Source organism: Engraulis encrasicolus, chromosome 6 (assembly GCF_034702125.1).
Source record: "Engraulis encrasicolus isolate BLACKSEA-1 chromosome 6, IST_EnEncr_1.0, whole genome shotgun sequence".
NCBI classification, from domain to species: Eukaryota; Metazoa; Chordata; class Actinopteri; order Clupeiformes; family Engraulidae; genus Engraulis; species Engraulis encrasicolus.
Window position 1 is genome coordinate 15,644,182 of NC_085862.1, and position 72,089 is coordinate 15,716,270.

Genomic DNA, 72,089 nt, shown 5'->3' on the forward strand with positions numbered 1-72,089 from the left:
GGCACACCGGGAAGGCTCCAAAGAGCCGGTCTAATTCATCTGATTTTTATAAAAACAATAGCATAGCCACCAATTACGGATTAGCCACTGAGCGGCTACCTGAGTCCTGTGACGTCATGGGGGTATGGGAACTGCTGAGGGACACACCTTACTGAGCAGGCAGTGCGCCCTGTTACACATGCATCACTACAAACACTGCAGGGGGTATGGGGACAGGGAACAGAGTCAGTGGGCCCAGCCCCTTATACAGGGGGGTACCCAGTGAACTCAAAACAATTCAAAACCATTTAAGGTTCTGACAGGTAGTGGCGGCAGAGAAGCTGTGAGGCTCCAGAACCGCCACCAACCACGGGAGGCAGTCTAGGGGAAAGGGGACAGAGTCAGTGGGCTCAGTCCCTGATACAGGGGGAAACCCAGTGAACCCAAATTAACTCAACTACTAAGGTTCTGAGTAATGGCGGGCAGAGAAGTTCAGGGAACCACTACTACCAACCATGGAGGGGAGATGGGTAAAAGGGACAGGGTCAGTGGGCTCAGCCCCTGATACAGGGGGAACCCAGTGATCCCAAAAAATTGAAACTGTCCTTGATGGACCAGCCATTAGTAGCAATCCACCCCAACCGTGGGGTAACAATTTCACAGGATGCCATTCTTACTCCTGCCCATTGGCAGTATAAATACATTTACTTACTCAGATAACCAAGAGACCATGGGGACTCCGAGACTGCAACCCTGCTAAAAGGTGGTGGGTCGAGACAGACGTTGCCGTTTTGTCCTCAAAAAGAAGACATTAGGAAGGGAAACACAAGACTGCACATACAACACAGACATTCATCCACTATTAAAAAAAACAGAATGAACAGGAAAAAACAAAAAAATACCACATGTCTCTGATTCGTTCACCATCCTGCTCACAGCGCCAAATGTGACAGTGCCGAGAGGTTGACACTAGTTTAAGCGATCAATTAGATTAACTCAACTTTGATCAAGATACACACAGGTTGGAGGGTATGGAACGACAGAGACATGGGTTCAGCAATAACCAACATTAGTCTTTTTATTTTCCTCTGTTTTTCTCAAACATAACTCTTAAAAAGCACAGACACATGCACACACACACACACACACACACACACACACACACACACACACACACTTCACTGGTGGTACTGCACCCTGGTAGAGGTTTCTTTAAACCAAACACAGATACGCTGATGAAAAACAATAAACTTAACAAAAAGGCACAGCAAACCAAAATGAAATCACCGCAAACAAAATGAAAATCACAGCAACCCAAAATGAAAACACAAAATCAAAATGTAGTATTACAGCGCACCAGGTTGGTTGAAGAAGGCCCAAATTAGCTGGGTGAGTTTTCAGTCACCAAGCCTAAGCACTGCAGTCACTGGACAGGTGAAGCGCAGCAAGCTGCAGCCAAGTGTCATGCACCCGGCTTCCAAACACACAAGCACACCGGATTCAAGCAGTCACCACGAACAGCAGAAGGGAACCATGGGGAGGACAAAACGGCAACCTCTGGTTTCAGCATTGGAGGTCACATGGGCCCATGTCACTGGCAACCATAGTCGTGAAGGAGAGGCACTCGCCGCCAACAGAACGACTTCACATGGCAAACAGTCTTGCGATACATGCTAAGACAAGTAGCGAGCGCATCAGAGGGACTTATGGAGCTCAACTGCTAGGCAGTTAGCAAACAGCCAAAGCAGTAGCAGTGGCCAAACAAATACCCCAGTCTGAGGCACAATGGAGGACTTGGGAGCAGAGCCACGGAGGAGTGCCCTCCGGGACACAGCAAGGAGGATTGAAGCGGCCAGAGCCGCGGCCTTGTATGTTCCTCTCCACCAACCCAGGAGCATGTGCTCGCCTGGTTTTATACAGGTGTGGCTCCTAATTGCCCAATCACAACCTAGTTGAGACAGAACTAAGGGAGAGTCACCAAATTGCCACTTCATTTAAAAACACACAGGAGGAGCAGACACAGTCACAGTAGCCGGGTTAACAGTACTACTGCTACATATGGACAATTTAAACAATGTATTACACATGACACTAGACACATTACTTTATACTATATTTACAGTTGTCATTACCACACAAAAACTCTGGGAAGGTGGGTAAGTGCAGCAACTGTGAAGGGCCTAGTCTGAGGTTGGAGGCGTCTGTGCTGTAAAAAGATAAACAGAATTAGAAATCACATATCTGACAGTAGCTCCAGTGACATTTTAAATGTAAGTAACCTGGGTTGTTGGGGCAGGGACACCAAAAATAACTCCTTTATCTGGGCTCACCTGGTTGTGAGTGTCTGCGGTCAGCCATCCCTCTTAGGGTAGAAAGTCTTCTGCGCAGGACGATACCCTGAAGGTTGACGTTCACAGTATGCAGCCTTCATGTCCTGGAACTTTTATTGTGCAATTTTCCATATCTGAAACAAGCAATGTGTTAGACTATATTAGGGCTTCATTACATCAAATTACACAGCAGGGTTTTACAGGGTGTTGGCTACAGTCACAGGACCAAAGTGGACTTGTGTGCCTTGCTCAAGTGCACTTCAGCTGTGGATGAAGGTGTAGGTAGGGAGAGGTAAGGATGGGATTTCAACCTGCTTCTCTCTGATCTTAGGACCACCTCTCACCATCAGGTGATGGCTGGCTGCTACCTCAAATTTCATTCATGGCCCAAGTTATGTTCTGTAATCAGCATTGTTTTTACCTTACAAAAATAAATGTAAATGCATTCAGCACCATGGGGGGCTGTGAAGACCTTTGAGAATATTTGCAGAACTACATACTGAATTGAGCCATCCGCCTTTCTCTTGGTTGGTGTGTTGAGATGGTGACTGCAGTCCAGGCTTCTTGGATCGGAGGAGAAAAGCTGTAGCTTTTACTGGCATAAGTATGTGGTTGTGGAAGGACCCTGTCTGCTGTTGACCTGAGGGAAAAAAGAGCGTGGCTTTGATGGGAGGGCTGAAGGGAGAGGCGGGCTGTGTATTTTCAAAAATATAGCTCACAGGAACCGTTTTTCAAAGATCTCCAACCCTACCTTTAAGGACACGAAATCCGTGTCCAGGAGCACGGATTTTGCCAAAATTCCGTGCTCCTGGACACGGAATTGTTTTCCGTGCTCCTGGACACAGAATTGTTTTCCGTGATGGGCACACGGAAGTGTTTTCTATAGGCTATTACCACAACACTGTGTTAACTCTATCATTAGAAAATACATACCAAATGCTAATCCTAAACAAAATAATGCTATAGCAACTTAAGTTGTGCCCTGACCAAAACATTCCCTAACCTTAACCTGTCATTAAAGACATATTTTTGAGAAATACCTTTTCCAGTTGGTTGCTGGGCTATCAAACTCATATAATGAATGAAAGAAAACTAGCAGTGCCAGACCAAAGCAATCCCTAACCCTAACCTGTCAGTAAGAAATGTTTTTTTTTTTAGACAAAATATTTGAAATGAGAAAAATCCTGAGAAAACACAAGACTGTGGAAATAGCCTATAGAAAGCACTTCAAACAATTCCGTGTCCAGGAGCACGGAAAACAATTCCGTGTCCAGGAGCACGGAATTTTGGCAAAATCCGTGCTCCTGGACACAGATTTTGTGTCCTTAACATCCGTGTCCAGGAGCACAGAATTTTTGGAGATCATGTTGCAAGTTAAGTACAGGATACAGTTTAGGTAAATCAATTATACCTGTGTAACAACAAGACTCTGATCTAATTCCAAAGTGTAGGCATAACACAAATGACTCAAAACATTTGGTGACCATATCGAAGATTGTGTAATCTCGGTTTATGTTGACATTCGGTTCCTGCCATATCTTTGTCCCATATCGCTTGCCGTAGCCTCATACAAGCAGATGTGCAAGATAATTCCTGTGCGTATCACAAAAGTTGACACACCGTAGTGCATCATGTGTCACGTCTGTCTCTACCCGCCATTGAAAATGCATTGTGTGGTGTCGTGGGGAGGGAGACTGATTTGCCTCTCACAAGACAAGCGAAATAGTAGCTAGATTCTGCCAGATTGAGCCTGAAAAGTCGCTAAGTCGCTAGATGATTTTTTTGTCGCCAGGGGTGGCCAAAAGTCGCTAAATCGGCAACACTGTAGGGATCAAACTCAGATGCAGTGTTGCCAAAGCCACTATTGGCTCGCTGAAAAGTCGCTAGATGACGGCATGACGTTAAGTATGACATCACAGCGTGCAGATCTACAGAAAATGTGCTCACATGCCTTCATCTACAGTAGAAATGGGTGGTTTTCCCCACTTTTTTGGAGATCAGAGCTAATCTGCAGCCCTGCTTAACCGCGGGAAACGCTTCTGACGGCGGTGCAGAGTCACAATTAGGTTGAAAAACAATGATTTTGCACTGAAAATGTGCGTTTTAAAAAGTCGCCATATGCACCAAAAAGTTGCTAAAGGCGCTAGATGAGGGTTTTTTTGTCACCAGGGATGTCAAAAAGTCGCTAATTTGGCAACACTGACCAGATGGGAGACAGGCGGTGATGTGAGCCCGAACCAGTTTTTCAAAACACTTCATAACAGTGTTGCCAAATTAGCGACTTTGACAGGTTAATTCACTTTATTGGTAAGAACAAATACAGGGCCATATCTGTGTCGTCAACAATGAGCTGATGGACACTGCGTGTGACTCAACACTCTCTGACGTGTTCTCTGTGATTTAACTTTTAATTGTAAAATCCGTTAAATAAACGTCCGCGGACACAACCTCCGAAAAAAAGCGCTCAATTTCGCCTATTGTCCGCGAGCGCCGTAGGGTGGGATTGCACAAGTTATCAATTTAAGATACAGACAACAGCGTGCGTCTTTTCCCTCAAACGCAGCTCTGTCATAACATCGTAGCCTAGCCCTAATGAGACCACACGCTGTTTTTTTATGGGGTGGAGACTCAAGAACAAGTCAGGAACACATTTTGCAGGATTCAGAAAAAGAGAAACTACCAACCGGTGCGTTGCTGAACAGCTGATTCGACTGAATCTTTATCTCTTATACTTTCCCAAGAGTCCAAACCCTACACTCCTTTCACCTTTTTCCTTGATACTGGAAAGTTGTACGTATTTGCAACACGGCCGGTGTGGAGAGTCTGTTCTCTCGCATCACGTTTGCAGATCAGTAAAAAGTGTCTTGAAATTACGGTCAGTAGGCCTACATTCATTACAAATCACAAACTTACAGCTGTCAAGCAAACTTAGAGCTGTTGGAGAGGCATTCAAATGTTTGAACTCAGGTTTGCTACACGGTGAATGGATTTGATGAGTGAGAAAGTAACTTCACTAATAGCCTGGCCTACTATTTATTGATTGATTGATTTAGCCTATGTATTTATGATTGTAGTGTTGGTTTTTATATTCATATGAATAGGCCTGTGTGTGTGTGTAGCCTACATAGCCTATATATATTTATATAGTATAATATCTATACATAGACCTTTATATACATATAGACCTATGATATATATTATTAGGCCTACATTATATTATGATAATAAAAGAATATATACATGGGTAATATGTAGCCTAGTGGGCACCGGGACACTCTGCCCTGAAAAAAATGGACCTCTACTTGAAAAAGTTAGTGGAGGAGGCCGTGGTGTGTGGGGGGTGTGTGGGGGTCTGTGGCGTTCCGGGGGGGGGGGGTTGTGTGGTTGGGGGGGGGCACTCTAGTATCTTGCAGGGGGGCCCCAAGTGTTTGTGTTAGGGGTCTTACACACCAGGGCGGTAAAGCGTCGCGGAACGGCCGCGTTTTTTACCGGCGTCGGTGAAAATACATTGAAACCTATCTGTCCTTACACACCAACCGGCGGTAGTCGTGTATCAGCGGCGCGGGAGCCGGCTCCGCGGCGCGGGAGCTGGCTCCGCGCCGCGTTGCTTTTGGAAAATAGAACTCGAGCATATTTTTCACGTCTCATTCAAATGAATGGCAAAGTAGCATGCTAGCTTTGGCTGTGGTGAGGGTTTTGAATAGGACTGGCCACGCACGCCAACGCTGTCAGTGTGAAAGCCGGCCAAAACTAAGCAGAAAGACCGCGTCCGTCCCGGGACCGCTCCGTTCCGCCTTGATATGTTTTGGCCCTTACGCAACTGGACTCATTAGGCCGCGGCAGGGCAGAGGGCCTATGTATTTTCTAAAACAGATGTCGGCTACTGATGAAGTCTATACTTCGGGTCAAAATGTTAGTTTCTACATGAAAATTTCCCCTGTTGAACAATACTTCCATGAGCAAATAGTTTTTACAAACAAGACTGCACATCAAATTTCTTCAGAAGTTACTGTTGACATGTTGTAACTTTGATCTGATCTCTGTTTGCATTTAAAGTAAATAAAGGAAAATCACAAGAGAGACAGAAGCTTCATATCCGTGACCCGGGGCCCTTTCTTCTCTCTCACTCTCTAATCAGGCTGACTCGTTTGGCAGTCCACACTTGCATCTCCAACAACACTCCCTCCCTAACACACTCTTTGGTTAAGTCACATTACTGATACTGTTTGACATTTGCCTGGTTAACACCAGACCTAATCACAAGTGAGATTAGGTCTGGGGAGTTGCCTATTGTAAATTCTGTAGGGGAGAGAATACATGGCTATTATGACACACTGCCCTGCTCTCTGATTGGGCAGACAAACTGTTAAGGTCGGAATGCTTGGCCATTATGACACAGTGCCCATGATCTTGGACGTTATGAGTCATCCTTGCCAGACTGTCTTTCAGATCGAAGCGATTGTGTAGAACTAAAGGCAGTATGGGAGTTCCCAGGCTAGTTTGACATGCTTTAAATAACACTTTTAACCCATTTTAGCCTGATGACTCGTATATGTTGTTTTACCTTTGTTTCTTGGAGACACATATGCTGCATTCAGGCACTTGAGATTTTAGCTTTTAAATAAAAATGTGGATTTACAGCCCAAGTGTTGGGCGGTAATGCATTACAAAAGTTGTTAATTGCTGTAAGTGTAATGCATTACTTTTTGCTGTAATGTAGTAATGTAAGTCATTACAGGGCAAAAATCTATATTCACTTGGTTACAATGCTAAATAACTTAAGTTACAATGCATTACAATGACCAGGATTTTAGTGGTATTCAGTGCGGTGGGTCAGAAAGAAGCTTTTTTAGTCTGCATGCTGCCAAAAACACCTCCTGGATGGGAGATGAAATAGTTATGACTCATTAGATTGTTTTACACTGTAATAAATTGCTAGATCCATATTTAGGCCGGCAAATCTTTTGGCAAAAGTAACTAAAGTAATGCAAAAGTAGTGTAATGCCTTACATTTTAAATAGAGTAATATTGTAGTGTAAGGGATTATTTTTGAAAGACAGTAACATGTAATCAGTAATGCATTACACTTTTTGTTTAACTTGCCCAACACTGCTTACAGCTGAATGAACACATTCTAATGCAAGATGAGGGTCTTAGGGTTTAAAAGCAATCATGTTTCATGTTTTTATGTGCATTAGAGGCGAAGATATTTAGGTTTTTATAGGCTGAGGGCAACTTTCCCAACAAGGGCTTAGGCATTCAGCAGGCGTTTTTAGCCAGTTAGCAATTTGCGCATTTGGCAATGGGAAATTGTATTGCAACCAACAAAGTAGCGGTGTAACGGAGTTAGCAACTATATAGTTTCGTAAATTTGCACCCCTGACCTGGAGGCAGGGCAGCTTGACAGTATTATTGACCAGGCTGGGATAAAGTCCTTTGAAAGAGCCTCTACTTCGGACGTAGGTGCAAGTGAAGTGAAGAATATTGCAGTATCAATGTCAATAATGATCATATGACTACTTCTTTCAGTATAAAATAAAATGTGAATGAGGATTTTTTTTCTGGTAATTAAAAAATATAAATACAATATACTAATCTATATATTGACATGTGATTTCTAGCTGTTTTCGAGGCATGTCTTTGTTTGAATCAAATACTGTAATTCAAAAATTATTAAATCCATTATTAAACCCAATTCTTATCACCTCAAGATGCCATGAAATGCTGCTCTTGAAATGCTACAAACTAGATTGAGAAGAAATCCTGGTACGTACAGTATGTTGTAGATTGCACAAATGTAAAGCACTCTCACACGTTGTATACATGATTTGCTTGTTTCCACCTCTGGGTCTTGTTGGATTTCAGCCATTTTGTTCCAAACGTTGTAAACCCATTTCAAAATCATTTTCCAAACTTACTATGTGTTGGCTAGAATCCAGAGTGTTCTTTATAAAGAGTCAGAGAGCATGGTGTCCAATTCTTGATTTATTTATCCAAAGCATCTGGCATGAAGTTACAAATAATTAAAGCATTTTTGAATTCTGTTCTCCTGTGACCTCACCCTAACAGCAACAGCCAAGAAAATTCTGTCTTTCCCTTGTGTATCTGCCTTTTTGAAGTAGAGAGTGACCATCCCCCGTCTGTCTCCAAGCTGTGGGGGCTTCCATTGTTTCCAGGTAGACCTAGCCCCCTTGGCCAGACCTCCTGAGGTGTTTCTTGACCACACAGAGAAAGTGGGTTGGGTGTGGCTGATAAAACCTTAGCAAAATATACAGCATATGATCATGACCCTTATTAAACATTCTCAATGTCAATTTACAAAATGTATGCCAATATATTTTCAGTCTGCAATTTGACATGGGCAAATAGAGACAAGAGGGAGTGACAATTTACCCAGAATGTTTCTTATTGGGTCTGGGCTAAGAGACTGTATGGCCTCGTCTCAGATGTGTATAAAAGAGTGTGAAGTGTCTGGAGTAACCACAAGTTTCCAGGTGTGTTTCAGAGTGAAGTCACCTGCATCACCTGAGAAGAACATCTTCTTCATCACCATGAAGTCCTTCGTCTTCTGTTTCATCATGCTGCTCATGGCAATGGCAGGTAATAACAAGAAAATCAACAACACTTTTTCTTCTGTGCGCAGCTGGCACAGGCAGATGTTAGACACACCCGGTAGTAATGCTTGCATTTAATGCATGCTTTACACAAACATTATGTACAGTTGTATCTACTAAGATGTTTATTTCATTTGGTTGCCACAACAATGAGAGTTCTGGATCAGGGTTTTATTGATGTAGCAGGCAATGCAGTATCTCGGTACTTGTCATCATTTCATAATGCAAAACTATTAAAGGAGAAGTCCACTTTTTTGAACATTAAGCACATTTTCTGAGTGGTCTGCAATGTTTTAGAGTCCCCCTCACCGTTTATTTCATGGTTGCTGCAGTCTCTGCTATTTGGCTTATTTGGATTTGATCTCAACCAGCTTTAGAATGGCCGTCTATGGGCACCTGCAACTTTGTTCTTAAAATCAACTGGACTTCTCCTTTAAGTAATTTAACCATAGAAATATTTTCAAAATCTTTTCAGTAGTTTTCATCCCTTCTGAACTCTCTTTGGTTCAATGGATGGGCTGAAATCAAGCTAAGTAAGTTGGGAGGAGCAGAACGTTCCTCTATTACCTACGTATGACAAACAATCTTGCTTCCAGGACTGGAATGGTAATCCGACATAGAGGGCATTTCCTTGTTTTTTATTTTTTCTTGTTTATTTTGCCCTTAGAGTCCAGCCCATCGTTTATAGTGTATGGGGCAGCCCATTGGTCCATTTTAATAAACAGTCATAATATCGTAGAAAAATATTACATTACATTTGGCAGACGCTTTATAACCAAAGCGACTTTCAAAAGAGGACATGATCAAGCCAACATCACAAGCAAAATACAAAGTGCACAGGAGATATACAGAACAACAAGTGCAGTTGCAAAGAGGGGTTAGTTTACTTTATATATATATATAAAGAGTAAATAACGAGTACACACACACAAACTAAACTAAACTAAACATCATATCAGGAGTCTGTCCTGGGGAAAGGCCAGCTCAAGCATTAGTCTAGTAGATTCTCTCGAAAGAGGAAGGTCTTTAGTTGTTTCTTGAAGGCTGCAAGAGATGTGCTTAGTCTTGCTGCCTCTGGGAGACCGTTCCACCAAAACGGGGGCTGTGTGTGGGGCTGGTCTATGCCAGAAATGCCCTGGCTGCATTTTGGTCCCAGGCCAGCCCTGGTCACTTCTGCTCACTTTGACCGCCAACCTCAGACCGAGGCTGACCAAAGGTGACAACAAGGAGTATTTTAACTGTAACACGTGTGACCAGTGACCACATCAAGTCAAGTTCTGACGCAGATGTTTCTGATGTATTTGTTCTTCAACTGCAGCAACTACAACCTTGGCAGGGCCAGTGGGCATTGAGCAACTCAAAAATAGCCCTCAATATGGTGAGAATCCGCTGATGCCTGATCTAATTTTGATGTCCATATGTCCATAAACACATGTTCAGCTAACTTTAAAACTGTAACAAAAAATACTGTGAGAGTCTCAAGTTTATTCAACTTTGGTGTTTTTTAAAACAATCTTGTTATTTTAAGTTGACTAGACTTGCAATGCTGACATGATATGCTGATATACGTAGGTCTTGGCCTTGAAATGTTGTTGTATGCTGCTTGTTTAACAGAGGGTCCTGGTAAGGTCTCCTTTGAGGCAGATGTTGACACAGCAGAGAAAGACAAGGATGTAGGTAAGCTTCTTCTGCTTTCATGTTTCAAGGTCACTGAAACCATTTCAAAACCATGTAGACACCTACTCTACATCAGTTCCATTGTTGTTTGTGCTGAGAAACACACCCCTCATTTTTCATTCACCTTTTACCCTCATTTGGACTTACGGGTGATCTTCAGATCATTGCTTTTTGTTTTTATTTATGTATGTATTTATTAAACTTTGCATCATTTCAGCTGAGGTCACCAATGAGGACAAAAGAGTCAAGAGATCGAACAATGAATTTGATGGCTATCTTGCCTTTCGATGCCCATGTCATCAAAGCATATCCACCATATCGAGGTACTGTAAGCTTCATACTCTACTGCTAATAGCCATTTTGTATTTTGTTTTAATGGCGAACATGATTCTTGAATATTTTAAAGAGAATATAAAAGCCTTTCAGAGAAAATTGAAAAGTAAACGTTTCATGTTAATTCCCATAGGCTACCTGTATATCTCCGTTTGACTTTGATCCCCCATTCAATGTAGCCTACCAAATTTGTTTCTGATTGTTTGCAGTTACCACAGCAATCCCCATGAAGACAGACGTTTCAGTATCAGCTGCAAGCCATTGTTCCTCGCCGCAACAAGCTGTCATCAATCTCATTGGGTGAACAACTTCGATGCAAGATTTGACTTTACCTGCGGCAAAAACGAAGCCTTAACAGGGATATACAGTTACCATAGCAACCTCCACGAGGACCGCCGGTAATAGCATTACATTGGTATATCTGTAAATCTGGTGGTCATCCGTTTTGGGCATTTGGAATTTAGCATTTACATACACTGTAGCCTACATCTGATCAAGCGCATCAGAGGCCTACCTATATGTTTTCAGAGTGCGCACAAATAATTGCCCATGTTAAGTCAAATATAAGGGGTGCGCATAGATTAATTTTTTAAATCTAGATTAATCTCACTGTAATTATGAAATTAATCTAGATTAATCTATATCAAAACGCCTCATTCAGAATAGGCACGCTAGCGAAATAATGAGGAAAAAAAAAACCGAGGGGGTTTCTTAAGATGGCGCATTAGACCAGAGCTCATCTCTTTTTTCCAAAATGCATCTCATCATCAAAAAAATGGTTGATATTTGATGATGAAAAAAATCACTGCAATATTTAAAATGTGTTTTTCGAATATGTTAGAAGTTTACGGTCATAATATACTGACATTTCAAAATGAACAGTGCTATAAATTGTAGAGGCAAATACAGATAAATCTATCAAACATTTAGACTATTTAAACAAAATGACCTCAACAATTCAGCATTTCTAATGGGCAGAGAGAGAGAGAGAATCTGCCACTAAGGGCGTTCTTGACGGCGTCTTTCCGACGAGGTTGAAAATTTGCTAGGCAGCGAGCATGCTCAGTGTGTCCGCGTGAAGCATCCTGGTTAGAATTTGCCGTTCACGACGCAGTTGAAGGGAGTGACCTCTGCGCGGCAGTCGTGTCACATGGCGTTGAACCATCGCGGGAACAAAAGTTTTGTCAAGCAGCCACGCAGTAACAAAAACCTACTGCGCTGGGCAGAAGACCTCCTCCATGATGTGAGGAATCTGCCGTGATTGGTGTTCATAGCTCATGTGATTCATGTGTGTGTAGTTGAACGTGCTTCATTTTCTACATGCTGAAATGCATTTCATGCTCAAATGCAGCATACTCAGAGTGGTATCATCCATATGTATGGTCGCACAACCCACTTACAACAGTAAAAATGAGAAACAAACCACCCTGTCGTCAGATGCTCCATCTTCGCCACGTTAGGAGTGTATGCCTTAGGTTACAAAACCAGTACTATTCCGCGAGCTGCCTGCTCGACGGTTAGAGTAGTGGTTGCGCGCCTGACTTCCAATCGTGAGGTCCCCGGTTCGAAACTGCACCGAAACACAGGAAGTCTTTAGTTGCTGATGGTTAATGTGGAAACAGACCCGTTGCGAGAGACTTATCTTGTCTTTTATGTATGAAAGTGCACGAAACAGAGTGGCCTTTGTGGTTGGCGCGCCATGGTAAAGCTACATATTGAACACCTGGGTTCAATCCTCGCAGGATGGGTTGGCGCTGTTAAGTAATTTTAAAACGGTCCTATCTGAATGACGACTTTGGTCCCAAAACACAAAATGAATAGCCTAAAGTGAGTACTAATTAACTGAATTATTACATGGAAGTGAAGCCAAGTCATCACAAATTTAACTAAGACTTGTACCATGATTCACTGAGTGGTAACCTGTATCTCTACCACAAGACCACCCGATTTCTCTCCGAGACGCAGAGAGAGTCTCGCATTTCACAAGCATGTGCCGACGATGGTAAGCGCGTCATGGAACTAGCGCCATGATTATTTAATTCCACGAGAGGGCGCCCTGGTACACCCGCTGTCAAAATAGGTAGATCCACCCACAGACCTATAGATCCACCTTCTTTGCCGCTGTTGAAATCTCGTCGTCCTGATGTGTCCAGCTTGGTTGCGACGCAGTTATCCCCTCCTTTTTATGACCAAGCAAATCACATTTTGATCAAATCTTTTGCTGCGTGGTTGCAAACGAGCCTACTGACTGTTAAAAAGGGCAGTGGCTCCTTTAGAGAGGGAGGAGCTGCGCAGCAGGTACAGCAAAGTCAGAGCCAGGCTACTAGATTTCTAGAGCTAGTTCTAGACCCTAAAGCACTGGCCCACATCGATTTGGCCTAAACCTGACAGTTGTTCTCTGCGTTAGAATGCCAGCGGAGTTACAACTCCAAATGAATTCAGTTTGCAACAACAACAAAAAGTCAAGCGCGACGACCGCGAGGTTGGCTATATCAAGCACAACAACCGCGAGGTGTATTACCGTTTGACATGAGTCACAAATGCGCGATCATAACACAAACATTCAGCGAGAGCAGATATTGACAGTTTCAGTTTGACAATCTTCAAAATGTATATCACACGGAATGTTTTGCAATTATGGCACAGGCAAGATTTCTGGAACAGGACTGTTGTTTGTGTTCCATGCAATGCGTGAGGAAATGTAGGCTATGTCAGGCTGGTACACAATAGCCTAATGTCTGCTTCACCTCAAACAATAAAGTCTCTCTAGTCTACCACTTATGAAAAAGTACTAAAACAACACCTACCATGGCGAGATTAATGTTTACAGCATGCAAACACTGTTCATATTTAGAAGGTCTACTGCTGAGCAACAGGTGGATAGGCCAAGCGACTGGAGGGCAGTCTGAAAGCGTCTGTCAATCGAACGCTATGGTGACGCGCATCCCCAAACCCAAATCCATATTTTGAGAATGGATTAACGTGCAATATTTTCTTTATCACGCGATAAGAGTCTCACATTATCGCAGCACGTTAACGCCGATAACGGCCCACCACTAATTTTGCTCTATGTTCCCATTTTGTGGGACTGTGGGGTGTTACTGCACGGGGCTCCTGAGACATTTGTCTCCCTAGGCGACAACATTGTCTGCATATGCCTATCACCGACCCTGACTGACAGTGTGTGTACAGCAGGGGTCCACAACCTTTCTGGGTCTGAGGGCTACCAAGGGCTAACCGAGGGCTACTTTTGTTCAAAATCTTACTGATATCTTGGCATCATTCTCAAGTCACACTATTTTTGAATGATAATTGGCTTATAGGTTATAAAGAATAAATAATCTCATATATTTAAATTAAGAAAAGCATTAACTGTGACTAAAATCTGTTTATTAACATCCTTGGTGGGCACCTAAGAATCTCCTGGAGGGCTACCTGGTGCCCGCGGGCACCATGTTGGGGAAACCTGGTGTACAGTATGTCAGTTAGTGGAAATTGTCAGCCTGACATATTTAGAATGAATTTGGAGGATTATTTTGAATTGTTCATGGGCTTTCGCATATTTTTTGCGTGGAGTTTGATGTATGGTAATTAGTTTGTTGTGATGAGTAATGAGGATATTCGTTCAGGTGGTGGTTTATGGAATAGAGGGTTGCAAGTTCGAGTTCCACCCTTACCAATAGAATAAATGTGTGTCCCTCACACTGTGTATACACGAGGGCTTGACACTGGCACCTGTCAACCAGCCAAATGCTGGTAAAACTTGGCTGTGGCTAGTAACAATTTCAGTCTAACTAGCCACTTTGACTGGTAACTTATTCTATGGTGTGACAAATCAAAGTGGTTGCACAGTGGTCGTTTTTATTTAAATGCAAGAATATTCTAAAGAAAAATATTGACAACAAAATTCTGGACAGCAGAAAGGCTAAATGGCTAGCAACCCGGGAAAACCACTTGCCACAGTGGCCGGTGAGCAAAAAAGTTAACGTCAAGCCCTGTATACACCCTCATACTTTGTACATGGTTGAAGTGCCATTGAGCACCCTATATTATTCCAGTATAGTGACCACTAATCTGTACTACTACTAAATACACGAAACACAACTTGAGCGATTCCAGCGAGAGAAGTAATTGACTTTGTACTGAGTCGCCAGCGACAGAGGAGACAAAAGCAATTTGGTGACAGCCGCCACAGCCAATGGGAATGTTGGAATGCTTACATTCTGCTTATAATAGTGATACTCTGTCGCTTCTATCCTTCGTATCACTCTTGCTGCACAGTCCGTCGATTCTCGCTTAATCTTGTCGGCGCCAATGTGTTTGCCCGGTAAGACGTTTTACATAAAAGTATTAGCTACATGTAAGGTAATGTAATGAATCCACTGAACATGACAACTGTAGTTGTCAACAAATCCTTTTTTTACAGTGCACTAAAACAGCATCAAATGCTCAAATGTAGTCTATTAAGTCTTCCAGACCTTGGTACATACCTACTGTTTGTCTCTGGTCTGTGCTTAGCTTCATGTTTCACTGCTGCTCGGCTGACTTGATCCTCAATGGCTGCCGCTGGACCCAATATCTGAACAACTTTGATCAGCCATTCACCTACCAGGTCCCTAACAACATGGTCATCGCTGGAGTGAGCTCCTACCATCACAGCTTTTATGAGTAAATAGCTTTGTTTTTCTCCCTGAGCACTTTGTGTTTTAATTTTTTTACATTTTCATATAGCATGTTGCAGAATGTCTTAAAAGGTTGATTGGAAAGGTGTTATGGATTGAAAACTAAACTAAACATTATAATAAAAATGTTTCCTAGGCAAACTAAAGGTAAAATCAACACTTGCAAAATTGACTGTGTGGGGTGTGGGATGTTTTGAAACAAAATTCCTATTTTAAAACCAATCATGAACCTTTAATGGATAAAAGATGATGTGAAATGGATACTGGAAAAGAATACATCATATGCCTACTACTAGGCATCCTAAGCTTAGTAGCAGTGTTGCCAGATTGGGCTGGTTCCCGCCCAATTGGGCTGCTTTGGATGGCCGTGTGCGTGTAAAAATGGCATTTATCAGTAAACCCGCCCACTTTTTGCCATAGAAATCAATAGAATTGGGCAGGGTTTTGTGCTTCTAGGCGGGTTTTGAAAATGTTTTGGGCTGGAAATCATCAACCTCATCTGGCAACCCTGCTTAGTAGTCCCCTGTAAATGTAGGCTAAGGTGTTTAGGTGGTAAATGCCAAAGTAACTTCTCTCTTTTGTCATAACCCAGGGATCGGCGCTATCGCTTATACGTCTGTGAAATGGAGGAAGGGTTTGCTCCGTAGGCTGCCATTGAATATGAACAAAGACAAGAAAGAAGAAGGCTGTCAGCTAGAAGGGAAAAGCTAATGGCGTGTGTCTCTTATTTAATTCCTCAGAGCAGCTGATGCTTATCCCTTTCTAAGCAAGATTCATCTTGATCATGTAGTCTGAAACTGATGATTTAGGATTAGTAATGTTTTCTCCAACACTTCCTTTGATGAATAATTGGCATTATGAATGTCTGTGGGGGGGAAAATCTATTAAAACTGTTGAAATCTGTTACTCTTTTAGCTTAATCTGTACAATGGTGTTGGTTTCAAATAAACTGGGTGAAGCATACATTTTCTCATGTTGATTTCTCTATTCTACACTCACTCATACCACACTCACATCACTACAAATCTTGGATGCTAACTTTATTGTGGTCCATTTACTCAAAATGATGTGGGCCCTAAAATGACCCTATACAGTATACACATAATTCACATTTTACGAATAGATTTTACCGAATGTTTATATAATTATCTTCTTAATGTTTGTGAAATTGCACTGAGCATTGTATTGCATTGATTCTACACGAACTGTAATCCATTGAAGTTACCACCACGGTTTGAAAAAATCTTAATGACACAGCAAAGATAATATTACTATAATATACTGTACTGTAAGCTACATATCCTACTTGGTTAGCAAGGAAATAAGGCAGTTATTATCAAGTCCACTGGTGCTATACATTTGAACATAAACAGCGGCTTAAGGAATTTAGTTCTATTTTTCCGCTTCACAGCACATAGTGCTCACTGCACCCAATGAAATTTCATATGCCTCACCCATGCAAGGGGGCAGCCCAAAACAGCACCTCAGGGGAGCAGTGCGCTTGGACGGTACCATGGTCAGGGTACCTCATGCAGGAGGTGAATTCCTCCCTCCACCAACCTGGCGGATCAGGACTAGAACCGGCAATCTTTGGGCCACACTTACCCTTGAGTTCAAGTTCAAGTTCAAGTAGCTTTTATTTGTCCCAGTTGGGCAATTGTTTTGCAGCAGTAGTAGCACACACACACACACACACACACTCCTCCATAATACATTTAAGAACACATAATAGGTAAAGGATAAGGGATTAAGAATAATAAATGGTGCATGAATAAATACATTTTGTGTTGGGAGTTGCACAGAGTAAGATTTAAAAAGATAAAAGTGCTATGGAGGAGTGAGGTTCCCAGTATAAAAGACCTGCCTAAAAGAAATTCACACCGACGGTGCGTGTGTGTAGCTCCGGAGCCCCCTGATGGAGCGGGGCTAGACACACTAGCATGTTCCTCTCGAGTAGAAAATAAACGGAGCATTTTCTGCTTAAATATCAATGGCAGCTCGCATTAATGAGTTGCAGGACAGATTATAGACTATATTGACTCTTATGAGATGAACAGAAAATGATTTTGGAGGAATTTGTTGGTGGTGAGTTGCAATAAATGCACCATTTATTTTCTGACTCGAGATGAGCATGTTAACGGCACTTAAACCTGACAAAATACCACCATGACCTTGACCAAGTGCCAGGACATGGTAAATCATTATTATATTAACCTTTTACCTCAGCGGTTATCTCAGCTAAACGGTGCTTAATTTCACTGTGTAGGTGTCAGCCTACATGACATGTTTATTGTAGGCTACATCAGGATGGACCAAGACCGCATACCCAAAACCGTGCTACGATGGACTCCACCTGGGAAAAGGAAGCAAGGCCGGCCCAAAAACACCTGGCGGCGTATAGTGACAGCTGAGCTGAAGGAGATGCATCTAACCTGGGGTGAGGCACAGCATGCTGCTCAAGACAGGTCCAGGTGGAGGCAGATCGTGGAAGCCTTATGTCCCATCAGGGACGAAGAGGATTAAGTAAGTAAGTACATCAGGTGCATAACAATTATTGCACTGAGTGACTGTAATATACAGGACAATCATTATTCCTATTGCTCACTGGCAATGGGTCTCTTGACTGAGAGCTGTGCGTGCGTGCGTGTGTATTGTGGGCATGTCCACATCGTGTACAGTTTTTGGGTTTCTTTCGTTGGAAACTTGACTCCAGCTTTTTCACTGAACCATGCGCAGTGAACTTCACTTTGATACTATTAGGCTGCTCTACGCTCTGAACCATCAGCCATGCACACGTGAGGAACCATTCTTGTGCGTGTGCGTATATGCGCGCTCCCGTGTTCTGCCTATATGGCGTAATATATGTAATCGAACATCAAATGTTTAATATGTTGCAGTAATGTGCATTATGTCTTGTGTTTTTGTATGCTACTAAACATAGGCTACATTTGAAATGGTACTCTAGTCTACTAATATAAGAGGGCTGATGAACAGGTGATCATGCTGATGGCTGCGATGAGCCTTGTTTGCCTCTAGATGGCGCCCATGTTACATGCCCTTGCAGTCCCCAACAAAATATGCTCTGCCCTTCTAAGGTTGGTCATTATGGTACTCTGTACTAGAAGCTTTTGAAGAGTCGCCTCTACCCTGCAGAACAAAACTAATTCTAGTTTTCTGTAATAACTCCTTTGTACTCATTTTGTCGTGCCTGCATGCTCTGTCCTCTGTAATTAGAGTAGAGTAGAGTAGAGTAGAGTAACTTCATTGATCCCCGGGGGAAATGAATTAATACATGTATGTAGGGTATATTGTGTCACTTTGTCATCTTATGTAGGCTACTGTAGTACTTATAGACTGTACTGTACTGTATTTTATTATGTAGGCCTATATGCCCTGAGTCACTTAAGATGACACTGTCTCAGGGGACACTGTCAGAGGCCTCCCTCTTATCAAAAATGCCAGCAATAAAGGCATTTACAATTTCAAAGTAGTCTTCAACAGAGTCACACACGACAAGTAAGGCTATAAAGGCTAAAATTCAGTTACACATCAAACATAAACCACAAACCAGCTCTCTCTGAGCGATCCATTCCAATTCCGCACAGCACTGACCTGCATAGGACTCTGTTCTTGACATTACAGGGGAAAAAAACATGTTAATGGTGTTGAACCCACAAAATATCATAGAAGGCAAAAGCCATTGGCAGGGGGCCCCCTAAGTGTTGTGATGCCCGGGATTCCTGGCCCCAATCAATCTGACATTGATAACAGTAGCAAAAAAGACATAGGCTAATAACTGTAGTTGTACATACTTTACAACACAACATCTTATTATATAACATAACAGCATAACAAACACGCAGGGTTGGTGGTGCTCTGACTATCATGCCAATGAGCCAGACTTTTTGGTCTAGCAGTCAGAGCCCCAGTTTGGTATCCCAGAAGGGGTGGGCTCGTGTCCCGGTGGGCAATAACACTAATACATGTATTTGTATTATACTTTACTTTAACAGCTTCACAAAAACCCAGGGTTGGCATATTTTAAGACATGCCAAGTAAGTGAGCCAAATTCCTCCCGGGAGCAACAAGGGTGTGGGAATATCCCCTTATGGTTTGCTTCCTCATACTTTGCCATGCTTTTGCATGACACTACTACCGTTGAAGACTTACTGCTTAATTTGTTTTGACACATGAAAGAATGCGGGACCAGTGTGACACCAGGTGACACAGTTTTGATCAGCTTCACTACTTTACAGTATGTGTACTACTGTACACATAGACAAGATGAATAAATAGGCCAATAACTCAAATGTTGCAATAAGGGTTTGTCATCAGAGGGCAAGGCCGTAGGTTACAACATGTACCATACAATTCAATACAACAGATATTTAAATAGTGCAGAATCATACTGTAAAGTTGACTCAAAGCTCTTTCAAAATACACATACACACATACACATTCCCACAACATTCACACACCAGCTCTGGAGGCTGCCATACAGCGCCAGTTGTCCGGGGTTCAACTGAGACATTCGCAAACACGCACACACACACACACACACACACACACACACACACACACACACACACACACACACACACACACACAAACTCATGAACACACACACACACACACACACACACACCTGACTAAAACTTGTAAAACATGACTCTAATTTAGGAACCTATAAAGCCAGCAGAGACATGAGTCAAAGATGAGGCAACGATGGGTGAGGCGAACACCAAAGATCCTCACACAAGCACGCGCACACACACACACACACACACACACAGGGCTGGATTAACGCACAGGTTAGAAATGGCTGCAACCTAGGGGCCCCCACCTGTCAGGGGGCCCCCGATTGGCCAAAAGTCAAAAATTGCAGAATTGTGACAAGATGTAATATTGAACATTTCATCTGAAAATGTCATCTTTCGAGTATAGATAGTGTACAGATCGCTGAGCTCCCACACCAGATTGCTACACGGATGCATAGCATTAGCATTAGCATAGGATTTGTTTGCTTCTCATGAGTTAATCTTCTTGATCTCTTCACTTGTATCAGAAGAAGTCAAATGTATTTGTTCCCCAAAGTGAAACAAAAGAAATGTAAAAATAAAGTATAAAACCAAAGCCTAAAGAGGTTCACTAGGCCTGCGAGTAATATTCACTGGTTTGTTTTCGAGGCCAGTGAGGTAAGGTAAAAGGTTTGGATACTAGCTGCTTTGCCTCTGCAACGTTCCTCAGAGGACAGGGTGTCTTCTCCTTCAAAATCAAATTAAAAACAGCTTTATTATTTACATCTGCCTTTCATGAACTTGTATTGACACGAGCTACATTCTTTTTTAATAATAATTTCCATAATTCTCAACTCTGTATGATAATGTGCTCTATAACTACATTTGATTGATTCATTGATTACAGGCTGCTTTAAAGGGCAAGCAGAAATTCTTTAGACAGAAAGATATGCAGGAGGAAGACACCATGACAGAAACACTGGGACAAAACCGTGATGGGGAAACCCCTTAGTTGCATGCCAGCTCATCGTCTATCACCCGTGCCAAGCCTTGCATTCTGCAATGATGCCGTAGTTGTACATGTGCATTTCCTTGTTTCTAATGAACACCTCAGTTGTGTGACCTGAAGTTCGTGACCTTGTTTACAGCAGCATTGACTGGCCTACAGTGCATACAGAAATATAAAGTAAATTTGCTAAAATGGTTCGGATGGTTCCATGGGAAGCCAAACTGTTATGCTATTACATTCAAAGTTTTGCAGCACCTTGTTAGGCTATGTCATATTGTCATCACTGTCTATTGTCAGCTAGGGACTACTCTGCCTTATCTGAAGACTTTACTTAACCCCTTTGCACTATCTGTTGTAACCTTACTCTCACCATAATAGGTATCACCCATCTGTACAAAGAGGCTACAGGGAGCACAGCGGGATGGAATCATATAGCCGGCTGCAGGGGGCAAGCAGACATTCCTCAGACAGACAGACAGACAGACAAGTGGAGGGAGAGAAGGTCACAGAGTCACTGGGGAAAATAAAATGTGAAACCGGAAACCGGAGCAGTGATATTACTTTGTTCCTCACAGATTACTACTGATGAATTACAACAATTTTTTGTATCCGTGTTGCTGTTGCACAGTATACACACACACACACACACACACACACACACACACACACACACACACACACACACACACACACACACACACACACATCCTGACATGTCTGATACGTCAGAAAAAACATTACATTTGTGGAAACTGCCTCTGCTATTTTAAATCCCGGGGGGAATTTGTCAAAAAAACAAAACAAAAATCACTGACACCCACCTACCAACGCACGTACATACGCACGCACGCACGCAAGCACCCATATGCGGTATGCACCCATGCACGCACACACACACACACACACTGAACTGTGCAAATATTTCAGTGAAATCAAGCTGACATTCATAACAGTAGCGAAAAAAACATATTAACATAATACATATTTTATAAGCTTAACAAGTTAACAGAGCTTAACAAAATAATAATAAATTATAACAGCTTAAAGGAGAATTTCGGCCAGTTTGGATGCATATCCCATCTTGGGTGGACCAAGGGAAAAGGATGCAAGGGAAAACCGCGAGAAATTTTCATGCGTGCTGCGCAAAGTTGTTCAATTGCGGCGTTTTCGGTTAAAGCCTGGCCGGTCGGGCAGACTTTTGACCTGTTTTAAAGCCCTTAGCTTGTATTAAAACACTTTTGAACGCTTTGGCCGTGGTGTGTGTGTGTCATTACAAGTAAATCTGGTGGTTTACAGTACCATTAGCTGGCACAGGAACGATACAATCGGAGTTTTGAAAAGTGGCGCACCTACCTCTCTCAGCTTGGGAAATGCATCCAAACTGGCCGAAATTCTCCTTTAATAAACACTCTGTCTATCTCTGAATATCATGTCAATGAACCCGACTCTGGGCTCGCGTCCCGGTGGGCAGTAACAATCTGTATTTGTGATATAATTTATTTTAACAGCTCAACAAAAACCCAGGGATGGCATATTTTAAAGGGACACTGTGTGAGATTTTTAGTTGTTAATTTCCAGAATTCATGCTACCCATTCACTAATGTTACCTTTTCATGAATACTTACCACCACCATCAAATTCTAAGTATTCGTTATGACTGAAAAAATTGCAATTTTCATACATGAAAAGGGGGATCTTCTCCATGGTCCGCCATTTTGAATTTCCAGAAATAGCCATTTTTAGCGGCAAAAATGACTGTACTTGGGCCATACTCGAAAAAAATTGTTTATTATTTAGTAAACTTTCATGAAAAGATCAAATTTGGCTGTAGGCAGCCCAGTTTCAATGAGCAGCATAGTTGCAGTGCCTTTTTTTACCATTTCCTGCACAGTGTCCCTTTAAGATATGCCAAGTAATTGAGTCAAATTCCTCCCGGGAGCAACAAGGGTGAGGGAATATCCCCTTATGGTGTTGCTTCCTCATACTTTGCCCAATTAATGCATGACACTACTACTGTTGAAGACTTACTGTGTGATTTGAATTGACACGTGAAACAATGCAGGACCAGATTGAGCCCAGGTGACCCAGTTTTAATCAGCTTCACTACTTTACACATAAACAAGATGAATAAATAGGCTAATAACAACTCAAATGTTGCAATAAGGTTTGTTGTCAGAGGGCATGGCCGTGTTACAATATATGCAGACTATATATTTAATTTCAAAAAAGTCTGAAGATCTTCCCCAAAGGTTTCCTAGTTATTTGCTGTCAGCTGGAGTAAGTGCGTAGGGCCAAGTAAGTAGGGCAGTATGTAAGTTACTCAGGCCTAAGTAAGTAAGTAAGAAGGGCCTAAAGAAGTAAGTAGGCCTAAGTGAGTTAGTAGTACAATATCGTTCACCTTAATTTTTCCAGTTATGTTTTGCAATGCAAGTTGAAAATATCTTTCAATGAAATGTTATAAAGGTAAGTACAGCCAAAGGTGAAAAAAGTTTTGATTACCCATCACGTTTTTAAACTGGACAAGAAAGTGAAATCTAGCCAACCTGTTTCACACATGTATTAGGCCTAGGAATATGTGTTTTAATCCATTTTTCTAGTTTATAAGAGAATGCACGGAAAGCAGGGTTTCTGCCCTATGCAATGGATCGTGGAAGGTGTATGACATTTGGTGACAAATTCAAGTAAAAGTAGCTGCATGGATTTATAGCCGTCAGAATAAACCTATATTGTTATGAATTCACAATCCATTGTCTCGGCCATGTTTCAGTATACAGGCAAGTGCCATACATCTTTGGAAACCTTTAGCTCGTTATCTTTCAAATTATATGTACATCTACCAATGCATTGTTCGACCGTGCAGAATCCTCTTTTGCATGCATTGGGCTCATAGAACTCTTTGGGGGGTCAAGGGAGATTCTGGACAGCATATCGTCCAGTGAGTGAGTCAGTAGAGCCACATCCGGCAATTATTAATGGCAAAAGGTGTCTGCACTTTGATTAGTGTAAAATTAAAGGTGCACTGTGTAGGATGGTGGCCAGAGTAGGTATTGCAACTATGTTGTTCATTGAAACTGCTGGCTATTCCCAAATTTGCTCTTTTCATGAATATTTACTAAGCAATAAACTAATATTTACTACTATGAGCAAAGTACAGTAGCCTACGTTTTGCCGCTACAAATGTCTATTTCTGGAAATTCAAAATGGTGGACATGGACATGTTGCTATGGGGCTGTTGACTTCTTATGTAAATCACTTTGGGAAGCATCTAAGTGTATGTGATGTTGTCAAATGTAATTGCATAAATAAGGTAATTATGTGGTTCGCGGTGAAAACGACCTGGATGATATCTTCTTCCTTAAACTGGTATAGTAGTCAACATCGGCGTCGTTAGAGCATTTTTACCGGGGCACGTGCCCTGGTGTGGACCTGCGGTGCCAGCCTATAATGGGCACTGATTTTTTAATTAATTTATTTATTTATATCTTTATTTTTTATTATTTAAATCTGGATCATCTGTTAATATACAGAATACATGTTTGCATTATTTTTTTTCTCTTAAAATACGCCTATAGCCTACTACACTTAAGTTAGAATGTAAGTCTGACACCGACGCAGCAGCCTGATCAGAATGCACTTGCCACCATGGCCACTCGCACTCGGAGCATGTAGCCGGAATTGCCTGCTAATACAGACATGCAGGAGTTTTTCATACTATCTTTAAGAAACACGACAGGCTTACTAGTTCTCCTAGTGAAGACACACTAAAACATTGATTATAATATAACCTAGTTATTTTTGGCACCCTGAAGAAATTGACTATTTGAATTACGTGGTGAGTTACATGGTGCCCCCCCTCATTGGCCGACCGCTGCAATGAAATGTGACGAATAGGACTAAAGAGTCGTTCTTCTTGATAAGGAGAGATTTGGGCAGCACATCTTTTTGAACCGAACCTTACCTGCAACACAGCGACCATTCACTCCGGCCGGTGTGAAGTGAAGTAGCCTAAACAGTAAGCGTCATTTTTTGTTATCATCTGTAAACTAAGCATAGCATGTCAATCAAATGTGTAGAACATGTTTCATCTAATAACGCGAAGGGGCGTCTCTGAAGTGGTGTTAGCCTATGTGGTCAATAAGTAGCTAGCTAAGCTGGACCTGTTGATCGGAGAAAGATCACAAATGTCGGCTTCACCAACTATTTGCCATGTTGTGCTGTTTCTCAATTCTGTACGTTCGTGTTTTCAGGGGGTGATGATCCCGTGATGGACTACCCCAACTTGTCTTGTCAGCTTTGCTAGCTATCGGCATATATTTTGACATCTTGACAAAGTTGCCTGCAACCAATGGCCCCGCTGTTATAGCCCAGGCTATTATAGCGCACTATAACGGAATACAACACTCGTAGAAAGCAGTTTTGTAGGCTATGCTGTTGCTTTTAAAAATAGCCCAGCGCATGCTTGAATGAGCCGTCGTCCAGGCAAGTTGGAGGCTGGCTGACTTAATGCAGCCCAAGCACACGTTAGTCTCAGAGTTGAAAATTAACGATTCTGAAATGATTCTCATTCTGGTGTTTGCTGCTCGAGTGGTCTTACAGACAAAAGCATGATGACATCCTACAGGTGGTTACTTTTAAGACAGAAACATAATGCCGTGAACATAGCCAACTATTCGATTGAATGCATCTATTACACATAGCCTACGCAATGCCCATGTGTGATACTCTGGCTCCCCCTCTTGACGTGAACATGCACCGGCACACACAGACACGCGCACCAATTGATCATTCATAGCTTGCATATACAGAATAGAAGAATGTCCAGTTTTTATTATCAGTATGGATTACAGTTATACAGTTATGTTCACAAGTGGGCCAATTCAATATACAGATATACAGTTAAGTTAACAGTAGGCCAATTCAATTCAGTTTGGTTCAGGTAGATATTGAATGATGCAGAAAATAAGAATATAACAATGTATTTATGATGCTGTTTAATAATAAATAAGTGCTATAAAATATTTTCTTGTGTGCTTGCATAAATTATCTCTGCCCATTCTTTTTTTAAAATAATTGCCCAAAAATTTTTCTGCTCGCGCGCTTCGCGCGCTCGCATTTCTTTTTGGTGCCCTTTTGTGCCCCTGTATAGTGTTGAGGCTGCTGACGCCCCTGCTAGTCAAGCCTAAAAAGTCCCGTGGGATTTTTTTGATGAAAGCAAGCCACCCATCCAACTGTCTCAAGGACACCCCAAATAACAATAAAAAACATGTTGGCAGTCTGAAATATTGTGCTGGGAAAAATTGTGAAGCATATAAGAAAATAACAACATTTTGGTCTCCAAAAATAGGACTTTGCAAAAACGCCTAGGCATACCCACATATAAAATGGTGTAGAAAACACAATTTTTGATATTTTGTTTTCAAATTTGAAATACAAGTTGTTCAGACTTGTGGCCTTTGTTCCATTATGTCTATAACCTGATACATTACAGTAAAAGGACTATTTAATGTCTATGTATATATTTTTTTCTTTGGCGAGGGAAAAAAATGACAAAAACTTCCCAGAAAAATGAAAAAAGAGTTCCCAGTTTTCAGCAGAACCCTTTACAGTGAAACTGACAATAGATCACAAAACTAGAGGGTGTCTGCTTTCCAAAATGGGTGTTTTCATCTCAATAGCACAAAGGGTTGGGATACAGCAACCATTTCAATTTGGAGAGGCGTTTTCAGGCGGTTTTCAGGCAAATCTGTCGGAATGCGAAGGGGTTAATTATGCAAGCTAGTAATAAATGGTGGAAATAATGATTCGTTTATTATGCTATTCGTTGCTGAAAAGTCTGATAACTGAAGTAGTGGTCTGATAACAGTAATCTTTTCTGGAATGAATACGTTTATTGACTCGGCATAGAAATAAAGGCATCATCTTATGTTTGTAGACTAAATCAACTGAAAATCACAATGAACTCCAATTCACAATGTATATTATAAATGTTAGACTAGACAATGTTCAATGTTCAGTCTAGGCCTGACTAGGCCACACACACACACACACACACACACACACACACACACACACACACACACAGACACAGACACAGACAATAATAAAATGAGCAAATAAATACATTTAAATGAATAAACACATTTTAAATGAAGGCTCCTGCCTCCTACCTCCACGGCGGCCTCGAGGCCAACTGGCCTTAGCTGACTAGGCCAGACACTAGGCCTGACTAGGCCACACCGTCCCAGGCACCATCACGTTAGACACACGCACACACACACACACACACACACACACACACACACACACACACACACCACAGGCACACACACACACACACACACACACACACACACACCACACGCACACGCACACACACACACACACACACAGGCCTAACAAACACACACACTCAGAGAGAGAGGCCTAACACACACACACACACACACACACACACACACAGGCCTAACAAACAGACACACTCAGAGAGAGAGGCCTAACACACACACACACACACACACACTCTCTCCTCTCCTCTGCTCTCTCCTCTCCTCGCCCCTCCTCTCCTAACACACACACACACACACACACACACACACACCTTCGCACGTCGATGTTGAACTGTGCCTAAACCAAACTCATTCCTAAACCTAACCTGTCAGTGAAAAATGTGTGCACACCAACCTATAAGCAAGTGGAACTGTGCCTAAACATAAAAAAACTCATTCCTAAACCTAACCTGTCAGTGGTTCATTGTTCATCTACTTCTTGCGCAAACTAAAGAAGGCAAGTGCTACACCCTCCATCATGATAACATTCTACAGAGGAACCATAGAGAGCGTTGTGTCCAGCTGCATCACAGTGTGGGGAGGAAGCTGCACGGAGAAAAACAGGAAGACACTCCAGCGTGTTGTGAACACAGCGAAGAAGATCATTGGAGTATCACTCCCCTCCCTGCAGGACATTTACACCGCACGCCTCACCCGGAAAGCACTGATGATCATCAAAGACACAAGCCACCCAGCACACAAACTGTTCAGCCTCCTGCCCTCTGGAAAGAGGTACAGGCGCCTCCGTTCCCGTACCACCAGGCTTGCGAGCAGCTCGATGCACCAAGCAATCAAGATACTGAACACTCAACCCACTCTCCCTCCACTGTCAGCCTCTAGCCAGCCAGGCCACTGACACCCCCCCCCCATCCCCACCACCATATCTGCAACTGAACATTCCACCTGCACTACTACATCTGTGACTGAAGTTTCAACCTGCACTAACTCAAATCATGCACACGCGCACACACACACACACGCACACACACACACACACACACACAAGCACACTGCACTTCCTGCACTAAACCCAAACATACACACACTGACACACAACTCATATACACACACACACACACACACAGACACACACACAGACGCACACCGCACTTTCTACCTGCACTAAACACACACACACACACACACACACACGCACTGTTGCTGGTGTACTTGATAGACCTTTTTTAATATTTATTTTTCTTCAAATGCTACTATTACTATTGCTATTACTATGTCAGAACGCTACAAAGGACTTTTAGAAAAAGCACAACAAAATACCTCCTCTTAATGTATATTCTCTACAAGTCTTCTGTTGTCCAGTCTTGCACTTTAAATGTCTGTATGAGCACTGTATGTCCATACTGTCTTATGTCCATGTATGAGTACTGTCTATGTCTATACTGTCTATGTCCTTACCTAGATTAGTCTATGTCTGCATGGGAAAGCAAGAAATGTAATTTCAAATTCTTTGTATGACCAGTGCATGTAAAGAAATTGACAATAAAACCAACTTGACTTGACTTGACTTGACATTGGTTCATTGTTAGGCACATGTACGCTTACTGATGTTTAGGGTTACGCACACATAAACACATGCCCTTACTGACGGTTAAGGTTAGGAATAGTTAAGGATTGGGCACACTGTAATAAACACATGACTTTACTGACGGTTAAGGTTAGGCATAGTTTTAGGGTTAGGCACATTTACGCTTGAGCAGCAAAAAGCATATCCACCTGTACTGACGGTTAGGGTTAGGAATCGTTTTGATTTGGGCACATTTTCGCATTAGCACATTACAATTATTCATGTCGGAAAAGCGGCATGTTTCAAAACTATATAGTATCATGCCCCTATTCCGACAATGGAAATAAAAAATGTCGGAGTAGTGGTATGGTTTTTTTTTTTTTATGAAAATGCTGCTACTCCGACAATTGGGTGCTAATGTCTGAATAGTGACATGTAACCATTATTATTTCATATACTTGGAGTTACTGAAGCTGAATATGGATGAAACGGGAAAGAAAATGACCAAACAAATACATTTTAGGTTGCGGTATAGCCGGAAATATGCGGCAAGGATATAGTTTCTATGTGTGGTCCACCATGCTGGCCAGCACCATATTTCAGACTGCCAACATGTTTTTTATTGTTATTTGGTGTGCCCTTGAGACATCTGAATGGGTGGCTTGCTTTCATCAAAAAAATCCCACGGGACTTTATTTCGGTGAAAATGCTCCCTGACTATAGCCTAGAGCATCAAAGCTAAAAACCTGTCTGACTGAAGGACCTGTCTGAAGGAATTTTTAGGAGGTTCGAAGAAGGTGTGTCTTTATTTCAGATGTATATAAAAAGAGTGTGTGGCAACTGGAACAACAGCATCTTATCCAGGATTGGGTGTTGCTAAGTAAAGTCACCTCCTACATCACCTGAGAAGATCTTCTTCATCACCTGAGAAGACCATCTTCATCATCTAAGAAGAGCATCATCATAATCTAAGAAGAGCATCATCACCTGAGAAGAGCATCTTCATCATCATAGAAGAGCATCTTCATCATCACCTGAGAAGAGCATCTTCGTCATCACCTGCATCACCATGAAGTCATTCATCTTATGTTTCTTCATGCTGCTCATGGCAACGGCAGGTAATCTCTCCTGAAAAAACCCTGTTTTCTTCCAAAGATAGCATCGACATGCGGGCACTCTTATAATTAGATGCATTACCCCAAAATGCATGCCGTTCCACCAGTGGAATGTTATAATTGACATTAAAAAGTTAACTACTGTACAGTATACTACTATGAGATAACACAAGGCCTTTAGTAATGCACGACTTGGTCATTGTCATTCTGGTAACAGCAAATGTATACTCTGTGTTAACGGGTTAAAAAAACACAACCTGTATGTTCTTTACTGAGTTGTGTACTGATTTTTTTTTTGTGTAGCAACCATCTCAGGAAAGGCAACTCTCACCACCACCAGCTCAGGTAGCCTATGTCAATAGATATGGAACAATTCTATGAGATTACCACTTACCTGAATATAGAGGACCGCATACGTTTGATTCATTACTGAAGCAACTGCTGGGGGCAGGGCACAAGGCCATTTTTGGGTGGAACAAGCAAGTAGAGTCTTGCATCTCTATGGGAGACTTGAAACTATGTACACGTATCTATTTGAAATTCTTGCTGAGTCAGCTCTGTTTCGTTCAAACAGTAGTTTCAAACAACCCAAGAACTGACATGAAGACCTGCACGTGACGTTGCATTTACATGCTGATATTTTCATGTAGGCCTATCTTTATGCAATGCATGCATCGTTGACTTGGCAGCAATTACCGACACTCTACCCATCATCATGATTAAAACTGTGTGACGAGCCTGGTGTATTGATCTAGACATAAGGATTTTATATAACATTTACTCTCATAAGTATTTTATATAACATTTATTCTACTGTGCTTTCTGAACAGAAGATTCATATGAAGCGGTGTCTGATGAGACGATCTCTGCAAATGACACAGGTACATTACCTCCTCTTATCTATGATCACTAATACTCTTCAGATGAGATTGACTCTCACTTCTCAATGATCTGTCCATATCTGAAGAGAGCTTCTCAAAGATTTTCCCCCAAGTATACTGTAAAAATGTGAAGGTTCCTCATAAAGAACCCTCAGATGGTTCATGGGTAAACCCAAAGGTTCCTTAGAGAACCTTAAGGGGTTCTTCCACAGTGGCAATTGAAGGGTTCCTAAAATAACTTTTCGGGACTCTTCAGTTTGTCACTGTGGATTAACCCCTACAAGATTCTCTGAGCACCTTTTATAAACCTTGAGGATCTTCTAAGCACCTATAGGTTCATCAGAGAACCGTGTGGCCAACTCAAGCAAGGGCTTTGTCAATGAATTCGATGGTGTGTTGGCTTTCACATGCCCTAACCCTGCTGAGACCATCTCGCGAATCTATAGGTGAGTTGTAGTTTCACTTGGTTGTTTTTATGCTGCTTGCATCGGCATGATTATATACCCTACTGATAGTTCAGGGACATCAGAATTGTCTTCAAGCCTATTCCTTTGTCTTTGTTCCATTTACTGTATTTGTTTTTTTATTTACAAAGTTGTCTCTGGATCTATCCCTTTAAACATCAGGCAATGTTCTTCTTCTGAATGACGTTTTGCAGTTATCATGACAGCCATCATGAAGACAGGCGGTTCGACATCCAGTGCAAGACAAAGGACAGGAACAGAGACTCCCCTGTTGACAACAATGGAACAAAATTTGGAAATGTGGTTCAAAGTATGAATGGTGGAGGGTAATATTCCAAAGGGGGGGGGGATTGTGTTATGTACAAAGAGCATCAATTTTAAAATAAGTAATTAAACTCAAATATTTTTGACATTATGATTTCACAAATTTGGAAAAAAAAAACCCTGCTGGTCATGAATAGGAATCAAAAACACAGTTTTATGCTCTTGGCACGACGCCTATATTTATATAGATCAAATCAAAATGAATGCCTCAATGTGACAAAAGAAAGTGTCACAAACAAATCAATACTCATCCTGTCCTCAATGTCAGTTATTGGGAATTGAATTGAATTGAATGAACAGCTGCATGCTACCTTTTTTTTTTTTTTTACAGCGAACTGCTACAGGAGTGACTATGTGAACCAATTTGATCAGGCATTTATCTTCACCTGCCCCAAGGACCAAGCCATATTCAAAATGTCAAGTTACCATAACAGCCACCATGAGGATCGTCGGTAATACCAGAGATTCTTTAAGTATATAGAGATATGCCATTGTAATAGGTTGCTATGGGCACCTAACATGACCAGGTTCCGGTCAGCCTAAAGGGGCGTGTCATAATACTCCTAGCATTGAATAGAACAGTCCTTAGGTCTGCCTAGGTCTGCTTAAAGGGGGATTCCCCCCCCTCCCCCTTGCAACTGTAGAACCCGGAAACAATGGGCCAATGGAACCTCTCTCTCTCTACTCTCTCTGGTAAAACTCTGATATCTATAAGAGGGTGTTGAGGAAGAGGAATAGAACCTAATATCTTTGATGATGTGGTTTCATTTCTGTAGGTCTATTTTAAACTATAGGCCTAACTATAAACTATAATGCTAGTGGGTCATTGGAATCAAATACAATACGTAATGTAAGAAAACACGTTTTGCGAAAGTATGACTTTTTCATAAACTTACATGTGTGTTGTTCTTTCTGTCTGTGCCTAGTTGGAGGTTTGATTGTTGCAATTATGGCTTCACCTTTTCCTCCTGTGAGTGGACTGACTATGTGAATGAATTTGATGAGGCCTTTGAATGGAGCGCTCCCACATGTGGCTATCTTGCTGGAGTGAACTCTTACCACGACAACCATGACGAGTAATTTTCTCTATTCTTCCTTCTTCGTTTTTCTTGCACTACTACAACATTACACAGAGTCTTCAGTAATTGTTTTATATTCCGACTTGGTGCCATTCTGATAACAGCAAATTCAGGGGTCACACAGGGTCTTAACACATTAACTATCTGTTGTTGCACCACTCACTATTAAATGCCAAAGGATTGAATTTGATAAAAACAAATGGTCAGCTTTACATCCACTATGGTAATTTTCAGTGGTCTGTAGGCCATACACAAAGTGAAGGTTCACATCTGCAAAGTGAATGAAAACTAATTAAAAAAAATAAAATAAAAATGATTTGAATGTATTCTATCTTCCCCTTAGGGACCGTCGCTTCAGCTTCTATGTCTGCTACGACCAAGATGAAAAGTCTCTATGCAGGAACCATGGTGTTACGGTTCTGCCCATTTTACCATGGTACCTCTTGGTGATGTCAAGTACCACGGTCTTCCAATTGATCTATACATCTTGGTAACTGTGGTATTACACATAGGACTTGTACTGGACTAGGACTGGAATAACCCAAGAAAGCCATGACACCTTGCTAAATTATATATGTTATTATATGTTATTATATATTAAAACCATAGTCAATTATCCATAGCAAAACCATGGTTATTTGTCCATACAAAAGCCATGGTTTGTTTTCGTGAGTAATATCAAAATTCATCACATTTTCTTTTAGTTACTGCTAGATGCTGTTTTGTATTCAATGGAAGTGGCTAATGCTGCGCTGTAAAAACATTTTTTAAGCATTTATTTGAAGGGTTCTTCCTGTGGCCTAAACATCATAAGAATGACCCATGCCAGGAACATTAATGACACATTGTTGATGTTTATGACTGCTGCCATAATGTGTCATTTGTTTTTTTGGAATGTCAAGTTGACATTGTTTGGGTATCATAGCATTCCAAAAACCGAATTACACATTATGACAAGTTATAAACTTCAATACTGTCAGGTCCATTACAGTCAAGAATCACAAGGCAAGAATGCTATTTCTTTACTGAATAGTTATCAATTAGATTTGTCGGTTTGGCTCTGTTCAGAGGAATCCCCTGATTTTCCATGATCACCAAGGGAAGCAGATATTCAGGTGACAGAGGTGTAGGAAATGCTCACCTAATTTCAGATTATGCAACTAATCCCCCCTTGTGTAATTCCCCTTATGCCATTTACACGGCACCCTTATGTAGAGCCCTTCAAATAAAGTACTGTATGACCCAATACTCTTTTATGTTCCATTCAGTGTTGTGTAATGCAAGTTCTTCTATCCTGACTTCGAATGTCTTCCATAGCCTACTGATAAAGACATGGGGCAGTAATAAACTGTCTGTTCAGAAGATACACTTTTAAACTTGTGCCAAAAGTTCTATAGTAATATATACAGCTCCAGGCCACTTTATTAGAATAGCATGAAAAAGTTTATTTATTTCCATAATTCCATCAATAATGTTAAACTGTCATGGATTATAGATTCATGGCCCAGTTTTTTAACTATTCCAATCATTAAATTGTTTATTTTTACACATTTTGGTCTTCCAGCTCAAAAAAAACATGAATTGGGGAATTCGCATCATTAGAATATTGTAATAAAATCACATTTTTCTTCATCAAAATTTGTTTCACATCAGTGCACATCAAATCAGTTGAAATTCGGTACTTTCTACACGACATGCAATGTTCAATACTTGGTTAGGACTCTCTCTGTCTTAATAGTATTAATAATAACGGCCATGATGCGTTTAACATTGAAGTCAATGGCAGAAACAGTGCATGGGAGTAATGGAAGGCCAGATATCCTTGATGCTTTGCCGTCAGCTGTTTTTGTATAGGTGACCTGGTGTCCCACACTTCACTCTTCAATATACCCTGTAGATTTCCATGCCACGTTTTGTCGCTAACTCACCGGTTTAATTCTAAATCACCAGAAATGAAACCCCATTGAAAATGAATGGGGTTTTATTTCTGGTGAGTTAGAATTAAACTGGTGAGTTAACACCAAAACGTAGCATGGGTATCTACGGGTATATTGAAGAGTGAAGTGTGGGACACCAGGTCAACAAACAAGAACAGCTGACGGCAAAGCATCAAGGATATCTGGCTTTCATTACTCCCATGCACTGTTTCTGCCATTGACTTCAATGTTAAACGCATCATGGCCGTTATTAAGACAGAGAGAGTCCTAACCAAGCATTGAACATTGCATGTTATGTAGAATGTACAACATTTCAACTGATTTGATGTGCACTGATGTGAAACGAATTTTGATGAAGAAAATTGTGATTTTATTACAATATTCTAATAATGCGAATTTCCCAATTCATGGGTTTTTTGAGCTGGAAGGCCAAATTATGTAAAAAGAAAAACTTGAATGATTGGAATAGTTAAACAACTGGGCCATGCATCTACAATCCATGACAGTTTAACATTATTGATGGAATTATGGAAATAAATCAACTTTTTCATGCTATTCTAATAAAGTGGCCTGGAGCTGCATATATAAAACTTTCATAGGGTTGCTTGGGTCTGTTGCTTGGAAAGAGTTTGTTAATGTTATGCTGGCAAGGGGTTACTGACAATGTTAATGAGTTTGAAAAAAGAGGATGAGAGGATGGTAAGCTTGGTGGAGAACATATAATTATGTCACGTTAGTCAACCAGATTTGTAACTTACTGGTTCAAAATAAAGCCTATACACATCATTTTTGTATTTTTATTTGTATTACATCTTACACATCAGAGTTCCTATCATCCAGGCACGAATGAGCTGGTAGCATGCACACTGTTCCACCCATGGAACACTGTAATAAAGATTGAAATGTTAACTACCATAGAACTACACTACTATGACATAACACAAGGCCTTTAGTAATGCACTACGACATGGTCATTGCCAATCCAGTTACAGCAAATGTATATGTTTGATCGGCAGGAGAGAAAGTAACTCCTCAGAGTCACTTGCATTGCTGTTCATGCCTCTTCAGAAAGATTGCAAATTCACCGCGCAGGTCACAGATTATGGACCCAAACAAGCTGGTCTTCAGGAATTGTACTTTCTGGTTATGTATTTCCTAGATTTTTTCTTTTTGGAAAACAGGGTTAACATGCTAGTTGTCCAGTGCTGGCTTTGTGTTGCTCTATCATTTTCAAGCAAATTAATTGTGACTCCAAACGTCCAAATTTGCCAACCAAACATGTAGTTCTCCATTTACATCCATTTACATGTATAGTCTAAATGTGAGAAACTAGAGATAAAATGGAGTCGACATCATGACATACAAGGTTCACAAGTTCTATTTTCAAGTTTCACACACTTGTCCGGGCTTCCGCTCATGGGCCCATCCTTGTATTGTGCTGACGCCGCACTTTCATGTGAAAGGATTCACCAGTGTGCTGCACCAGCCCGAAATCTTTTACTGGAGCATAGCACCAGCTCGCACCGGCTTACTTTCAAGGCTGGTTATTGGGAGCTAAGCTAAAGAACAGTCCTTAAAGAAAAGATCTTCAGGGACAATGACAGGCAGAGATAGAGAGAGAGAGAGAGAGAGAGAGAGAGAGAGAGAGAGAGAGAGAGAGAGAGAGAGAGAGAGAGAGAGAGAGAGAGAGCCATGTCGACAGGATATCCAGCTAAGATTCTTTTTTATCACTCATATGGCAATGATTACTGTTTATCAAGAGTATCACCCAGTAAGTTCCTAAATGTGCTGTCATCGAACATTTGCATGTATTTTTCATTACGTATACATTACATTGCATTAGCCTACATTACATTACATCTAGCTGATGCTTTTCTCCAAAGTGACAGTTATTTAGATACAGGCTATCGGTTACAGTGGGATACAGTGCTTTCCTCAAGGGCACTTCCGCCATGGATGGAGGTGCAGGGAGAGGTAAGGGTGGCATTCAAACCCTTGCAACCCTGTGAACTCCTTATCCATTAGGGGACAGCATGTTTCAGCAGTGCACCAGCATTCTTCCTCATGTTGTTACCTCCACCAAGGAGGTTATGTGATCCCCTCTACCTGGCCATTCACTGGCTTGTGACACCTGTGTGGCCATCTAGTGGCTCTTTCATGTATATATATATTTTTTTCTCTCTCTCTCTCTACCTGGCCATTTACTGGCTTTTGACACCTGCGTGGCCACCTAGTGGCCCTTGCATGTAATGTTTACCTAATGGTTCATGTGACTTCTTACCTGTGCTGGGCAGGTGTATATCATTAGGAATTCCTGTTTGAGCAGTCCCCTGAAGAAGGCTTGAGCCGCTACACGTGGGTCTCTGCCCTTATGTTTTTAAACTTAATAGTTCCAATAAAGGCTTTTTAATATTTTTGCACAAGAAGAGTGCCTTGGACTCATTTACTGATAAGAGGTTATGTGATCGTTTGAGTTGTGCGTTCGTTTGTTTGTATGTTGTGTGTGTTTCTGTCCACCAGAGGCTGGAGGTGTGCTCTTAGAGTGCTTATCTTCTTTATGTCCCTTAACTGGAAAGACACATAATGCTATAGAATCCTTATCTCGCTCTCTTCTTTCAGTCTCTCTGGAATAATCTGCTCTATTTACAGCACATACAACACATACAGAAATGTGAATGTGGACCAGAATACTGTATGTTTTTATGTGTTAATGGCCGTCAATTTATCTTATGATAAGGAAGTAGGTCACATACAGGGTGTATATTATTATGTTGTATAGTGAAGAATCTTTTGAAAGGTCCTGGTTCCGGTTCGTGATTTGGATCACCACCAGAATTGAATCACTTGTTTCTTGGGTCATCACTAACAGCTCCACAAAGTTTAGTCCAAATCAGTTGATTAGTTTTTGAGTTATCCTGCTGACATAATCTTTAAAAAAGTCCTGGTTCCGGTTCGTGAACCGGATCACCACCAGAATTTCATCACTTGTTCCTTGGGTCATTATCAACAACTATGGAAGTTTCGTCCATATCCGGTGATTAGTTTTTGAGTTATGCTGCTGACAAACAAACAGACAGACAGACAAACCAACACGACCGAAAACATTACCTCCTTGGCGGAGGTAACAACAAAGTGCTAACAGGGAGGCCTAAGTAAAGACTTGAAACAGCATGGAACAACACAGACAAAGATACTTGAATAAACTCACAAAAACACACAAAAAGCACAAGCATTAGTACAGAATATGGTGTAGCTAAAATAATCAGGAGTCAATGTCAATATTGAAATGGTACGCTGTGGTTTCCCCAGTAGAACAATATTGCCATGCTCAAATAGTTTTTTCAAACAAGGAAGCATGGTGATCTTCAGAAAGACACCATAATGTTTAACATTGATATGATCTATTTTTGCATTCCATGTAAATAAAGGAAAATCACAAGACAGACAGAAGCTTCATATCCATGACCTCTCTCTCCTCTCTCGCTCTCTCACTCTCTTGTCAGGCTGGCTCGTTAAAGGCTAACAAGAAAAACGACATGCATCCATAGTGTCCACTCCATACGCAATTTTACGCCCGTGATCCGTGATCCGTGATCCGTGACCCCTCTCTCCTCTTTCACTCTCTCGTCAGGCTGACTCAGCCCCCCAGGGGGTGTTAGAGAACCCTTGGTGGACGTTACAGTAAAAAGGAGACAGCCGAGAGGGGGAGCACTGAGTTGCAAATAGGGGACATTGGTCTATTTTATTTTTTTGATACTAACAAGGGCGTTGGCAGATTTATGAAGAGGTCAAAGGGGCGTTTGTTCAGAAAGGTGCTTCTTGGGGGGGTGGGGAGGTGCGGTGGCGCAGTGTGCTGGGCCCCCCACATTTGCATGCCCACGGGGACCCCGTCTCTGTCCCACTCGCTTCCTGTCACCATCTCAGACTGTCCTATCAAATAAAGGCATAAAATCCCCTGAAAAAAAAATAAAATATATATATATAAATAAAAGGTGCTTCTCGGGTAAATGTCTGTAAATATCAATGTTTTGCAGTTTGAATTTGGTAAGGAAAAATCAGAGAAATGTAAGGTGCAGCATTTCCCTGGTGCATATTCAAATCGTATATAAAGGATTGTATAAGGCCCATGTGCTTAAGGAATAAATTATATTGCGCTATATTTATAAATGATCAAAATTGCTTTTAAAAAACTCTTCTTGTCACAGTGTAGGCAACAGCTCATTAGTCCTACTTTCAACAGGATCATATTTTAAGTTTTGATTTGATTTATTTTGTGGTTGCATAGGTGGCAATGTGCAACACCCCTATTTTGTGATTATTTTGTGGACGTGGAGGATTCGTGAGAGGCATACCCTGCTGTTTCTGCTGTATTATTTCTGTTGCTTTATCAAATTTAACTGACGACATTCTGTTTTCTTTTGTTTTTGGTTCTTTTTGTTTTCCGTTGGTTTGGGTTGATTCATTTTGTTGGACCTGACTTGACTGAGACTTCTGAGGTCTGTTCCTCAGATTGCAGCAGCCTAACTGCATTGGGGGGACTGGCTTCTCCAGTCCCAGTGGGTCTCTGTGTGTGTGTGCGTGTGTGTGTGTGTGTGGGTCTCTGTCGGTGTGTGTGTGTGTGTGTGTGTGTGTGTGTGTGTGTGTGTGTGTGTGTGTGTGTGTGTGTGTGTGTGTGAGCGTGTATGTTCAGTGGTGGTTACTTAACATTGGTCTACTCTATCCCTTCAACAAGGGTGGCTGCACTCCTTCGGCGCAGTGTCTCCTCGAGCAGCATTGCCATAGCAAAGGTAGAGTGGAATGCATTAGTCTGTACTGAATTGACATAGCCTATACACTGTACTCGATCCTGTGTCTCAAGCCCCTTTTCTCTCTTCTATATTTTGGACAGGTGTGATCGGAGCGAGGCAACCGGCAGGCAGACCTTGGTGGTGGACCCCTCTTCACTTTCTTTGCTGTGCCGCACGACGGGTGTTTATCTTATTATTTTTGTGTGTTTTGTGTTTTTTATTATTCCCTCACGAGTGGTGTGTATTCTGGGACTTCCTCTTCTCTTGCTCTACTGCCCGGTAAGCCTATGCCCCACCCCCAGTTAGTTCTATATCTATATAATAATCTATTTGCACAGGCCTCTTTCCAGTGTGGCTATCAGGTTAGCATGTAAGTGGAGTCTGCAGCCGCCCTGAGTAGTGATCCTGTGTTCATTACAATAATAGTGGAGCAATTGTAATTATTGTTATCCATTTGTATTGTGCTCAAGCAACTGTAACCCTTCCTGTTTGAGGAGCACCCTCACAGTGTGTAAAGTGGCTACCTGTGTTTGTTTATTGAGAAACTAAGAAAAAGAAAAGAGAGAGTGAATGAAAAATTAACCTTACAGAATTCATAAAAATTGGTTTTGTTGGAACCCATGTCTCATCCTTGAAGTGTGCACGAACCTAGGGATCTGCAAACATCTATTGGGTAACAGGGGGTTAGTGGGTGTCCCGAGGTGACCCCCCTCGGGTGGCGTAGTCGCAATTTGTAAAATTTCTTGGCCGATACTACACATAAGAACGAACGAGCGCATTCGGCTATGCGAACATGACGCTTGCCGGCGTCCCTCCCACCTGTCCGGTAACGAGAGCCAATTGCTTGCTGAGCTTATCCAATGATCTCGCCTAGTCCATTTTGCTGTTGCCTGTCCACCTAGTCAATTTTGCTGCTGCCCGCTACCTAGCCCATTTTGCTGCTGCACGGCCGCCTAGCCCATTCACCGTTTTATTTATTTCTTTATTTGCCATCCTAGCCCATCTAGTGCCCCGTTCTACTTTACTTTATCCTAATGACTCTCGGACAAGTCTATTAACCATTGTTGACACGCCTATTTGCTGCCTCCCATCTGCCTAGTCCATTTTTGCTGCTGCCTGTCCACCTGCCCATTTTGCTGCTGCCCGCTACCTAGCCCATTTTGCTGCTGCCCGCCTAACCCATTTCTGCTGATGCCCACCTTGCCCATTTATTTATTAAGCCATCCTAGCCTTAGTGCCTCCAGTCTGTGTACTTGATCCCTAATGACTCCCAGCCAAGTCTATTTAACCACTGTTGACGCTCTATTTCCCTATGTGCATCTGACAGTTCATTTGTCCAACAGCTGGCCTTGTCTTTAATCCTACCTAAAGTCTATTTTACAGCTGGCGATGGGGCACTAAACTGCCACTAACCGAGGATGCTGCCAACCCCAAATCGTTTTTAACTGCGACCAACTTATTGGTCATCTAGTTACATTTGCAGGGGTGCACATAACTGGTACGCAGGTGCGCATGTGCACCAAAAATTAGCAATGCGTACTGCCACCTCGGTCCCTACAGCGCACTTGCGTACTGACTATCTCACCAGACAGTTGATGTTGGTGAATGGTCAAACATGTCCAAAAAGAAACAGACAACAGTAGCCTAATCAGTTTCTTTGGAGTTTCGTCAACAGCAAAGAAAATTGGCGACCGAGTTGAGCTCCTGGCTCTGTCCTCTTCCCTCCATCATTATGGAATTGTGCAGTCTGTTAACTCGCGCACCCCCGTCATTCACATTGACAACTAGAGCTGGGCGGTGTACGGTTAAAAAACCGTGATCTCGGTTTACACTACACAAGGTTCTCTTTTTGATGAGAGACGGTTTTGTTGTTGTTGTTTATAGCCTACTATGTTATGTGCGTGAGCTTCATACTCCGTGTCACACTTTCAAAGATTCTTCTAAAGACACTTCTCTGACACTTCATTTCAACTCTGCTAAGTCCACTGTTGTTGCTGTTCTACTAGGGAATGTCACCACAATGTAAGATGTTGATTGAACTAATAAAATAATTGATTACGTGCTAGAGGCTAGTGAGAGTGAAACATGATGAACACACATGGCATGGATGAATCATGACAAACATTTCAATTCATTTAGCCTACCTTTGATCTCACAAAATTAAATAAAAGGCAATTCTATGTGGTGCTATGTTATCAGGCTACAACAGTTATCTGATTCTTAACTGTATTTAATTACCATCCCAACTGTGTGCGCAGTGCTGTTAAGACTGCTTATAAGCTAAAGTAGCCTAGCTTTCAAATGCAATGGGCAGACAAGATACATTGCTACATTGCTATATTTGTTTGAAATGATTTGGGGGCAAAATAGGAGCGAAACACATCGCAATATGACACAAACTACCGGACAAAATACCTTCTACGTTGGATTTGGACTTTAATTCAAAGACAATATGCACACAATGTCAAGTAAATCCGTTGGTTTTCAGTGTCTGTCTTCAGTCTGTTTTGTTTCTGTCCCACTGTTGTTTACTCGCTAGTCCAGCGGCAGCACAACGTGCCGGATGTGTTGCCAGGTGTAGAACGACAAATAAGCCATTAGTGTTGCCAGGTGTAGAACGAAATAAGCTGTTTTGGGCTGTCTTGGAAAAAAAGCCCAAAACAGCTGCTTATAGTCATTTAACCCTTCTTCCTTGAAAAATCTATGACACCCTGGTCAAGATTTTAGGTTATTTTATGAAATGCTGCATTTTCCCCTTTGTTGGATAGGGAAATATAAACTATAAATCATAGAAAATATTATTGAAATGAAAAAATATAAATGGAGATTAATTTAAATTCATGATTTTATCTCATTTTAACATTTCATTTGAGATCTTTTCCTCAGAAAGATTAAGATTTGGGGGGAAATCGTCGCATATCAAAAAACCGTGCAGAAAACCGTGATATCAATTTTCATCAAGAAAACCGTGATGCTAATTTTTTCCAAAACCGCCCAGCCCTATTGACAACTCCGATGCATAGAAGTTAAAAACTGAAAGCATGCATCCATGCGCGTGGCTTCTTAAATGCACGCTGTTCCTGGCCAGCTCCACTTCTTAAAGCGATGGTTCGGAGTAGAATCACCCTAATGCCATTTGAACCGTGACACCCATCCACCTTTACACCCGAAGTGTTTTCTGCCGCAGACTTACATCAACAGAGTTGCCGTGTTATTCGATGTTTATTCCGGTTAGCTTGACTCAAGCGCATATGGATACTGGGCACCGTCTCCAAACTTTCCCCACAAAAATAACATGTCATTACACCAAACTTCTGCAGTAGCACAAATATGGTCTGTACTCACGAAACGAAGCATTTGGAAGTTTGGAAATAGTCCAGGAGTTTAGTATTATCAACACAAGCTGAATAGCTTCTCTGCTGCTAAAGCTGTGCCAACGTTACTTCCGTCATATGAGACAAGCCCGTAAAAGTCTTCAACAAACTTCCAGACGAGAGTGTTAAAAAAGTTTTCACTGAATTGTGATTAAGGCTTATATTTTCAAGGCAATACTTAAAAGATATTTCAAATCTTACCTACTATCAATTAGACAAGGATTTTCGTTATCAATACTGATGCTGAATTCACTTTTCATTGTGCATATTATGAGCTTCGTTGAGGACTCTTACATGCTTGTCTTAGATGACGGAAGTAACGTTGGCGCAGCTTTAGCAGCAGAGAAGCTATTCGGCTTGTGTTGATAATAATAAACTCCTGGACTATTTCCAAACTTCCAAATGCTTCGTTTCGTGAGTACAGACCATATTTGTGCTACTGCAGAAGTTTGGTGTCATGACATGTTATTTTTGTGGGGAAAGTTTGGAGACGGTGCCCAGTATCCATATGCGCTTGAGTCAAGCTAACCGGAATAAACATCGAATAACACGGCAACTCTGTTGATGTAAGCCTGCGGCAGAAAACACTTCGGGTGTAAAGGTGGATGGGTGTCACGGTTCAAATGGCATTAGGGTGATTCTACTCCGAACCATCGCTTTAATTTCGTCAGCTTCCTCCCACCATATTCCAAACGGACACCGCATACAAGTTTATTCCCCCTCTGTGCATCAGTTAGCAGGCATGACGGCGAAATCGGCAAAAACAGATGAAATCCAGACAATAATCACTTAACTTGAAGATGACCTGTTGACCATTTGTAGGCTAATTAAGATTTAAAGAATACCAAACTAACAACAAATTTGATTAGGCTACCTTGCACCAGTTGCATTAGCCTTCAAACAACATGTGTCAACGTTCGTGGTGATCATGTTTTATCCTTCGACACTGCAGACAGTAGACTTTTTTTTTTTTTTAAACCGCGGATGAAGTGCGTACCAAAACATATTTGCTGGTGCGCATATGAGTAACTGCCTAAAAAAGTTATGTGCACCCCTGTACATTTTATCCTTTTGGCTGGGGTCGTTCATTTCACCTGATATCTACTGGCCTATTTAACTATCTACCGGCCTATCTAGTTTTCTCTTTCGCTACTGCTGGGCAAGTTTTTATTTTATTTTTGCTGCTGCCTGGCTATTTCTTTTGCTACTGCTGGGCTATTTCCTATTGCTGCTGCTGTGCTCCTAATATAACTGCTGCTAAACAAAACTTCTGCTGATCTAGTCTGGTTAATAGATATCTGCCTATTCCAGTTAACTTGACGATTTATGCCACATTTAGCCAATGACTGGCCCAGCCTTCTTGATTATACTTACTACTGGCATAGTCAATATGACTGCTCCTCTGATCACATGCATGATTTACTCTGTACCAGTGCATGATGTTTTTTTGGGGGGGTATATCTAAATTTGACTGCTCAACCAATCCTCTCATTTTAACTGAACTTGAGAGGATTACCAGGTATGGAATTCTGCTGCCTATGCATGCTACCTACGGCCGGACGTGCGCGCCATTCTTAATGCCCAGAAGCCATGTCCCCTGCTGCCCCTGGTGGTAACCATTAAGTGTCTGCATCTATGCGTCGTGCTGCCATCTGCTACTCCTGCTGCTGCTATGCTGCTAACGTCAGTTCTGGCCAGGCCATGGTAGTCAAGAAGCTTGCCGCCCTCCCCTTCATCTAATTCATTCCTAATTGATCCAGGTGCATTCCCTCAGCTGATAATCTTTCTTCCCTAGCGATTGGCCACACAGCTTCGGCACGCCTTTTAAATTCTATCCACTTCCTCTCAACTGTATGCTGCTCGGTTTTTGCTACCCACCACCTCCCCTGCTCCACCTTGTCGTGTATGATGTGACATGTTTTCTTGTCACGTTGCTTGGCTCTATTCATGGGGGGCTATCTCTCGCCCTGTCCTGCTGGGGTGAGAATTCCTTAAACTGCTGCTGCCCCCTGACTAAATGTTTTTCCATGCTGCTCATGGAAATAGGGGGGTTCCTCCGAACAGAGCTATACCGCCAAATGTAATTCATAATTTCAATAAAAGAAATTTCATTTATATTCTTCTCTTGTGTTTCTTGACTGAAATGGTTCTGACAGAAATGCCCTTAATTTGACCTTGATTGTCTCCGCGCCCATATCCTGTGAGTGTGTATGTGAAGAATTTTCGCACTTCATGTTTTTGCTGAAGGTATTTTATTGAACTAAATGAAAGCGTTCTTACTCTACGGTATAATCTCCCTACTTGCTGCACTGATAGTCACAACATGGTTCTTCAATACCCCCGAGGCAAAACAGAATGACATATAGACCGGCTGTTTTTAGTGTTTATTGATATTATTATTATTAGTAGTAGTAGTAGCAGTAGTTGTAGTAGGCCTAGTAGTATTGTTGTTGTTGCTGTACTTATGAAGTCTAGTCAAGTTGTTTTTATTTATTTGGTTTTCACATTAAATTGGGTGCTTCTGTGCCGTGACTGTTAAACAATATTTCAATGAGCAAATTGTTTTTTTTCAAACAAGGAAACAAAGTTATACAAATTAACATCTTTCTTCAAACATTACGGTTGACAGTGTAAAGTTGATTTAACATTGATATTATCTCTTCTTGCTTTTAATGTAAATAAAGGAAGATCACAAGACAAACAGATGGTAAATATCCGTGACCTGATCTGCTCCTTCGCTCTCTCACTCCAGTGCCATCCGAATGGTTAGTCATTGTGTCATAGTGTATGGACAAGGTAGTCAAATAACCTCTTAAGCGTGCCATGAGTACCCCCTAATTCAGGTTCTATATCGCCCTCTCTGTCCTGATGTGACTGCTCCACACATTTGTTATAATAATAACATCTTTCCAAGTATACCCTGCAGTGTGCTTGCGTACCCTTAGTGGTACACGTACCCCTGGTTGGGAAACACTGGCCTACAGCTCGACACAACTCGACTCGGCAGCGACTTTTTGCTTTACGATTGAGCTGTGTCATGCCTATTCGAAAAGCAAAAAGTGGCAGCTGAGTCACGCTGTGTTGAATTGTAGGCCTACCAGAAAACCTGCAGTGGGAAAGCGGCATTAGTCTCCTGTTAAATCTAGGGAAATATTGTAATTTAGCATGGAGCGTACTTATAAAGAGCACATAATGGCAGCCATAGCTTAGTGGTTAGAGCGCTGACATTTACCAGTAGATCAGAGGGTTGCTGGTTCAAATCCCACCCTAACCAGCACCTTCATCCATGGCTGAAATGCTATTTAGCAAGGCACCTAGACCCACATTGCTCCAGGGCATGTAACCAATACCCTGAACCTAAATAATATATAATAATATAAGTATAAGTCGCTTTGGATACAAGTGTCAGCTACGTGAAATGTAATGTAATGCAATGTAACATAAGGTGTAGAGGCAATCATCATTTCCAATAGACTTGATGTTTCTTCAAGCATGCAATGCACCATTAAATGGTAACACTTTATAATAATGGATGCAAAAATAAAGACTTAATAAATAATTAACTATTGATGAACAAAACATTAACAAATGTTTGTAAATGACTAGGAAATGTTAACAAATGTTTGTAAATTACTAGGAAATGTTATGTTAATATCTTATATTTATCAAACATTTACAAATTGCTTGTAAATGAATAAAATATTCTGTTATAAAGGTATGTAAAATCTTGTATATATTATTTGTAGATATTTTATAAAGCATTAATAAAACTTAGTTAGTGATAAAAACATTTGTTAGTGTTTCGTTCATCATTAGTAAATTATTTACTAAGTCTTTACTACGCAGACATTATTATAAAGTGTTACCCATTAAATAAAAAACGACTTGATTTTCATTAATGCTGTATAAAAACACACATATCCACCATTTCTCAATTCAGCTCACTGCACCCCCAGGGGTGCATGCCCCCCAGTTTGGGAAACCCTGATCTAGGGGACAGAGGGACAGCTATTGTCAAAATAAAAGTTAAACAAAGCAGCACAAAAATATGCTGTTTTGCAATTGTTAACTTTTATTTTGACAAGTTGCTGTCCTTTTGTCTTCCATGTTCATGAAACATTTGGTATGAATGTCTTACGAAACAGTCATGAACCCTTCATGCAGAGTGTGTAGCTGCTATGAATATGCTATGCAGCGACACGTTAAGTAAAGTGTAACCAAATTTAGTGTGTAATAAAATATACTATTATTATATGTACTAGTCTGGCCAAAGAAGGCTACAGTACGTTTTGCAGTCAAAATGTCTATGGCTGGTTATTAAAAATGGCGAACAAGGAGAAGATCCATCTATTTGTGTATGAAAATTCATAATGAATACTTGGGAATTGAATGATGATGGTGGTAAACATTAATTGAAAAGTTAACATTTGTGAATGCATTTTGAAGGCATGTGAATGAAACCCTGGAAATAAACTAGGCTACTAAATATGCTAATGTACTCTGCCTTTTAACAAGGAAGCAGACATTCAGTTAAATAATCAACATTTGAGTTGACAGTTGAAGGCCATTAAACATTCGTCAGTGTTTGCTCTCAGCCTGTTCTAATATGTAGGCAAACCTACCATGTGCAAAACAAATGTATCTACAGTAGTAGCATTAGAGGCGATGGAAAGAAAAATAGGTGGCGAGGGAGTGGGAGCAATACAAACGAGAACAACGGAGAAGAGAGGAAAGACAGATAAGAGAAGAATTGAGAAATGAGAGGGATCTGACTGAAAAGCGTAAAGATACAGACAGTCTTGGTTTTTGTAAACACTGTTGAGCTATCGATCCACAATAGACAGTGTGTGGTTTGGCCATGGGAATGTCATAATGTCAATACTTAGTTTACTGCATGCAAAGACACTGATGGCCACAGCTCATAAAACACATACAAAGGCTTACAGATGCAAAAAGCTCAAAAGATGGATCAATTTGCTACAGAAAAGATTAATCTTAACCCAATGACATCCTTTAGTCTAGGAGGCTCTGACACTTTCAAGAAAACTGTGCAAAGTCTCAGTTCCTCTACGTCTGATTTAGACATCCTTCCAACAGCTTTTTAAAATATCTATTCTCCATTTTATATCAGATGAGGTGCTTCACATTATTAATATTTCACTACAGACTGGAATTCCCCCCCTCAGCCCTGAAGAAAGCAGTTGTTAAAGGGACACTGTGTGAGATTTTTAGTTGTTTATTTCCAGAATTCATGCTGCCCATTCACTAATGTTACATTTTTCATGAATACTTACCACCACCATCAAATTCTAAGTATTCATTATGACTGGAAAAATTACACTTTTCATACATAAAAAGGGGGATCTTCTACATGGTCCGCCATTTTGAATTTCCTAAAATAGCCATTTTTAGCTGCAAAAACGACCGTACTTGGACCATACTAGAAAATATGTGTTTATTACTAAGTAAGCTTTCATGTAAAGATCAAATTTGGCAATAGGCAGCCCAGTTTCAATGAGCAGCCTAGTTGCCGTAGCTTTTTGACCATTTCCTGCACAGTGTCCCTTTAAAGATTCAAGGACTTAATTGTCATTGTCAATGAAGGCAACGAAATTGTGGGTGGAGCAACAGTAGGCCTATAGAAGTAACCAAAAAGAAGTAGTCAAATTAAGTCTATATTCATGAAGTATATCATGAAGTATAATAAATTAAAGTAAATAATAGTAATAATATGAGTAATAATAAATTAATCAAGTAAATCAAACAGTAAAATGAGATCCCCCTCCCCACAATTCAAGGTTAAAAACCCAGTGCTGTTGATATTTTTAAGGTGCACAACACACACACACACACACACACACACACACACACACACACACACACACACACACACACACACACACACACACACACACACACACACACACACACACATCCATGTATGGATTAACAAATCAATAGGAGGTTACAGTAAGCACCATCCCTTAAAAGGAAAAATCACAGAACACCAGTCCAGAGACCTAAGTAAGAGCACTAGAACTAATAGGCGAGTACATTTAGGGTTTAACCCCAAAAAAAATGATACAAAAGGTTTTTTTTATGGATTCTATTACTATTGGACCTGCTAAATGACATACTAAAAATCTAGTAAAATCTGACTTTGGGAAATGAGTTTTTTCAACATGGCTGCCATAGGCTTATTATAAGGGTCAAGAGACACTCCAGGGGCCTCATTTATCAAGCGTTCTTAGGCACAGATCTGTGCGTAAAGCGTGCGTGCGATCATTCCTGAGCATAGTGTGGGATTTATGAACATGTACTTGAACGTAGAAATGTGCCTAAATCTACGCACACCTCAGACCATGCGTGCAAGTGGAAGAAACACGAAATTGCAAATAATATTGACCGTGCAAGGTACAGCTTGCTTTGAATGACAATGGAGTATGACAGTGTGCTATTTTACAGTGCTTTCGTCCATGTGTGTCTCCTTCTTTTACTTATTTTGAAACACTGTCCTCCTCCTGTCGAAAGCACCTCCACTTCTGCCGCGGAAATGTTTCTATCTCCGCGCTTCCCGCCAGCGCTTCGACTAGCGCGTGTGTTCATGTGTGTCCAAACAGGGTTGCGCCTTCGAATTAACATGGCATTTGAATATATTTTAATACTATATATGGTTATTTGGAGGCGTTTCGGGATGCAAATTACCCCGAATGCGCGCGTGCACAGTGATTTGGAAGGTGTGGGATTTATCATGCAGACGTGTGCGTAGGAGCAGCCAACGCACGTTTGATGAATCCCGATTTTTCTGTACTTGCGAACATTCTAAATTTCACTCGTAAGAGACAATTTAGAAGACATTCTACGAACTGATGATAAATGAGGCCCCAGGTGAATAAGTCAAAAAATGTAGCTTGCCGATATCACCATGAAACTTAATCCGGTGATTACTCAAATATTTGTGAGAAAAAAATGTATTGCAAGTTTTCTGAAATGTTATGTTTTAATATGGTAATTGGACTATATCTAATTAAATATGCATTACATTTCAAAATGCAAAACCTCAAAATCTGAAAAAGCCAAGCTCAAAACTAGACTGCCTGTGCAGTCGCCTTCGACTGCTTAAGGTATATCCCCGAAACGCGACGCTTCCAGTCCCCCATCATTCCTACCACTCCCGTCCACCATTTCGTAAACGTATATGATACATACAGACGTGACATGACGTGCATAGGCTTAAAACCAAACGACTATTGTGAAAATGAAGCAAAAAATGGGGCAAATGGTAATACTGTTTTAATGGTTCAGTGGATATACCACATTAGGTACAGTGTAATAACCAGTGTAACAATATTTAATACAATGTAATACCAGTGTAACACCGCCATTTTTTTTACTTACATCATGTGTTTGTGCGTAAGTGGTATTACATGGTATTGCATATTGTTACACTGGTATTACACTATATTACATGGTATTGCATACTGTTACACTTGTTATTACACTGTACCTGATATTGCATATTGTTACACTGGTATTACACTAGTATTACATGGTATTAGATATTGTTACATTGGCTATTACACTGTACCTAATATGGTAGATTCACTGAAATGGTGAACCATTAAAATAAGGTGTTACCGGGCAAATCAATCCACCCAGTCAGAAGTTATGGGCCAAATGAAAATTCCGCCATTTTGAAAGTGTTGTCTTCCAAACTCGAATCAGTTCATGAACCTCCCCTAGAGCATTCACACACAAAATCTGGGACAAATCCATCCACCCGGTCAGTAGCTATGGGCCAAACAGTAATTCGGCCATCTTGAATTCAGCCATCTTGAAAGTGTTGACCTCCAAACTCGAATCAGTTCATGAACCTACCCTAGAGCATTCACACACCAAATCTGGGACAAATCCATCCACCCGGTCAGAAGTTATGGACCAAACAAAAATTCGGCCATCTTGAATTCAGCCATCTTGAAAGTGTTGACCTCCCAACTCAAAGCAGTTCATGAACCTACCCTAGAGCATTCACACACCAAATCTGGGACAAATCCATCCACCCGGTCAGAAGGTATGGACCAAACAAAAATTCGGCCATCTTGAATTCAGCCATCTTGAAAGTGTTGACCTCCCAACTCGAAGCAGTTCATGAACCTACCCTAGAGCATTCACACACCAAATCTGGGACAAATCCATCCACCCGGTCAGAAGTTATGGACCAACCAAAATTCGGCCATCTTGAATTCAGCCATCTTGAAAGTGTTGACCTCCAAACTCGAATCAGTTCATGAACCTGCCCTAGAGCATTCACCCAAAAAATCTGGGACAAATCCAAACATCCGTTCAAAAGTTATCGCGTTAACACGAAAGACCTTACGCGGCGGCGGCGGACGCGGCGGCGGCGGCGGACGCGGCGGCGGCGCACGCAAAACCATTACATCCCCGACGCTCCGCGTTTCGGGGATATAATTACTCTTTTATTTTGTTTCTAGTAAGCCAGAAGATATCTTCAGAAGAGATTATGGACATCTCTTTTTGTTTTGTAGTAAATCTAAAAATCTTTGTGCAGACACACCAGCTAGCATTTTTTTTTTCAAAACATGATCATTTAACATCTCTCTTAGATGTAAATAATTGAGTTTTATGTTTCTCAAGTTCTTCCAGACATTCTTTGAGTCTGGTGGTATCATTCTTAGCATGTATCAAGGGCAAGGTCAGCTGTCCTCAAATCATAGCCTCTCCACAGAGGTGTCCTAAGGGCTGGTGCTGGGACTCCTATTTGCCATGTACACCACATCACTGGGCCATGTTATCTGTTCTCACAGCTTCTCATACTACTGTTACACCGATGAAGCACAGTTACTTTGTGCCAGATGACTCCACGGTCACACACATTTCCGCTTGCCTCTCTGAACTATCCACAAGTATGAAGGAATGCGACCTTCAGTTGAGCCTCGCCCAAATGCACTGCTGGTGATCCCAGCCAAAGATTTAGGTTGCCATGATATCGAACTCAATATGGATTCTGCTACTGTTGCCTCAAATAAGGCCACAAGAAATCTAGGTGTCATTGTTAACCATCTATTGTCTGACCACATAGCCTCAGTTTCCTAGTCATGTTGCTTCTCACTGTTACATACACATAAAATCAGACTGTATCTGACTTGACTGACTCAACTTCTGATATTGTCCATCTGACCTGAACTACTGCAACTCCCTCCTGAATGGTCTTCCAGCTTTTGCAATAAGCCCTTTGCAAATGTCACTGCATGCAACTCCTCTTTTTCATGCCCTAATTGAATACAAGGCCCTGACCCTTGCCTATGTAGCAGGCCTACTTTGACAACCCGACTACGCCAGCCCTGAGGGCTATTCCCCCCAGAGCAAAAGTTAAGTTAACTTGGAGAATAGTGAAGATACACTTTAAGTAAGGCACACTGGTTCACAGATACTCAGAGGCAAGAGAAGTATGCTTCCCCAACAAAATGGATATTTATTTCACACAAAGGTCCACAGTACATCACTATAACAACCCCACAACACAGTTGACCCCTTCCCCCCCCCCAACACACACACATGCATACACACCCACACACTCCCAGTACACGGGCAACACTGCCCCAATGCCCACGGGCCCTAGGGCCTGATCCACGACCGTGGAGAGTGATAACGAGAGCTAAGCGGCAGGGGGGAGTAGCGGAGCAGGCCCCGCCCCAAACGGTACACGTTGGCGAAAGAAAAGACAGAAACTCAAAACACACTCAAAAAGAAGAAAATAAATCACACCATAGAAATAAATCAAAGAAGAAATTAAATAAATTAAATCACACAATTAATACGCTAAGATAGAAAAATCAAACTCAAATCACCCATGTGCTCACAGCAAAGGAAAGTGCAGAATTCCACCACCTGGGACGCCAACAGCACACGCTGGGATGAGGGGTCGGTCTCCTGTCCCAAAAGAGAGAGAGAGAAGAGCGAGAGAGAAGAGGAGAGAGAGAGAGAGGACAGTGGTACAATTATTCACAGGGAGTAATGCACACAAACTCCTGCCACTAGTATTGTGGCAATGCTTAAATGTTAATACTGTCCGATAGAAAAAGGAGAGAGAAGAACAGAGAGAGAAAGGACAGTGATACACTCATTCACCGTAAGTAATGCACACAAACTCCTGCCACTAGTATTGTGGCAATGCTTAAATGTTAATACTGTCCGATAGGAAAAGAAAGAGAGAGAGAAGAAGAGACAGTGATACAATTATTCACAGTAAGTAATGCACACAAACTCCTGCCACTAGTATTGTGGCAATGCTTAAATGTAAATACTAAATGTGGGGGGACAAATAGTACACCCCAAATCACGCTCCCTTATGTTATAATAAGATTGGCAGAAGGCACGTCCTGGGAGACGGACTTATCAGTGTTTTCGAGTATTTGATATACACATGGACCACAGAAATAAACAACATGGACAAGAGGCACTCAGACACGCAGTCACAGGTGTGCGTTCCCTTATCAAAGGTAGCGAGAGCCCGCCGGGTTGACGAATCCCGAGCGTGAGCCGGATCGAAACAAAACAGCAGCCACCGAAGCCGTGGGAAGTCGAGGGACAGAATCTCCAAGTAGCCGCAGATCTGTTAAGTTAATAACAAAACCACACTAAGTTATCAGGTTCACTAATGCCCCATGCTAGCAGCAAGGCGAGGAAGGGATACATACCGTTAGGCTGGAGATGGTTCTACAAGGCCACTATCCATTGTGAGCTCCGAACACAAACGCGCCACATTCCGCTGCTGTTCCAAAACCAAAGGAGAGGAATTAGACAAGGGCTACACCATGCAATCTAAGCAACCCACCGAGTCCTACGGTAACTTACCTAGCATCCAGAGACAATGCCACAAAGCTAGCCACCCCACGAGTCAGCTGGCAGCTTCCCACAGGGCAACGCAACCCCTCTGGCAACCGAGGCACCAAAGCACCGTTTGGATACACTGCAGAGCAAGCGAATTACGCAGTCAGAAAAAGGTCATCAAAGCAGCCAAAACTACCAGATAGGCACAACGCACTCACCACGCGATAGCCTTCGGCCTTCCACGCCAAATCCCACGACGAAACAAGGACTGTTCTCCCCGAATGAAACCAGGCATGTGCCAACCTCCAGGCCAAGCCCCTTAAATACCGCCCATAATAATCAGTGCGCACCTATTTCCCAGCTTCTGTATCCATGCAATTGCGCATCCCGTCACACATATAAAGCTACAACAGGCCCTACTCTGGCTTACCTGAAAGCTATGCTAAAGCCCTATGTCCTTTCAGGACATTGTCTGTCTCCAGTACCAACCGTTTCACCTTGCCCTCTACTTACACATGTAGTGGCTCCTATCTATTCAGTTCAGCTGCTGAAAGACCCAAAATACCTAGTGACACCATGATTCACCACTGATGATGTGCCCTGACAAACAGCACATGGATATTACCATAGCAGTAGTGTCTTTATCCACCCAAACAGCACTCCAAACAAACAGATCCTGAAAACATGTTCATTCATGTCAATGTAATTATCATGTAGTAACCTTTATTTTTAAAAACTTTGATCTTGAAAATGACACCTTTCCTGAAGTTAGATTTTCCTAGATTTTTAGTATGTTAGTAAGGACAGCTGGATGTGTTGAAATCAGTTGAAAAATTGTATCAATTTTTTGGGGGTTTGGTGTATTTTGGCCATAGATGTACTCGACTATAAGCAGTCTGATGGCTTCAGGGTACAGGCTATTAGAAAGTCTTGTAGTTCATGCCTGTAATGACCTGTATGTTCTACCTGAGGGCAGCAGTTGGAACAGGTGGTAAGCAGGGTGGTGACAGTCTTGGAAAATATTTTGCGCTCTTTGTAGACAGCGTATGGTGTAGATGACACACAAGGGGCACAAGGTAGGATGACGTCATTTGCGTGGTGCCCGTGGCATGCCTGTCGATACAACAGTTGATACGGTAAGGCGATATTTTATATGAAAAGTCCCACGACATACCTTCGGACCGCTCTGTCAAAAAGTTGCATTCAGGGTTTTCTGACAGCGGACCGTGGAAGTGGTCACGAGAATCATCGTTCACTTAGTACAGTAATGATAACCATCGGCTGTCTCGGGATAGTGATTAATTAAACTTTTAATCCTACCTGGAGCCCCTTTAAACCCCTTCTGAAAAAGAATAACCTTGATGCCTCCGTCCTCAATAATTACAGACCCATATCAAATCTACCATTCATTGGTAAAATAATGGAGAAATAGTATTTCACCAATTAAGTGCCTTTCTGTCATGTAATAGCAGCCTTGATCAGTTTCAATCAGGCTTTCGTGCTAACCATAGGACTGAAACAGCCCTCATGTAAGTTTTAAATGACATACACATTAACGCTGATGCTGGGAAATCATCAGTCTTGGTACTTTTGGATCTTAGCACCGCATTTGACACAGTCGACCACGGCGTACTGCTGCATCGACTTGAACACTAGGTGGGTCTCTCAGGAGCCGTTATTGAGTGGTTTAAGTCCTACCTGCGACAAAGAAGTTTCTCTGTCACAATAGGAAGCCATACCTCCTCACTGATGTACTTGAAGTGTGGGGTACCACAGGGGTCCATTTTGGGGCCACTGCTTTTTAACCTTTACATGCTGCCTCTGGGGTAAATTATGAACAGAAACTCTGTTAACTACCATAGCTACTTGGCCATGTCACCTAATGACTATTTTCTCCTTCAATCGCTCTATGCCTGTGTTGGCCAAATAAACCACTGGATGCCTGAATTTTTTCTCCAATTAAACACAGACAAGGTCGAGGTAATTGTATTTGGAACAAAGAAGGAAAGGGTAAAGATTGCCACTATGCTTGAAACTTCAGGTTTTAAAGCAAATTATACTGTGAAAAACCTTGGCGTCATTAACGATTGTTAACTAAATTTTAACAGTCACGTGAAAGTCATTGCCAAGTCTGCATTCTATCATCTCAAAAACATTTCTAAAATTAGGGGTCTTATTTCTAAACAAGACTTAGAAAGACTAGTGCATGCAGTCATTTCAAGTAAGATTGACTAGTGTAACAGCCTCCCCATGAAAACTATCAAACAGCTCTAACGTATCCAAAATGCAGCTGCAAGGCTCCTTACAAGAACTAAAAGATTTGATCACATCACACCAATCCTAAGGTCCCTGCATTGGCTCCCGGTGAGCTATAGAATTTATTTTAAGGTACTACTAATTGCGTTCAAATCAGTGAATGGGTTGGAGATATGTTGTAGCTTGACACACCAGCTAGCACTTGATGTCCTTGAGGGCAAAATGTATTGGTTTTACCCAGCATTAAAACAAAGTGTGGTGGAGGCCACAGTTCAGTTTCTACGCCTCAAGGCTCTGGAATCAGCTTCCTGAGGATATTAAAAGTGCCCCATCGGTTTAATGTTTTAAAACCAAACTCAAAACGAAGCTGTTTTCAGATGCCTTCTTTTAGATGTTTTCATGGGTTTCAGCTATTTTTTTTTTTACCATCCTGTTTTATTCCTGCCTTCTTTATCTTGTTTTTATCTGCCTTTGTCTTTATTTACTGCAAACCTTGCGCGGCTATTGTTATTATGCTTTTTGTCTTTTTTCTCTCTTTTTTGCATGTTTTTATCTCTCTGTAAAGCACATTGAATTGCTTCCATATATGAAATGCACTTAAGAAATAAATGCCTTGCTGTTAGACCCAAGAGCAGCATCTGGAGGCTCGTCCACCAAGCTCAACTTGGGTTGTATTTCTTGAAAGCGTGTTGTTAGCCAGTTAGCAACTTGCGTAGTTGCCAATCGGAAATTACATTGCAACCAACAAAGTACTGTAGCTAACGGAATTAGCAACTACAGTTTCGAGAAATGCACCCCTGACAGTATTGTCCAGCCCAGGACAAAGTCAAAGAGTCTCTTCTTCGGTCTTAGTGAAATGAAGCGAAGACTATGTAGTCGAGTACATCTATGGCCAAAATGCACCAAACCCCAAAAAAATTGATACAAAAGGTTTTTCAACTGATTTCAATACATCCAGCTGTCCTTACTAACATACTAAAAATCTAAGAAAAGTTTTAAAAAATTAGGGTTATTACATGACACTTACATAGGCATGAATTAACATGTTTTCAGGATCTGTTTGGTTGGAGTGCTGTTAGGGAGGATAAAGACCCTACTGCTATGGTAATATCATGTACTGTTTGTCAGGGCACATCATCAGTGATGAATCATGGTGTCACTACGTATTTTGGGTCTTTCAGCAGCTGAACTGAATAGACAGGAGCCACTACATGTGTAAGTGGAGGGCAAGGTGAAATGGTTGGTACTGGAGACAGACAATGTCCTGAAAGGACATAGGCCTTAAGCATAGCTTTCAGGTAAGCCAGAGTATGGCCTGTTGTAGCTTTATAGGCAAGGGTCAGGGCCTTGTATTCAATTAGGGCATGAAAAAGAGGAGTGGCATGCAGTGACATTTGCAAAGGGCTTATTGCACAAGCTGGAAGACCAGTCAGGAGGGAGTTGCAGTAGTTCAGGTCAGATGGACAATATCAGAAGTTGAGTCATTCAGGTCAGATACAGTCTGATTTTATGTATGTGAGAAGCGACATGACTGGGAAACTCAGGCTATGTGGTCAGAGAATGATAGATGGTCATCAACAATGACACCTTGATTTATTGTGGCCTTATTTAAGGCAACAGTAGCAGAATCCAAATTGAGTTCGATATAATGGCAACCTAAATCTCTGGCTGAGATCACCAGCAGTGCAGTTTGAGCGAGGCTCAACTGAAGGTGGCATTCCTTCATACTTGTGGATAGTTCAGAGAGGCAAGCGGAAATGTATGCGTAGAGCGTGGAGTCATCTGGCACAAAGTATAGGTATAACTGTGCTTCATCGGTGTAACAGTAGTATGAGAAGCTGTGAGAACAGATAACATGGCCCAGTGACCTGGTGTACATGGCAAATAGGAGTCCCAGCACCAGCCCTTAGGACACCTCTGTGGAGAGGCTATGAGTTGAAGACAGCTGACCTTGCCATGATACATGCTAAGAATGACACCACCAGACTCAAAGAATGTCTGGAAGAACTTGAGAAACATAAAACTCAATTATTTACATCTAAGAGAGATGTTAAATGATCATGTTTTGAAAAAAAATGCTAGCTGGTGTGTCTGCACAAAGATTTTTAGATTTACTACAAAACAAAAAGAGATGTCCATAATCTCATCTGAAGATATCTTCTGGCTTACTAGAAACAAAATAAAAGAGTAATTTTGAGCTTGGCTGTTTCAGATTTTGAGTTTTTGCATTTTTAAATTTAATGCATATTTAACTAGATATAGTCAAATGACCATATTAAAACATAACATTTCAGAAAACTTGCAATACATTTTTTTTCTCACAAATATGTGAGTAATCACTGGATTAAGTTTCATGGTGATATCAGCAAGCTACATTTTTTGGCCAATTCACCTGGAGTGTCTCTCAACCCTTATAATAAGCCTATGGCAGCCATGTTGAAAATAACTAATTTCCCAAAGTCAGATTTTACTAGATTTTTAGTATGTCATTTAAAAGGTCCAACAGTAATAGAATCCATAAAAAAACCTTTTGTATACATTTTTTTGGGGTTAAACCCTAAATGTACTCGCCTAATGGCAGTGTGTCAATCTCAAGAATGATAGGCCTATCTCTTTCAGAATAAAATAAAATGTCACATGAGGGCAATATTTTTTTCTGATTTAGGCTATATACAGGGCTACGTGTACAGTATATATAGTGTGTATATCTCAATATGTGATTCCTAACTCTTTGTGAGGTGAATCTTTCATATCTTTATTTAAATCAAATATTGTAATTAAAATATCGCATCCAATTTTAAATTCACCTCAAGCACTTTCAGAGGTTGATAACTTGTTTTGCCCAGTCCCACCTCTGGGTCTGCAATTTGACACAAATATCCAGAGGCAAGAGGGAGTGACAAGGAACAAATAATTCCATATTTACCCAGAGTGGTCTGGGCTAAGACAATGTGTGGCCTTGTCTCCGATGTGTATAAAAGAGTGTGAAGTGTCTGGAGTAACCACAAGTTTCCAGGTGTGTTTCACAGAGTGAAGTCATCTCCTGCATCACCTGAGAAGAGCGTCTTCATCATCACCATGAAGTCCTTCATCTTCTGTTTCATGATGCTGCTCATGGCAATGGCAGGTAATCACTCAAAAAGTAGCCTAGTGATTTTTCTATGCGCAGCTGGCACAGGAAGGTTATAGGCACACCATACCGGTAGTAATGCTTGCATTTAATGCTTGCTTTACACAAACATAATGTACAGTTGCATCTACTAAAAAGCTTTTGCATCTACTGAAATGTTTATTTAATTTGGTTGCCGCAACAATGAGAGCTCTGACATTTTGCATTTTGCAGCTGGGATCAGGGTTTTATTGATGTAGCGGGGCATGCAGTATCTATATGCAATGTTATTAATGCAAAACTACGAAGTTGTTTCTTTTTCTTAACCATAAAAAAAATTCCAAGATGTATCGCTTCTGAATTCTCTTTGGTTCCCTGCATGGGCTGAAATGGGCTGCAATCACACTATGTAGGTTGGGAGGGGTAGAGCGTTCTTATGTTAGCTGTTAGCTATGACAAACAATCTAGCTTCCAGGACTGCATTGGTAATTTGGCATACTGGGGATTTCCCTGTTTTTCATTTTTCTTGGGGGTTTTTTTGCCCTTAGAGTCTGGCCCACCGTTTAGGCAATCTATTGTTCCATCTTTAATATACAATCATAATATTGTTAAAAAAAAACAGGGGGGCTGTGTGAGCGGCTGGTCTACGCCAAAAATGGCTGTATTTTGGTCCCAGGTCAGCCCTGGTCCCTTCTGCTTTTCAACCTCTAGACGGAGGCTGACCAAAGGTGACAGTGTTTTGACTGTAACACGTGTGACCACAACAGTCAAGTTCTGACGCAGATGTTTCTGATGTATTTGTCCTTAAACTGCAGCAACTACAACATTGGCAGGGCCATTGCCATCCAGCTCTGGCCAGGGCAAAATGGCTCTGGATCAGACCATCAATAGAACTCAATATGGTGAGAATCTGCTGATGCTTGATGTTATTTTAATCTCCATATGTCTGCACTGAAAAAATGTGCTTTTTTTTTTTTTTTTAACAAAAATGACATGTGATGCTGATATACTGTTTATGGTCTAGATATGGTCTTGCAGTGTTGAAGCCTTGAATTGTTGTTTTATGCTGCTTGCTTAACAGAGGGCCCATTTGAGGTTCCGTTTGATGTTGAAGTAGACGACACAGCAGAGGAAAACAAGGACACAGGTAACCCTCCTCTGCATATTTCATTTTCAAGGTCACTGAAACCATTTCAAAACCATAATGGACACCTACTACACCTTACCAGTTTTTTTCATAATTGAATAATTTCTTACTCATTCATTCATTCATTCATTTAATTTGATTTTATTATTATTTATTGATTTGTTTTTACATTTTGTATCATTGTAGCTGAGGTCACCAACCAGGACAAAAGAGTCAAGCGAGGGAACAATGACTTTGATCGCATGCTTGTCTTTATATGCCCATGGCTACAAAGCATCTCCTCCATATCGAGGTACTGTGCCCTACTGCTGACAGCCATCTTGTATTTGTTTTAACAATGGACATGATGAATGTATGCTTGTGTTGCCACACATCCAGGTTTTTCCAGGATTGTCCCAGTTTTCCACTTTCCAGGAAAATGGAATAACTGACCCGTTTTTCTTACAATGCACTTCCTCATATTACCCCATTGAAATAAACACATATCATTAATGTTTCACGCTCGTGCCTAAATATGTCCCGGTGTTTTACACCTCAGATGTGGCAACCCTAATGTAGGCCTATATTCTAAAGAATATATAAAAGCATTTCAGAGCAAATAAAAATATAAGTTGAATTTTAATTTCAAAATCACTCCCATGTTTTGGTTTTGTCTCCCGTTTGACCTTGAGTTCCCATTCGATCCACTATATTTGTTTCTGATTGTTCGCAGTTACCACCACAATGGCTATGAGGACAGACGTTTCTCTCTCAGCTGCAAGACAGTGTTCAACGGAAGCCCTCGCTGTTCTCAACCTAATTGGGTGAACAACTTCGATGCTCCTTTTGACTTTACCTGCCAGCGCAACGCAGTCTTAACAGGGATTTTCAGTGAACACAGCAACCCCCACGAGGACCGCCGGTAATAGCATTTCATTGGTATATCTGTAATTCCGGTGTGCATGTAATGTAATGAATTCACTCAACATGACAAAAGTAGTTCTTAGTCAACAAATACTTTTTAGACTGAAACTAGCCTGGTTCACACCAGACGGTGTGTGTGTAGCTTCGGCGCCCCCTGGTGGAGCAGAGCTACACACACTATCCCATCAGAGGGCGCCGAAGCTGTCTGTCTGGTGTGAACCAGGCTACACTGAAACAGCATCAGATGCTCAAATGTGGTTTATAAAGTCTTCCAGGCCTTGGTACATAACTACTGTTTGTCTCTGGTCTGTGCTTAGCTTTATGTTTCAATGCTGCTCGGCTAACTTGAGGCTCCATGGCTGCCACTGGACCCAATATCTGAACAACTTTGATCAGCCATTCAACTACCAGGTCCCTAACAACATGGTCATCGCTGGAATGAGCTCCTACCATCATAACGGTTATGAGTAAATAGCTTTTGTTTTTCTCCCCGAGCACATTATGTTTTATTTTTATTCTATTTTCAGAAAGCATTTTGCAAAAGTCTTTAAATATTGACTCTAATAAAAGTGTTCCCCAGGCAAGCTAAATAATGTAAAATCAACACAAAACTGACTGTGTGGGATTCAAACGTTTTGAAAATTAATTCCCATTAAAACCAATCATGAAAAAAAAGATTATGTGAAACGGACACTGGGAAAGGGCACATCATAGGCCTACAGAATAGGATTGCATTTTGCAGAATGTCTTAAAATCTTGATTGGAAAGGGGTTATGGATTGAAAACTAAACATTCTAATAAAAAATGTTTCCTAGGCAAACTAAAGGTAAAATCAACACTTGCAAAATTGACTGTGTGGGGTGTGAGATAATAAAAATGTTTTGAAACAAAATTCCTATTTTAAAACCAATCATGAACCTTTAATGGATAAAAGATTATGTGAAATGGATGCTGGAAAAGAATACATCATAGGCCTAGGCATCCTAAGCTAGTCCCCTGCAAATGTAGGCTAAGGTGTTTAGGTGGTAAAATGCCAAAGTAACTTCTCTCTTTTGTCATAACACAGGGATCGGCGCTATCGCTTGTACATCTGTTACAAGTAGTAACACAAGCATCTGTACGCTGCCATTGAAGATGCACCAAGAAGTGAAAGAAGAAAGAAAGAAGAAGGCTGTCAGCTAGAAGGGAAGAGCTAATGGCGTGTGTCTCTCAATTAATTCCTCGGAGCAGCTCAAACTTACTCTGTGTCTTTTCCCTTTCTAAACAAGATTCATCTTGATCATGTAGTCTTGTCTGAAACTGATGATTTAGGATTAGTTATGTTTTCTCCAAAACATCATATGATTAAATAATTGGCATCAGTGCAACAACAATATTTTAAAATCTGTTACTCTTTTAGCTTAATCTGTACAATGGTGTTGGTTTCAAATAAACTGGGTGAAGCATATATTTTCTCATGTTGACTTTTCTACACTCACTCCTACCACACATATCACTATATTTGTGGCGACGTATCATATCAGCATATATTTGAATAAATGAATGATAATCAATGAAGCTGATAGTAGATTAGGTATGTTATGCAGGTAATTTATGCTAATGCTATAGGCCTACAATTAGTATGTGATAAGGAAGGAACAATGATGAAACTTATATCAGAATTTTTTTGTCAGCCATACCTGTCAGAAAACCAATGCCATGGCAACAGCAAAAATGATAAACCTAATCTTTTGGTACTAAATTGTAGCCAACTAAATTTTAGGACAAGTTACCAAGTTTCGTAGTCATAGCTTAAGTCGTTCAGGAATTATACATTATCAACGGTGGTGCGGGTTAATATGTTGTGAGGTAATGTGTAGGCATATAATATCTTGTGTATTGTGTATTTTTGTATGCTGCTAAACATACAGGATAAATGTTACTCTACTCTACTAAGTGGACTGATGAACAAAGTGATCATGCTGATGGCTGTGATGAGCCTTGTTTGCCCCTAGATGGCGCCCATGTTACATGCTTTGCCCTTTGCAGTCCACAACAAAATGGTCTACCCTTCTAAGGTTGGTCATGTTCCTCTATGCTAGAAGCAGAGGTGGAAAGTAACTAATTACTTTACTTGCGTTACTGTAATTGAGTAGCTTTTTTGTGTACTTGTACTTTTTAAACTACTTTTTAAAATTTGTAATTTTACTTTTACTGGAGTACATTTTCTTTAGAGTAATGTACTTCGGTACATTTTACAGCACAAGCGTTACTGAGTAAAAAAAAAACAAAACTCAAGAATTCTAGCCTAGTTTATAAAGAGTTGGCGCGTGCGACCTCTCACTCAAACGCTGATGGCTGACATGGAGGCTGACGATGGAGATTCACTTAACTCAGAGGAGATCAACATTAGCTGTTCTTCCTCTAACCCAGTGCACCCCTTGCACATCTAGAGGCAGAAGACGCTGATTGTTAAAAAGTAACTTTTTACTTTTACTCAAAGTACATTTTTAATTATTTGCTTTTTACTTGAGTAGATTTTTTGACTGGTAAATTTACTCGTTCTTGAGTACATTTTCAACAGAGTAACAGTACTTGTACTTGAGTACAATATTTTAGTACTCTTTCCACCTCTGGCTAGAAGCTTTTTAAGACCCACCTCTTCTAGAGAGCTTCCCTGCAGAACAGAAATACCGTAATCCTAGTTTTCTGTAATTACTCCTTTACTTTGTCTTGCCTGCATGCTCTGTCTCCTCAGTGATTTGCATATTATGTCAATCATCTTTTGTGGCATTTATAGACTGTGTACTGTATTCCCTTACACTGTATTTTGCTATGTACAGTATGTCACGTAAGTGAGTACACCCCTCACATTTTTGCAGATTTGTGAGTATATGTTTTCATAGGTGAGCATTAAAGAAATTTCACTTTGACACAATGATTAGTGACCTTTTAACAATATACAACCATTTAAATTTCTTGTTTACTCAGAAAAAAACTAAATACAGCCATTAATGTTTGAACATTGCCCACAATAGTGAGTACACCCCATATTAAAATCCGGTAGAGAAGGGGCCGTGTTGAATCGAATCGTCTCGAAATGAAAAGGGATTAAAAGAGAGGTCATTAGTGTGCATTTCAACTTTTACATTTTGAGTCTCCACCTGGCTTAAATAGATTGGTGTGAGATTTGAATGCAATCCTATGGAGAGTATCATGATCTGATTCAGTAGTCACAGTGCATGTTGACATGCATGCTTCTTTTAGGTGTATTTCAGATTCCCAATGTTGACAGCATTCATGCATCCCTAAACCATGTCAGTCCCACCATGCTTGACTTTTGAGAGGATTGTAAAACTCCCTTGTTTACCACCACACATACTTGACACCATCTAGCAAATTTGTTTATCTTGGTCTCAAGAGAGATGAACAGACTAAGGATATGGATCACTGGAACCATGTTGTGTGGTCTGAAGAGACCAAGATAAACAAATTGCTTTAGATGTTGTCAAGCATGTGTGGTGGTAAACAAGGAGTTTTATTCATGAATGCTGTCAACATTAGGAATCTGAATTTCCAATTTCCCTGGTGTTACCTCATATTCAAATCTTTTATTGAAAAAGATTTTGTTAGACCCATGTGCTAAGGAATACATTATTCTTGTGCAATATGTATATATACAAACTGTAAATTATGAAAATTGCTTTAAAATAGCTTTTATTGCCCTTATCATGGTGTAGGCAAAAGGTCATTTTTCCTATCAACAGGGCCATATTTTAATACATTTTAAAACATTTTTCTTTTGAAATAAAAGCTTCCCGTGTATTTTTCATTTGATCTGTATTCATCACATGTGTGTTGACATGTAAAAGACATTTTATAACCAATGATGACTCATTTCTGACCTGAATCAAAAGTTAATACTTACAAACCCACAAGTTGCACTCTGTATCATTTGATAGGTCTACATTTGGGCAAAAATAGCACAACTTTATACCCAGTGCATGTCACAAATAATTCACTTTACTGGCAAGACGAACTACAAAGTAGGAGCTAGAGGCCTTTGTCACAAAGTGAACGCGCGGATATGTAGAGTTGTGACACTCCATTACAAAGTTTAGTATATGACCTTCATTCGAACTTGATTGTCACCGCACCCATGTCCTGGGCGTGTACATGTGAAGATGTTTCGCTTTTCATGTTTTTGCTAAAGGTTTTTTTTTATTACAGAGGGAGACCTTCAAACAACTGAAGAAGGAGCACAGAGCAGGATGTTAAGAAGAGCGGACTGTCGTGGAAACAGCTGGTGAAAATGGCCCAAGACAGACATGGGTGGAAACTCTTCATCAATTGCTTATGTCCTGAAAGGAATGTAAAAGCCAAAGTAAATAATGTAAGTATTTTATTGGACTAACTTAGTGTATAATCATATCCCTCCTTGCTGCATTGATCTCGCTATAATCACTTTATGATCTCTTATCAATGTTAGACTGACAGTGTAATGTTGATTTAACATATGATCTATTGCATATATGCATTCAATGTAAATAAAGGAACATCACAAGACAGACAGAAGCTTCATATCAGTGACAAGGGCGTAACAATGGTGTTGACATTGGTGGGGACATAATTTGACTTTGCACCACCAACTAGGCTGAGGGTCATGTCATGTGTCCTGCTCTGTAGACTGACCGAACCTGCGCTGCCTTGATATTGCTATTGTGGTTAACTTATTTTCCGGGGGGGGATTACCAACACAATTTGTGATTAGTTAACATGAAAAGCCACTCTGCTACATATTTTAAGATTAGACCAGTGTTTCCCAAACTGCAGCAGCCTACACCGGACAGGGATGTACGTGGGAAGGAAATAATTAGGCTATGGTATGTTGATTGACCACACAACACAGCAAAATAGCAAATTCACAGACACCGCGCTGACACCGAGCTTTGGTGTGCAAGGAATTATTTGTTTTCATGTTTTCTAACCATTTCGGACTGAGCACGGACACATTCGGACATGTTTATGCCCCGTGCTTGCAGTGTGCATGATTATTTCAGGGATGCTGGCAGACAATGTCATGACACTGACGCTTGTTAGATTGTTTGTTGTTTGTTCATAGAATGTATATTCCTAGCCTGGTTCTCACCGTCTGGTACACACTGCTTCAATATCAACGGCAGCTCGCGTTGAGGCTGCACAGGACAGATTATAGACTATCTTTATATTTTAGAGATGCACAGAAAACATATTTTTAAGGAATTTGTTCGTGGTGAGGTAGCACAGAAAGATAGATGTTGCCATGTCTTGTGAAGCCCCCCGGCAGTGTACCAGACGGTGTATGTGTAGCTCCGCTAAGCTCCACCAAGGGGGGGGGGGGGGGGGGGGGGGGGGGGGGGGGGGGGGGGGGGGGGGGGGGGGTGGGGGGGGGGGTGGGGGGGTAACCTGGTGAGAACCAGGCAATAGAATACAACGAACCCGCTAAAGACGGAGGGTGATGCTGAGACAACAAGAAAATAGTTTAAAGAGAAAGCACATTTTAGCTCATAACCTAAAACTTGCAAGATGCTATCTTTCAAGAGAGGTGTTTATTATTTCATATTTAAGAAATATACATGTTTACACAATTTGAGTAGTTTGAAGGAGGAGAGGGAAGAAGAGAATATTGCTGTGAGAAAAATGAGGGTCAAATATCACAAAGGGCAGCACACTGACTTTGTTTACCTAACCCCAGAGGTGTGACCAAGTCACTAATGTGCAAGTCACAAGTAAGTCTCGAGTCTTTCCACTCAAGTCCGAGTCAAGTCACAAGTCAAGACACATCTGACCAAGTCAAGTCCAAGTCCAAGTCGTACCCCAGCCAAGTCAAGTCCAAGTCCAAGTCTCATTTTTTTTCAAGTCCTTAACAAGTCACAAAGGGATTTTCTATTTGCAATCACAATTTCGATCATACATTCATTAGTATAATAATGAGACCTGAGTTAAATGATGACAATTACTAAAACAGTTGCTGAGAAATCAGTCTAAACCAAACTACTGCTTGTGCTGTGTATGTAAAATGACATTTAATTTCATATTTTTTTTCACATAAAAATACATTTCATGTGAATTTGTACTTAAACAAAGGAGCAACCATATGCCAAATATTTACTGTCCAGTGGGCAAATAGTCCTGTTTGCAAGAATGTGTGCGTATGTGTGTGTCCGTTCCATCATGATGGCATAAACCTATTCCACTACTCCACCCTGGTCTTGGTGGTGGGCCGGTCATATCTAGTCAAGGTTGTAAGTTATACAGACTCCAGCATCATAACGCTAAGTACAGGACTATGGTTAACTTTTTCACTAGGAGCACAGGCAGGGCCGCTGACAGCTTTGGCTGGAAGGTTTTGTCAAGACATTAGGGGGGCATATTACACTTCCGACCTGAAAACGCGGATTCACACTTTCAGCGTACTATGTTTGAATTTACCCACAAAGGCCAAGGGTGAAAGTAGTAGCCTATTCATGTCTTACAGGTGCTACCCCCCCCCCCTCTCTTTACTGTAGTGTAACACTCGACTAATGTAAACATTTTGGTTTGGCTTTAAAAGACGCCATTTTCCCTAAGGTACCATATTAAGCTCACCATTCTCATCAAGATATGACATACAGCAGGGGTAATCAATTTCTTTTTTTTTTTAATTGAGCCCAGTGTGTGTGTGCGTGTGTGTGTGCGTGCGTGCGTGCGTGTGTGTGTGTGTGTGTGTGTGTGTGCGTATGGGGGGTGGGGCTACACATGTGAGACAGGATGATGAGTTAACAGCAAAGCTCAGCAGCACTAGGCTATTCTGCTGTAGGCTACGTGCCAACAGTATTTAGCCTATTAGACACTTGTCCATATGGGCAAAGAAATGAGGACAGAGTAGGCCTAGTTAGTTGGATTAAATTCCTGGTAAAGTAATGATGAATTTCCTGAATTCCCCCCTGGGCACCAATAAAGTTACTCTACTACTCTACTCTACTCTACTATTGTTGAAGCTGATATCGGCATTGTCGCTTTCCCCCATCACCAACCATTTTTACTGCGTCACAGTCCAAGTTAACTAGAACTTTGTTTGCACAGTCATTAATCCACGTCTTGTTAATTATATTAGGCTACTAGACTATTCGCCAGCACGCTGTCAAATAAACATGGCGTTAGCGTTGCAGAATGTCAGTTATGGCAACGAGGCAACCTTGTTCTGCGCTTCTACAGTGTAGGAAGAAGGAAGGTGTGTAATGCCCTATCCAACATTTCGCTCTAATTTTTCCCGAACGAATATGCGCCTCGCGCCATGCTCTTGTCTCCGTGTTCTCCCCAATCGCCCTCTCCTCCCCCACAAAGGCACTTGTATGCTGTTCATGCCTCTTCAAAAAGATTAAGTTCACTGTCCAGGTCATAGATTGTAGCCAAACAAAGTTCTGCTTCTATGTTTCCTAATTTTTGTTAATTTGGAAAACAGGGTTACATCCCAGTTCTCCAGTGCTGGCGTCGTGTAGCTCTAACGTGTCATTTCCAAGCAGCGGTAATTGCGACTCCACCCCCCCAAAAAAAATACCAAACAAAGCATGTAGTTCGAACTGTGAGAAACATAAGATAAAGCGGTGTCGACACCACGAGATACAAGGTTCGCGCGCGCAAGGATTGGGCTGGGAGCAGCACGCGAGAGAGAACATGCTTTTTATCCACGGGAGCCGACCCATGCCCATGTCTTGCGCTGCTCAGCAGTAGCTTGCAACCTCTACCTCGCATTACATTTAAATTTCACGATAGGCTGCATTAAAGATTGCGTTTGAACTGATGTGGCTGACATGATAGTGTGTCAAGGCTGAGTTTTAAAACTTTCAAGGAACACGTAGCCTATGGCATTATCTTACCATTTGACACATGGGACACGGCTACTCTGGTTTCAGCTGGCTGAGGCGGTATTCCAGGAATCAAAAGATAGCCCTGATGTCCTTAGAAATGTTTCGATTCAAGTCATCGAACAACAAGCAGTGAGGTTCGGGGCGCATAGCTTGTTTATAGCCCTCAAGCGCAAGCTTCGCGGGAAGCATTGTTGCTTGCGCTTAGTTTCTTCAAAGTTTTTCCAATAGCCATGAAGTATTCCTCATCTCGCGCCTTGACCAATTATTTGACAATTTTGGTCGTTTGTCTTGTCTCTTTGCAAGACTGTCATGAATAGGCTATAGACTGAATTATTTCCCTTTCCATTCCCCCAGCATCTAAAGTAGGCAACCGGTGGAGCTCTTTTGATGGATGCAAGACCAAGTGTTCTCTGCTCGTCTATTTTCGATTGCATGCTGGAAGACTAAGACATATATAGGCCTAAACGTGTCTTTTTGTATTGATTCTAATACTCAACCGATGGTGGCTGGTCAATGCAAATAATGTTACCGAGAGGTTACTCTTTCTAGACTGAGAAGCGCGAGCTTAACATGCATTTTCAGCGCGTGGAGTTGTGGTCGTGAAATAGCCCTGTGATATCAAGCCATAGCCTACGGACACATCCTGGGTTGGGGGAAACTTAAAAGCAGGCCATATTCGTAACGTTTACCTCGCCACATATCCATCATAACGTGGTTTTGTCCGCGATGGTGGAAATTATTCGCAAGGCTGCACTTCACTTTGAACTCGCGACTGACTCGCAAGCATAGTGTGTGGGAGCGGAACATAGCCTACTGTAACAGCCTTCGGGGGCTGAAGGCAAGCGCATTCATAAAGGACAGGGAAAGCAAAACGGATAGGCGTACTCTTTTATAAAACAACAATATATTAAGTCCTGTGGTTCGGTTATGTCAGCAGTGTGTGTTTTTTGTATTAGGCCTATTTTAACTGCTTAAATAGCCTATGTTCAACAATCAATGTCCATCACCATTTAGCTAAATATTTAGACAGCTTGGTTCTCACTGAATTTCTGTCGTAAGCGAGGGGCGAGAGAGCGAGAGCTTCACGTGTGTAGCCTACAGACGCGTGTTGCACATCACGCCCCACCACACACACTTCCTACAACACTGATAGAAAATAGCCTATTTGTTGATCACACTGCAAACTTCCATTGTCTACCCTATTAAGAATGCAAAAGGAGTTGGGGCAGAGAGGGAGATAAATTAACTTCCGCGATGGTTTAAAATGTAGGCTGTGTTTGTTCTGGAGACTCGCAAATGGTGTTTCACTGTTGCCGCTGGTCGCCGCGTCCAGGCCAGCCGCGTCCGGCCGCATCTGGCCGCCGCCAATGGCATAGCACTGCTTAGGACAATGACGTGATTCAAACAAAGAATGTGGGCGGGCTGTTGCATTCTGAAAACAAGGGTTGGACTTGGACTTTTTTTTTAGACCCAACATGGCAAGTCACGCCAAGTCATTGAAAGTTACAACTGTCAAGTCCAAGTCGAGTCCCGAGTCAAAGGCGTGCAAGTCGAGTCGAGTCGCAAGTCCTTTCTGATCTTGAAATTTCAAGTCGCAAGTCTTCACACCGCTGACTCGAGTCAGACTCGAGTCCAAGTCACTGGACTCGAGTCCACATGTCTGCCTAACCATTCCGTAAATGTGCGGCTGGGCTGGTTGTAAGCCCAACATAGTTTTTTTCTTTGTTTTCTTTGCCCCTGAATACTGGTATGTTGTAGTTTGCACAAATGTAAAGCACTTTTACAGTGGTGTAGTCTACTTTTTTTATGGTGGGTATACTGTATATTTGATATTTTTTTGAAGTGGGTATACTAACTGTATATATTTGTGCTATTCAAAACAATGGATCAATCAATTTTAAGTGGGTATACTGAAATCCCTGAAATTTAGAAGTGGGTATACTATTACTCCGTATACCCGCGTTCTACGTAGACTACACCACTGCACTTTTACAAGTTTTCAACATGTTTTGCCTGTGATCACCTCTGGGTCTACAATTGGACATGGGCAAACATCCGGAGTCAAGAGGGAGTTACAAGGAACACATAATTCCCATATTTACCCAGGAGGTTGCCTATTGGGTTTGAGCGAAGATACTTTATGGCCTTGTCTCAGATGTGTATAAAAGAGTGCGAAGTGTCTGGAGTAACCACAAGTTTCCAGGTGTGTCTTCACCGACTGAAGTCACCTGCATCATCTGAGAAGAGCATCTTCATCACCAGGGAAGATCGTCTTCATCATCACCTGCATCACCATGAAGTCCTTCATCTTCTGTTTCATCACCCTGGTCATGGCAATGACAGGTAGGCTAATAACTTCTGCGTGCAGCTGGCACAGGCAGGTTATAGGCACACCATAATACCAGTAGTAATGCTACCAGTTAGCTATGACAAACAATCTCTCTTCCAGGACTGCATCTGGTAATCTGGCATACAGGGCATTGTCTTGTTTTTCTTTTTTCTTGTTTTTTTCCCCCTTAGAGTCCAGCCCACCGTTTATATGGGGCAATCAATGGGTCCATCTTTAATACACAGTCATAATATCATAGAAAAACAGGGGGGGGGGGGGGGGGGGGCTGTGTGAGGGTCTGGTCTACGTCAAAAAGGCCCAGGCTGTATTTTGGTCTCTGGTCGTTTCTGCTCACTTTGACTTCCAACATGGCTGAGACTGACCAACGGCGACAACAGGGAGTGTTTTAACTGTAACACATGTGACCACAATAGTCAAGTTCTGACGCAGATGTTACTGATGTATTTGTCCTTCAACTGCAGCAACTACAACCTTGGCAGGGCCATTGCCATCCAGCTCTGGCCAGGGCAAAATGACTCTGGATCAGATCATTGAACGACTCAAAAGTAGAACTCAATATGGTGAGAATCTGCCGATGCCTGATCTAATTTTGATGTTCATATGTCCATAAAAACATGTTCAGCAAACTTTAAAACTGTAACACATAATACTG

The 72,089-nt window shown here is 41.4% G+C and overlaps 3 protein-coding genes and 1 long non-coding RNA gene across 4 annotated transcripts in view; 3 read left to right on the forward strand and 1 right to left on the reverse strand.

The window, feature by feature from the left end:
• Window positions 1–2,083: 2,083 nt before the first annotated feature.
• Window positions 2,084–2,957, reverse strand: LOC134450211 (uncharacterized). Its single transcript, XR_010035036.1, has 3 exons — window positions 2,810–2,957; window positions 2,310–2,443; window positions 2,084–2,185 (listed from the first exon to the last, which is right to left on the reverse strand). It is a non-coding gene; the product is annotated as an uncharacterized LOC134450211 (long non-coding RNA).
• A 5,380-nt stretch (window positions 2,958–8,337) lies between these two features.
• Window positions 8,338–16,578, forward strand: LOC134450212 (hemagglutinin/amebocyte aggregation factor-like). The gene is made up of 7 exons (XM_063200071.1): window positions 8,338–8,909; window positions 10,242–10,301; window positions 10,538–10,600; window positions 10,818–10,923; window positions 11,143–11,331; window positions 15,452–15,601; window positions 16,208–16,578. The coding sequence occupies exons 1-7, from the start codon at window positions 8,708–8,710 to the stop codon at window positions 16,260–16,262; spliced, it is 825 nt and encodes a 274-aa protein (XP_063056141.1). The 5' UTR covers window positions 8,338–8,707; the 3' UTR covers window positions 16,263–16,578.
• A 42,523-nt stretch (window positions 16,579–59,101) lies between these two features.
• On the forward strand, window positions 59,102–62,646 carry LOC134450213 (dermatopontin-like). The gene is made up of 7 exons (XM_063200072.1): window positions 59,102–59,187; window positions 59,985–60,071; window positions 60,251–60,316; window positions 60,503–60,608; window positions 61,029–61,217; window positions 61,537–61,686; window positions 62,286–62,646. Exons 1-7 carry the CDS (start codon window positions 59,139–59,141, stop codon window positions 62,320–62,322), a joined length of 684 nt encoding a protein of 227 aa, XP_063056142.1. The 5' UTR covers window positions 59,102–59,138; the 3' UTR covers window positions 62,323–62,646.
• A 3,346-nt stretch (window positions 62,647–65,992) lies between these two features.
• LOC134450214 (hemagglutinin/amebocyte aggregation factor-like) overlaps window positions 65,993–72,089 on the forward strand; it is an 8,926-nt gene continuing 2,829 nt past the window's right edge. Inside the window, exons 1-3 of the mRNA XM_063200073.1 lie at window positions 65,993–66,081; window positions 71,291–71,430; window positions 71,899–71,997. Of these exons, the coding sequence (XP_063056143.1) occupies window positions 71,382–71,430; window positions 71,899–71,997 (148 nt within the window). The 5' untranslated portion in view covers window positions 65,993–66,081; window positions 71,291–71,381. The remainder of the gene's footprint in view (window positions 66,082–71,290; window positions 71,431–71,898; window positions 71,998–72,089) is intronic.

Bases quoted from the DNA above. Each gene is read 5' to 3' on its own strand.
- LOC134450213 (XM_063200072.1), top strand. From the start codon at position 59,139: ATGAAGTCCTTCATCTTCTGTTTCATGATGCTGCTCATGGCAATGGCA. The intron at 60,609-61,028 runs GTACTGTGCCCT...GATTGTTCGCAG, and splicing joins AGCATCTCCTCCATATCGAG to TTACCACCACAATGGCTATG. The intron at 61,687-62,285 runs GTAAATAGCTTT...GTCATAACACAG, and splicing joins TACCATCATAACGGTTATGA to GGATCGGCGCTATCGCTTGT.
- LOC134450212 (XM_063200071.1), top strand. From the start codon at position 8,708: ATGTTTCTTATTGGGTCTGGGCTAAGAGACTGTATGGCCTCGTCTCAG. The intron at 8,910-10,241 runs GTAATAACAAGA...CTTCAACTGCAG, and splicing joins GCTGCTCATGGCAATGGCAG to CAACTACAACCTTGGCAGGG. The intron at 10,924-11,142 runs GTACTGTAAGCT...GATTGTTTGCAG, and splicing joins AGCATATCCACCATATCGAG to TTACCACAGCAATCCCCATG.